We start from the raw sequence: 72,089 nt of genomic DNA, 5'->3' as shown, positions 1-72,089 counted from the left end.
ATTTTGATGACGAAATCTGGAACCAGATAAAGGCTAGGAAGCAAGGTAGAACTGAACCAGTAGTAATTTTCATTGCCTGCATGGAAACATTGTTTTCGAGACTCAGTAGACCTGCATCGGAAATTTCTAAAATAAAATACATGAAATTGGGTTTGCAAGCCGAGTATCGAAAAAGACTCGCACTAAGTGACATTGATAGTGTCTCTACCATGAGTACCCTTTGTAAAAGATTAGAAGAGGCAGATATTTTGAGTTTAGCTTCATCTTCTAAGTCAGTGTCGAGTCTGATTGACCCTGAATTGGCATATATTGCAAATAGCACACCTTTCAGGGAAAGTTCTGATAGTAGGCCCAGAAAAAATAAACACAATTCTTACAACAGACAGAAAAATCCTAAAAATAATGTTACTTCTAGTATAGAGGTCGAACCGACAAATAAAGTAATATCTTGCTGGAGGTGTGGTTTAGCAAATCATACGTTTAGAAATTGCAAATCCGGTAATAGAAATAAATTTTGTTTCAAGTGTGGTACGGTGGATGTAACGATTAAGGATTGCCCAAAGTGCAACTCAAAAAACTAATCAAGGGGGATGGGCGCTGTGGCTCAACCAGACCTCAAAATAATTTCCGAGCCAAAAAATATTTTATTGCAAGTTCCAACAATATTTTTTCAAAAGGAGATTGGGAAGATTGGAAGAAACTTGTCAGAGATTTTTATAAGGCGGATGTGCTGCCATGTCCAAAAAAAGTTGAACCTGTCTTTCTTCAAAAACCACGGGACAATAGGCCCTACATTTCTGTAGATATTTTAGGTAAAGTAGCAACTGGTTTGTTGGATAGTGGGGCCAATGTTACCGTTGGGGGACAGAAAGCAATTGATTTTGTTGAATCTCTGAAACTCACAATCTCTCCAAGTGTCCATAAAAACATTTGTACAGTGGATGGAACAGAACGTTCGATAAAGGGTATTGTAGATTTGCCAATACGCATAAACGAAACAATACAGGTAATCCCTACGTTAATCGTTCCTTCCTTACCACAGTCTTTCATTTTTGGTAGCGATTTTTGCAAAAAATTCAAAGTTAAGATTGATTTCAGAAACAATACGTGGGATGTCTATAGTGATGTTACCGCGAGTCAGATATTGACCAGCTCTGACTTTGTTGATTCTGCTAATGCTTTCAATGTACTATCCTTACATAATTTGAACCAAAAGCAAACACAACAAATGAAAAAAATTATTAATTCTTTTCAAGAAGTGTCTAGTGAGACTCGTCTTGGACGAACTCACAAAATGACACTAACTATCGATACTGGCAACGCAAAACCATTCAAAGAACGCCAATACCAAATGTCACCTTTCATGTTGAAAATCATGAATAGTGAGCTTGACGACATGTTGAAGCTAGGTGTTGTTGAACCTTCACATAGTCCCTGGAATAGTCCGGTACTTCTCGTGAAGAAATCTTCTGGCGAATATCGATTCTGTTTCGATGGACGCAAGTTAAACGAGATCACAAAGCATGACAGTTATCCTTTACCGCGAATTGACAGGATTTTGAACATGCTTCGCGACGCAAAATTCATTTCGACCATTGACTTAAGAAAAGCTTTCTGGCAAATCCCATTAGAAGAGACGTCTAAGGAAAAGACTGCTTTCAGTGTACCCGGACGCGGATTATTTCACTTCACTTGTACTCCATACGGATTAGTTAATGCCGCGCAAGCCCAACAACGTTTAGTAGATGCTCTTTTCGGACTAAAATTTGAACCACAAATTTTCACATACTTGGACGATATGATTATTACCTCTTCCACATTTGATGAGCACTGTTCACTCCTGACTAAAGTCAAAGATATTTTAAAAGATGCGAACCTCACAGTAAATTTGAAGAAGTGCGAATTCTTCAAAACGTCTCTCAAATATTTGGGTTATATCGTAGACAGCCAAGGACTGCGTACTGACCCGGAAAAGGTGTCAGTTATGGTCAACTACCCGCGTCCAACAACTAGCACGGAAATCAAAAGATTTATTGGGCTATGTTCTTGGTATCGTCGATTTATCGATAATTTTTCTACTCTTATAGCACCCATAAGTAGTCTGTTGAAAGGACAAAAGAAAAAACAACCTATTGATTGGACACCTGAAGCTGAATCAGCTTTCGTTAAGATAAAAAATGCTTTGGTTTCAGCACCTATTTTATTTTCACCAGATTTCTCCAAACCCTTCACAATTCAGTGCGACGCTAGCGATGTCGGTGTAGGTGGAGTGTTAACCCAAGAAGTAGATGGCTTACGCTTCACGTTCGCTATCAAGAGCAGAACGCAACTATTCCGTGACGGAGCGTGAACTTTTGAGTTTAATTTTTCTATTGGAGAAGTTTCGTCCTTACGTGGAGGGAACCATCTTCAAAGTTATTACTGACCATAGTAGTCTTTTATGGATAAATCGTATGAAAGATCCATGTGGTAGATTGGCAAGGTGGTCAGTTAAACTGAGACAACATAATTTTGAAATTATCCACCGCAAAGGTGCTTTGAATCTTGTCCCAGATTTCTTGTCCCGAATGACCCATGAAAAACCCTCTGGCGACATTCCAGAACTGAATTTCATCACAATGTCTCCACTAGAAAGTGATCGTTGGTATCTTTCTTTGAAAGAGAAGATACTCCAGAATCCTAATTTATATACTCACTGGAAAGTGGAAGAAAACTCAATTTTTAAGTTTATTCCGTCCAGACTACCAATAGAATCTAATGAACGGGAATGGAAGTTAGTTATTCCTAAATCACTACGCTCGTCGGTTATGAAAGATGCACATGATCCCCCTACCAGCGGTCATTTTGGTTATTTTAAAACGTTAACTCGAGTACGAATTCAATATTACTGGCCTAAAATGGCTCATGATATATTGAAATACGTAAGATCTTGTAAGGTTTGCCAATCACAAAAATCTCCGAATAATTCTCAGATGGGACTGATGGGCGGAGAGAAATCGGTAAAGTTTCCATTTCAGACTATCGCCGTTGATTTAATGGGACCGTTTCCAAGATCTACGAAAGGTTTTACATTCTTGCTAGTGGTGGGTGATTTCTTCACGAAGTACACTTTGCTCTGTCCGTTACGTAATGCGAAAGCCTCTAACATCGTCAGATATTTAGAAGAACAAGTTTTCTTAGTGTACGGGGTTCCACAGATTATTATCTGTGATAATGGAAGACAATTCGCTGGAAAGGATTTTAAAAAATTAGCAGACTCCTACAAAGTACAAAAAATATGGTTTACGCCTCTCTACTCCCCACAGTGTAATTTCGTAGAGCGCAATAACAAAACCGTAGGGCAAGTAATTCGTAGTTATGTAACAGATCATAAGGATTGGGATCTCTAACTTCCTAAAATTCAATATGCCATCAACACTTCTGTTCATGAAGTTCATAATTACGCCCCCGCTTTCCTTAATTTTGCAAGACATATACCTATTTCTGGAAATTATTATGGTAACATCTCTGATACGTCTTTTTACGATTTATGTCCTAGGGACAGAAATAAATTCGTTGATCAAATGTCAGACCTTTCAGTTATTCACAAAGAAGTTTGCGAAAAACTCCATAAGGCTTATTTGAAAAACGTAAAATCATATAATTTAAGGAAAAGAGATTTTTCGTTCAATGTAGGTGATAAAGTTTGGAGAAGAAATAAAGTATTGTCAGAAGCATCTTCGAAATTCATGGCTAAATTGGCTCCAAGGTATGTCTTGGGTATAGTTAAGAAAAAAGTTTCCCGTTTGGTCTATAATTTGGATAATGTAGATGGTTCAAATGCTGGAGATTGGCATATTAAGGATATGAAACCTTATTTTGGTTCTAACTCCGAAGTATCAGTAGGGTAATATTTTGTTAGTTATCTCCTATTTCAACCTATGTTGGATTTGTTAGGTTTTCTACAGATATTACCATCATCATTCTTGATGAAGGAACTTATTGCACGAGGTTCCTGATTCTGAGAGTACTATCAGTTGTTGTTTCTGATTAGTTTTTATGTCTTCTTGATATAATCGTTTTCTTGAAGAAAATGGTATCTAGTTTTTGTATAGTCAATTCAAGTTGAGGCAGACATATTTGATTGTGACTTTTTCCCGACTTATGACAAATCCTGATTTAGACTTGCCGATATTAGTTATCCTCACAGGATGTGTGGTACGCAGAGTTACCGTAGCCGATACTTCAATGAATTGTACTCCGTGTTGTATAAAATATCCCTTTGGTGGTCTATTTTATTTTTTTGGGAGAGGGGTTGTGTAGCGTTTATAAAAACCTACTGTACTTTTCATTTAATTTCCATTTCACCGGAGGTAATCCTAATTGATTTTAAAGAAAGTTTCTGAGGAGTAGGCAATCCAATTTACACCTTTTGCCTCGCTAGGATTTTCGCTTCTCATTACACATATGGTATTTAGTTTCTGGTACAGATTGTTAAGTTTTTTTCCAATAGGACCGATTCATTCGGATCCCTTCGAGGTAGATTTTCTATTTCCGTTAAACCGAAAGTCAGGAATGAGATGTTGCCAAAATTATTTGGGTGAATTCCTCAGAATAGACTTGCGCTGTAGGTGATTCTTGATTAGAAGAACGGAAGGAGTGGTGTTTATTTTTGGAAAGGAGTGATGAGGGAGAATCTCGAGAGGGGATTTGTTGAGTGGTGAGCCGTGTGGTCCATTTTCAAGAACTAGAACGATATCGTTTCGGATATAGTTTCATGTATAAATTTTGAAAGTTCCATAAAAGGTTGCACTTCCTGAGGATTCTACTGGGTCACAACCACTTTTCCAGAACGAGCGACGCCATTTCCTTGAAGACGTTATCCGTGATTTTATTGGTTAACGGAACCCTTCATTTAAGAAGGTATGAAAATTCATTTCGAACCTTTCAATTGCGTATGAGATTCACCTTTTAGTGAATCGAACTTTTGAATGAATTTCCATTATGGAAATTGTTTTTTTTTTTAGGGTTTTAGTATTGGAGACTTTTTACAATAGTTTTTCTGCTGAAGAGCCTCTACAGAATTTGCTTGGAATCATTAAAGAGGGAAAAACAAGGACTTCTTTCTCTGGTTGCCTTACGGAATAGATTTTCAGTTAATATACCGAATGGTGGGTTTTTCATTCGTCCAGTCCGATAAATGTTATTGTCTACGTCCACAAGATAGTCTAAGTCCATATTAATTATTAGAAGAGTACGTGCTTCAAGTCTGTCCCGTTCGTGATCGAAGAAAACTGCAGCTACAGCTCGACGAGAAACTGACAGGCAAATATTACTTACATTTGACTCATTTTTTTTTTCTAAAATCACAATTTTTTGCTTCAGAAATACTGTTTTATTAACATGATACAATTATTGAATTTTGAGTTAATCCATTCATAATGTAAACCTGAACTGAGTATACTCTGGTGAGGTAATTTTAATACCATTCCTAATAGTTATTTTATGACTGGAATCTTATAAGTAATAATTTTCCTGATATTTTTACCTGGACTATCCTTAGGTAAATGAAAGCGTACTACGATCATTATTGGATTATTACAATTTGTTTTACACATGATTAAATGGCAAATTTGGAGTACATTCAGATTTTGATTTCTACCCGTATTCAATTTACCAGCCAATATTTTGTGAATGTCAAGTACCTTCAGAATATCTGATTTTTATAGTTTCATTTCATCGCCGTGGTTTGAAGAACTAAATTTGATTAGATTTGGTTTCACAGTCGACCAGATCATGTATCCATTCATTTTATTGACTGTGTGGCGCTCAACTTAAATCTTTATAAAACAAAATATTCAATTGCTGAAATTTCATGATACAGAAAATTTTCTTTGAACGAAATCCATAGTGCATACCGACGAAGAGCTGCCGTACGCATTGTGCCTATCTTTCGAGTAAATCTATTATAAGTTTTGCATTACATGAAAGATAGGGTCACAATATCTCCGAATCGGATATAATAATGTCAGGTCAGGCAATTCCGCTTTCTGCTTCGATTAGTTTGTTAGGGATTAAAATGGACATGAATATGTCTTGGCACAATCATATCGCTGGAATTGCAAAGGCTGCTTCTCAAAAGCTTGAAACACTGTTCTGAACCAGAAAACTGTACACACCTCAGCAACTATTGATGCTTTATAAAGCTAAGATTAGACCTTCTTTGAAGTATTGTTCTCAGGTATGGAGTTCCGCCCCTAAGCATAATTTGAAGTTGCTGGATTCCAGAAAAGAGCCATCTGCCTGATTGGAGAAGTGAACATCACATATAACCTTGATAGCCTGCAACGTAAAAAAAGGTTGGAGATTTGCCTCTCTTCTATAGATACGCTCTCTCACCCTGGAGGCAGTTTCACTTCCCAAATATCACCCCCAAAGAGTTTCTCTAGATCTCTAGGCCCTACTCTATCTAGAGCAGAAATAGAGTAGGGCCTAGAGGAAGACAGCACGGCCAGTTGTCGAAAGCGCTCGCAGATAATTAAACAGAAGTTATAGAGCTTCAAATCCTCTTTGTAACTCACATTAATAGTAATATATATATAAAAATCAAAAATGAAACAATTAGTGGACACAACACTCCAAAAGTGGGGCAAACCGCGGACACGTGTTTCTCGCTATTGGCCTCATCAGCGCGGTGCAGCCAAGTGTAAAGATGGGCAACACTTACACTTGTTTGCCGAAAGCAGGAAACAACACATATGCACGGAGTCAACAACAGGAGCCAACCGCACATTTGTGGTTCCAGTTAGAAGACCTAGAATTCCCAGGCTACATCTTACATGACCACTTTTGGAGTGTTGTGTCCACTAATTGTTTCATTTTTGATTTTTAAATCATACCCACTCGATAAAATATCTCTTTGATTGGTCAAACCACCAACACTGACATGAAAACTTGGCAAGTTGACTTGGGTATCACTCCAATAGGTGGTTCCACTTCTAATGTTTCACTTGCGTTTACGCAGCTATTTTTATCAAGAAGGTACTTCGTTTTTCTCATTTTGTCTTCAATCGAGGACCGCCTGCCCGGTACTGACGATGCCCAATAGGCTGAAACAGCTACCGGTGGCTCTTAAATTGAAATCAATATGGGAATGATCGGAATGATCAAAAAGTACTTATCTATTTACTTATCTATTTTTATATATATATATATATATATATATATATATATATATATATATATATATATATATATATATATATAGCTGTTTTCATATTTTTACCTCTTTAGATATTTGAAATAGTGGCTAAGGATGATGTGCTGATTTTTTCTTTCGTTTCAGAATCCAAGTTCTGGCAATTGTGGATAAACAAAAGCTGAAAGCAGAACTCGATAGATGATGGTGATTTTTTTCAATGTTATTCACAAGAATGGCATCTAGTTTCAAAAACGGTATTTGTGTAAAATTACCAATAAATTAATTCATTGTCTTGTCTGAGTTATAATGTTGTTTATAGGCTTCTATTTTATTTTATTTTTCAAATTGCAATTTGTCAAGAATATGTCACTCTTTTATATATGTTTTCTGGAAATTTAGTTCTCTATTACGTTTTGTTTTTATCATATGCCTTTTCAGGATAAAATTTATGATTTGCGATCGCTTGAAATAAACCAATCATAATATAAAATGTAGGTATTATTTAATTTCTTCCCTTACCACTTATAGCTGTTCATATGACAGATGACATACTTTGGATTCAAGTAACTAAAGACATCCACATGAAAAGGACAGTTTATAAACAGAAGCATAAGTTCATCTTTGATGAAGTAAATGAATTTATTTGATTCAAACAAATAGAAGCGTTTGAAAGAAAAATGCTTCTCTTCAAAGGAAAACAATTAATTTCTCCTACGAAGATATTTAAATAGTGTTCCAAGTTAACATATAATTCTTTCAAAACCCAAAATAGTTTTGCTTGAGCTAATGTGATGATTTCTATTGAAATGTATGCACAATCTTGGTGGAATATTTTTTTACTTGAAAGAAGCATTTATTCACTCCATTTGAATTAATGATTCAAATTCAAATTGAGAGAATATATGCCTCAGTTTATAAAAATATTTCTTTATAGGCATACCACCCATACAGGTATACCAACCTAAATTAATTTAACAATTTTGCCTTATCTATTATTTTATAATATATGTTTATATACAATTTTCAGCTATATAAAAATTAATTTCACAATATTGCCTATCCAAATTTATTTTTGCAATGTGTCCTTATGTAGTAATCAGTAAACACAACAACATTATTTCATTTTAACAGGCTATATAGTAAGCTCTTTGGTATATCCGTCATCGTTATTCATAATAATGTTTACTTATTTCTAAACTCTCATAGGCATCTAGTTGCCTATTGTTGTTAACTTGTCTAACTAATTTTAATGAACTGAAGTCTATGGAATGGTTTTGTTGCAAAATATGATGGGCGACTGCTGATTTTTCAGGTCTTCCATATTTTAAGTGTGCTATGTGTTCCATATATCTTACTTTAATAGATCTTTTTGTCTGTCCATAATATTTTGCATCGTAGTCCTTACATTCAATTTCGTAAATTTCAGACTTTTCCGAATTCTTGACTTTGTCTTTTGGACTTCCCAAAAGGCTCTGTAGTGTATGCCTTGTTTTAAAAACCACCTTCATACCTTGTTCCTTGAAAATCTTTCCAAAGTTCCTCGTATATTGGTGGTATGGAACTGAGATGTATTTATCTTGGTTTTTGTCCTTTCTGAAAGTCGAGATTTCGTTCATTCTTAACCTAAACTTCTTCTTCCTTATTATGTCATCTATAATACCCTTCGAGAAAACGTTAGTGGCTGCTATTTTCTGTATTGTACGTCTTTCTTTTGTGAACCTATCATGTATTAGAGGAAAAGTCAAAAGACGATGCACTAAAAAATTCAACCCAGCACGTTTGTGCTGTCCACAGTGATGTGAGCTGTCAGGAATATACCTGTACGTGCTTATTTCTTTTCTATTTTTTATTTCATTTAGAAAAGAACCTTCTTGAAAATTTGAAAAAAATTATTTTAAAAAAACAAACCATTCCTTGGAATGCAATCACAAGTTCCCAAATCTAAAGGCCTCGGAAATTATGCACTATGCAAGCAAAGGTTGGAAACTCTATTATTTGTAATTCTTGGAAATCATAAACATTGCGAGGGTAATCTGCTGAATGATAAAATCGATCTTGTTTACTCACCGGTTTTCAAATTAGCGTACCCACGTTATCACAGGTAAACAAAATTCAGGTACTCAATTGAGTTAAGTACCTATGTTATTACCTATAGTGGTGTTCAGTTATATGAGGGCTAACATTATTATATTAGTTTGAAAATATCCACATAGGGCAAAACTTCAGAATCGATAGTTAAAAATAAAAGTGGTAAAAACATAGAAAGTTTCATTTCCCATTCTTCATGATACTCTCCTTACCGAGCACACTGTCATCTTAGAAAAACCGTGGAAATATTCAGCACTTTCTTGAAAGTTCATCAGAGAGTTCCATATGATGTTGTTGAATAAAATTTTCCACAATTCATATTCCTCAACTTTGTTTTTGGTGAAGAGTTTTGGAGAATAATTATTTTCCAATTTTGGCTTGGCTTGTATGCCAACCATATTTAAGTTTTTTATTTACTACATGGAGCAATTCTCATTGTGCAGAATATTGAATATTTACTGAGATAAATCGCAAAGAAAGAAAAAAGGCCACTAATCATTTGAGTTAACAAATTTTCATGTGGTTTTCGTTTCGTAGGGGTTTCATTTCTGTCATAATTCCAGATCTATGTCGTCTTCGTCGTTGACGATGATATTATTTCTGTTATGATATTCTTGGCTGGCACAGAATTTGCGAAAGTTGGAACGAATTAGGCCAACTTTCTACTGCCAGACGAGTCTTTACAACCAGTTATACATCTGTATGAGATGGTCTTGAGCAAGTTTGGGAAAGCAGGGTCTCAACTCATTCTGATGATTTAGTCCTTAAACCCTTTTACACATTTGAAGGGCATGGTTTTTTAAGGTCACAAAGAGTCCGGATAATTTTGAAAAATGATCCGTCATCATAGACAATATATCAAATTTATGAAACTTCAAGACAAACACGCCTCTCTTGTTCTCTATTGAATAAATTATTATTATCATTATTGTGAATATAATAACTCCAAAATAGAATTCCATAGCATAACTAGGGGTCTCCAAATCAATAATAGGTAAATATGTTAGTTTTTGCTCACCCAAAAGGTACAAGAAACACTAAAGCTCCAAAAAACACTTCACTATGTATAATTAATAACGTACAATCTGCCGCGATCTTAGCTCTTATTTTTATTGACAACAATCCCAACTCCCTGTTTCCAGGCAACAACCTCTCTAGACCTAACTCTCAACCAATCCTGACATAATCTAGTCACCACTCTCAATGAAACAAACTCTAAACTGAATAAATCAAAATAAGTAAATCAATGAAATTAAAAAACACACCAAATGAAATAAAATCGTTTCTGCAATGTCCTGATAGACGAATGTCTCTTGTTGGTCACTGTACTTTCACATGTAACTTCTTCGTTTGTTCTTTCTTCTTTAGATATTTTTTTCCATCTTTTATTCTGTGTTTATATCTGTAGTCTTTGTCAGTCATTATTTTTTCACGGACCTCGTTCAACTGGAGTTGAAAATGTAGTTTTGGCTTTTGTATGTTCAGTCGATGGTACTTGTAAATAACCATAGGCAATATCTAATTTTTGGGTACCAAAATCATCGGACTAGCATAACAATTCCAATTCTGTAACAATTCCATTACTCTGCCAATTTTGGTTGATACCTTCAATTGTCTCTCCTTCAGCTGAACTGGCTTTATATGATTTGCTAATGATTGTTTCATCATTATCAACAATATTCACTTGTACAACCTAACTACCTTCCAATTATATCCTTACCACGATCTTACCTCTGATTTATACAGGGTGTAACTGAATAAGTGTAAAACATTTAAGGAGATGATTCTTCATCGAAAAAAAGATAGGATCTTTCATATAAAGAAGGAGCATCCCTTGTTAAGATACATCCCCTAAAAGGGGGCACATAACAATTTTTCTCACAAGCACTGAAAAAGTTACAGTATATATTGAAATTACCCTGACGTTTTGTACTACCAAAAAGACACTTAGCCGGTAATTTATTTGGTTTACTCCATGGTTGTAAGGGGTGGAAAACGCAACTCCTAAAATTTATTTCCAATGTAACTTTTTGTCTTATTATTTGTTTACCATTTAAAAATTTATTTGCGACAGCCTGTTTCATTCTAAACCAAAAATATCTCTTGGGTTTTTTGCCCAAAATAAACCAGTTCGCAGCAAAAAATTATTTTACGAAGAACTACAGAGATACATCGTCATAAATGCGAACTGGATTTATTGTTATTTAGTGATTAGTACCTGCATTAAATGATTAAAGGGTAATAAACAAAACTAATTTAATGATAACAAAACACACAACATGTAGAAATCATAGTAAATGTTCAATATGTCTACCTTCAGACAACACGCATGCATCTGGACGTCGGTGCATTGAGCCACGTATTCGCTCAAATATTCCTGGAGTCTCTCTGATGACCCTGCACGCATCGATGATGCGGTTTCTTAACTCCTCTACATCGCGAACAGGAGTACGATAAACCAAATAGAGAAATCGAGAGAATTGAGATACGGGGATCGAGCTGGCCAGTTCTGTGGTCCTCCTCGACCTATCTACTGATTTGCATATGTTTCAGTTAAATGCTGACGTGCTACTTTACTGAAATGGGCGGGAGCCCCATCATGCATAAAAAACATATCCCTTCTGACGCCCAAAGGAACTTCCTCCAGCAGTACTGGATGTACTTCTCTTAAAAATTGAACGTATGCCTCACCGTTTAATCGAGGAAGCCCAATTAAATAATCCCCAATAACTCCGAGCCACACGTTAAGAGAAAACTGTTCTTGATTGTTAGTTTCGACAATAGCGTGAGGGTTTTCATCAGCCCATATGTGGTAATTATGAAAATTAATAATCTTGTCCCGAGAAAAACTACATTCGTCTGTGAATTCCATCGTCTTCAGAAAGTCACAATTTCTTCTAATCATTTCCAGTATCCAATTGCAAAATTCAAGACGGTTCGGAAAGTCTCGCGGTAACAGTGCCTGTACTCGTTGCAGATGGTAAGGGTATAAGAGTTGTTCCTTCAAAATTCGAAATACCGTCATATGATCAACATTTAGCTGAAAAGCAATATTTCTAGTACTGGTAGTAGGTTGTTCTTCAATCAAATTAAGTACTGCTTCCTCAAGCTGTGGTGTTCGTACTTCTCGATAGCGACCACAAACCTGCGTTCTTTTGTCGAATGAACCATATTCTCGTAATCGTTGATGAAGTCGAGCAAATATTCTATGTGAAGGATGCTGCCGTTGAGTATACATTTCAGCATATCTTCTAGAAGCTTCTAACCCATTCCCGTGCGACAGACCATAAACGTAATGCATATCAGCCATTTCCTCATTTGTGTATGCCATTTTAATAACAAGTGAATTATTAAAGTAACAAATTAAGAACAGAACAACACACAATTGGTATTAATTCAATTTCGAAAATTCACAAACTGACAGCGTCATACCAATTTAATTGTCACTATCGCTAATAGCGACCTACTAGATAGATTAGTTTCGTATTTTCGCATTTATGACGATGTATCTCTGTAGTTGTTCCTAAAATAATGTTTTGCTGCGAACTGGTTTATTTTGGGCAAAAAACCCAAGAGACAATTTTTGTTTAGAATGAAACAGGATATCGGAAATAAATTTTTAAATGGTAAACAAATAATTTACAAAAAGTTACATTGGAAATAAATTTTAGGGGTTACGTTTTCCACCCCTTACAACCATGGGGTGAACCAAATGAATTACTGGCTAAGTGTCTTTTTGGTAGTACAAACCGTCAGGTTAATTTCAATATTGTAACTTTTTCGGTGCTTGTGAAAAAAATTGTTATACGAATTTTATGTACCCCGTTTAAGGGGCTGTATCTTAACGAAGGATGCTCCAATGAAGTTTTTTATATGAAAAATCCTATCTTCCTTTCGATGAGGAATCACCTCCTTAAATGTTTTACACTTATTTAGTTACACCCTGTATTGACAGCAATTTCTAACTCCCTGTTTCCAGGCAACAACCTTTCTAAACCTAACAGATATGGCAATTTATAAGTTCATGGGATATTTCACTGATTAACAGTCCCGGAGACAAATGGGACTAAGGGCCGGGAATACCTACCATAGAGAAGCGACAAAGACGACCATTTTGTGTCCCTTTTTCGTAGACGCATGCGACGACTTGGTTGTCTCCACGTCATTTTTGGGCTTAGTTGTCTCCATTAGTTTGTGAGCACTGAGAAAACATAATGAGATAGGTAGTTAGTTACAAAAGGTACCTACCTAACTTGGTATACATTAAAATTATGCCATTTTAGCAAGAGTTTTCAGGAGATAATCAGTTTTGAAGAATCTATCGTGACAGAAACAGCAGAACATTCAGCAATATTTAAGGCACTTGAAATTAAAATTAAAACAATGCTCGAACAGGACAAGCGATGTGTGATATCTTTAGATGAGATGGCTTTAAAATCCAATCTTTTTTTGATACAGGATGTGATGAAATTATTGGTTTCGAAGATATTGGAGAGGCAAATAAGAAGAATTCCATATGTAGAAATGTTCTCGTTATTATTTTATTCTCCCTGAAAACAACCGACTGCTTTTTTTTTCATTGAATCACCGCTACCAGCAAAAAATATACATGATATTTTGGATAAGTGCATTTTTAAATTATCCAATATAGGTCTGCATGTTAATGGCATTGTGAGTGACATGGGCTCTAACTTTTATGAATTGTGAAAGTTATTAGGGGTCACTTTAGAAGAATCTGAATTTGAGCTCGGTGGTAAAAAACTTGTTTATATTTTTGATCCAAGTCATTCGATAAAAGCCACTAGAAACAATTTTTTAAAACATTCATTTCATTTTGAAGGCAAAAGTACATCTTGGTCTTTTGTGCGCTCTTTTTATGAGCAAGACATGGGGCAATTTTATAGATTCGCACCAAATCTTACCAAATCACATATCAATCCAAACAATTAAAAAAAAATGAAAGTGAGCCTTGCAACACAAGTTCTAAGCCGTACAGTTACCAGTGGAATGAATGCATTCGTGGCAATGAACTTACTTCCTGCTTCTTCTTTTGGTACAATACACGTAATAGAGACATTCAATAACCTTTTTGATTTGTTGAATTCGTGTTTTTTACGACATTCCTATGAATACAAAAACGTTTTAGAAGGTTCGAAATTCCAAATAGATTTTTTTGAAGAGGCTCTAACGTTTTTGAAAAATCTTGAAATTTTCAATTCAGAGGACAAAAATGTCACAAATCGAGTCAGATTTATAAAATGTTGGATAATTTCCATGAATAGTGTGATTAAAATATGGGATGAGCTTTCCAAATCAAATTATAAATATTTAAAAACGAGACGACTCAATTCAGATTGTCTTGAAAATTTTTTTGGTGCTGTAAGACAACAATGCCGAAATAATGTTAATCCGACCCCCATACAATTTCAAAGGGCATTCCGGAAGTTGTTTTGCCAAAATTATTTTCATTTCAATCATATGAATTGTAAGAATGATTCAGATGATTTATTAATCAGTATACAATCCACAAACGTAAATGATATATTTATATCAGATGAGAATCACTTTCCTCCAGTCCATGCCCTTCCGGATTATGATTATGAAAATGAAGATGTATGTACTCAGAATTCATTTATTTACGTTTGTGGATACATTTAAAAAAAAGCTCTTCAAGTTCAAACATCTTATGTGTGTCACTCTTTCAGCACCAAGTGCAGGACTTTGGATGTAAATCGTCTGTTGAGCTATTTTAAAGCTTATACTACGGATAAAAATATGTTTGGAAATTTGCGCCCACCACCAGATGAGTTCATTAATTTTATATATCAGTTGGAATGTTTATTTAACAATCGATTTACAGAAATTTCTACTGGGGGAGCAGTTCCGAATATATTATTCAACCTAATGAAGGATATATATTTTCTTCATTCTAGTGTGAAAATTTTCCAATAATGTACATAATTAAGCTATTCACAAAAATGAAGATTTTTATAGTATCGAATATACTAATAGAAATATCAATAATACCAAAGGTAAAACTGTAAAAAGGAAACTTAAGATTCTGTCACATTTTCAAATTAAGAGGTTTTGGTAAAATACCTTGTTTCATTATTTTTTCATTAGGAACCTTACTTAATTAGAACCCTCAGATTGTATTGATGTTGTTAATGAAAGTTTAAGTTAAGATTACATAAAATAGTGGATATAAAATGATTATATAATATAAGCATTATTCTATTATCATAACTTTATTTTAATTTTCTATCTAATGAATTGGATTTACAAAATAAAGTAATTTAATTTATTTTAATTTATTTCTTAAAAGCCAATTCATCATAAATAATAATGAATTGGCAACATAGTTGAATATTCTCGATTATTACTGCGAAAGTTGTTCAATTAGCAATATAAAAATTGAATGGAGTAAGATTTCCTTCACACTATAATTTTATATTTCACAGTGAGCCCACGTACTATACTATAACAGAAGAGTATGTATTTTTATCAGTGTATATCGTTGAGAGGTCATTTTCCTCAGTGAACCAGGTTGTTTATCACTCAAAATCTTCGGTTCGGAGTTGGGACACCAAACATTAAAGAATCCGACGTTAATGTCGCTTCTCTGTGGTAGGTATTTCCGGTTAAGGATATGGTTGTAGCAAATTCCAGGCGCTAGGGAACGCTAATAAGTGCTGATTTCTACACATTATACGAGAGAAAAAAATTATGTGTCTATCATCTAGGTTCAAGACACCGTGTGATAAAATACAGCTGTCAAATGAAATTCAAAATTATCCTGTATGCAAGCTTGGTTCATTTCCTATACATTTTTTATTCATTCATTCTGATGTCGCGATTCGTTTCAAATTAATGAATTATTGAATAATGTAAATTGATGGATGTAGCCGCTAGTACGTGGTAGGAGATATCATGAAAAATGAGAAATAAAACTTTAATGTTATTTCAAATTGATCTTTCCTGTTTACTGATACAATGAGATTAGAATCATCTGCATAGGTCATTTGGTACTTGAATGTTTGTGAATTTCAGAAAAATCATTATATATATATATATATATATATATATATATATATATATATATATATATATGGTCCGTATAAATCATCTGAAATAAAACATAAAGATATTAATAAAAAAATACGAAAACACATTAATGAAAATAAATCAGTTGATATTATAAAAAGACAACATACTTATAGACACAATAAAAAACACATAAGAGAAATGACAACGAATATTAAAATAAAAAATTCTCAATTTAGGAAAAAAAATGGATGACAGATGGCATCTTGAAATCAGTTAATCTCAAGCATGAATTATATGCAATAAAAATTAAATTCCCAACTGATGAAAATGTACAAAATTATAAAAAATACAGGAACAATTTGAATGATATAATGGAAGGGGCAAAAAAATACTATCAGAACGAAATTTCAAAAAATAAAGATAGCTCGTTAAGTCTAAGAAAGTGTGTGAATGAAATAACAGCGAAAACACGGAAAAATGAAGCTATAAATGAAATAATTAATGAAAATAGTGACATTCTCACCGATAACAAACAGATGGCTAATGAATTTAATAATTTCTTCTCATGTATAGGACAAAAAATGACAGAAGCAATAAAACAACATAATAATATACATCCGCAGGCTCAAAATCAATCGATGAACTCATTTTTTCTAGGGGAGACAAATGATGATGAAATATATGGATACATTGATAAATTAAAAAAAAAGAAGCACCAGATCTTGACAACGTGACTGCCGAGATTATAAAACTAATTGCTGAATACATCATCAAACCCTTGGTCTATATCATAAATTGGTCTATATAAACTGGCATATTCCAACCGTTCTCAAGATTTCTGTAATCACACCACTGCACAAAAATGGAAGCAAAGAAAATGTTTCAAATTACCGTCCAATTTCCTTGATCTCTAATTTTGCAAAAATTTTCGAAATGTTACTGAAAACCCGTCTAAGAAACTATTTTAAAAAATATGAATAAATATCGAAAAAACAATTTGGCTTCAGAGAAAATAGATCCACGCAAGAAGCCATAGTATACGTCAAATATGTTGACAAAGCCAAACCAACATTGGCCATATTTATAGATCTCGCTGAAGCGTTCGACACCGTCGACCATCATACATTGCTAAAGAAATTGGAAAGTATTGGAATAAAAGGAAAAAACATACGATCTGATGAAAAACTATCTACAAGAAAGAATTCAAAGAGTTATGGTAAATGATAGCCTTAGTGAAGAAACAGTAGTAAAATATGGTGTCCCACAGGGCACAGTCCTGGGGCCTATACTTTTCAATGTTTATCTCAATGATTTGCGGAAACTAAATTCAGAAGGATATGTGGTAAGTTATGCTGACGACACAGCAATTATATATGTAGACGAGGATTGGCAATCTTAAAAAAAAAGCTGAAAGAGACTTAAAAATAATCCATGAGTGGTTTAAAAATCGACTTTTAACAATGAACATCGAGAAAACACATTTCATACCTTTCACCTCATACGTGAAGAACTCACCAGAATATGACACCCTTCAAAAAGATGGCAACCAAACAATATCGATGGTTCAACATATTGAATATTTGGGAGTATTCATCAAAATAATATTTAAAAAACCATACACTTACCCCACTAATGATTTATACCGTGAAACGAAGTTATTTGATTTTCGACAACTATATTTTCTGTCAGCAGTAATGCGACAGCATACTCACAGAAATAGATAGATAGATAGATAGATAGATTTTATTTGACTACGTTATGTAAAAAGAAAAAACATTTGTAGCAAGTCATATCATTCAATATAAAATGTAAAACTAGGAAGAATGTGTCAGTTTATAGTAAAATACCGACTTAAATAAATATAACTGAAATACAAATTGCCTAAAACGCACGTACAGTCGTGCAATATTTAAAATAGAGGAAGAACTTCTTCATATATATATAAATACAATAAATGGGTTCTGCATATCAACGTACAGTGTTCTATATGTCCATGTGGGAAGATGCAAATTCTTCCACAGAGTAGAAACAATTTTTAAGAAGGTAACATTTTAGTTTTTTTTTGAAATTCTGTAGTGGAAGCTGCCTTATTCTCTCCGGTATTTTATTGTAAAGCCCTAGGGGAGGGGAGTTGTTTTTTGATTTTGTAAGTCGAAAAGACTGTGTTTTCAGGAGATTAGATGATCGGGTGTTATAGGTATGGGACTCTGACATTAGTGTAAAATTGGTTTTGTGTTTATGAATATCAATCATAGAATAGTATATGAACAGACACGGTAATGGCATTATTCCATATTTAGCAAACAAGGGTTTGCAGTGATCATTAAAATTTGCTCTAGTTATTATTCTGACACTTTTTTTTTGCAGTGTAAAAATTTGGTTGGCGGTGGATGCGTTCCCCCAGAGGATCACACCATATGTTAGGTGGCCATAACACCACTGATAGCCATAAACCATAACTACAGTACACGTCACAAAATAAATTCTTCTGTTAAACCAAGACCAGAAAAAAAACACCCTACAAAGAAGTAATGTCTACTTGGGACCTAAATTATATAGCTTGATCCCTCATGAAATGAAAGAATATAATTTCCATCATTTATTTAAAGCAAAAATTAGAGAATGGATAAGCGCCCAGTGACGCCTTTCCATCCATCAATATATTGATATGAAAAACATAAATTACAATTTGTTATAAAAAAAAATTACATAGAAATTATTGCTCTATAATATAAGTATTCTTTCATTATAAGTATTCTTTCGTTACTGTTTTTTTGGTATTCATATTTAATATATAAAACATTATTCTCTCTTCATTCAAAACTTCTTCCATGATATTTCATATATACATTACCTTTAATTTTATATTTGCAACACCATTCTTACATTTTATATATAAAACACTATTCTTTCTATATTTTATATACTTTAGACTTCATATTTGATTTTTATATTAACAACACTATTTACTACTCTTCCGATACTCTTTCCATGATATTTTATATATACAACATTATCCTTAATTTTATATTTACAGCACTATTTTAAAATTTATATTCACAACACTATTTTGAATTTTATTTTTACAACAATATTTTATATTTTAAACACTTTATAATTCATATTTCAATTTCATATTTTCTTTTAATTTTCCTGATATGATTTCGAGATTCTGGATCTACGTAGACAATTTCACTGTAGTCAAGGCCCGCCTTTTGGTATTTTGTCTACTTTGACTAGATCCCCTATTAGGCTAATTGAATGTATAGATATTATTTTTGTAAAGTTTTACTCCCACTACCAAGGGTTGCCTTGTTGGGTAGTATGTATTTATTAACCATTGAATGTCTTCTTTTATTGTAACTTTTCTTTTATTATAATGTAAAAAATTTTTTTTCCACCGTAGTGTGCGCTGGTCAGGCCCTATCCCCCGAAGCCCCGATACATTCGGGAGGGCGCGCCAGCATTATCAACTAATGACCACTCCCCACACCGTGGGATAAGTGATCATTGGGTCCGGGAATCATGTGCCCTGAGCAAGCGCAGTGAGCCAAGAATGACAGCCTTCTGCATCTGTGCGGCTAAGATTTCTGCCTTAGTGCGGCAAGCCGGTATGATTTTAAGATTCGAGAGTAGAGAGGACATCATTCCACCAAGGACTCCAATAATCAGAACAACCATCTTGACAGAGTGATCTGGATAGAGTCTGCGGAGTTCAAAGAGAAAATCTTGATATTTTAACCGTTTTTCCTCCTCTTTTCTGATGATATTCGTCTCGCCAGGAGCTGAAAACTCCACGACAAATATCGTTTTGGTCTGGTGGTCGAGAAGGACCACATCAGGCTTATTAGCTTGTATGAGTCTGAGGGTGAGGAACGAATAGTTCCAATAAATTAGGCACTTCACGTTCCACACAACGGATTCAATATCCCCCGGAGCGTAGGGCAACACCGGTGTCTCGTCAATACCGTAAGAGTGCCGTAGATGGTAATATAGCACTCTTAGGGTCGCGTTATTTTGATGGATAGAGGCCGAGACCGCATATGCTGGACATGCTGATAGCAAGTGCATTAGGGTATCGGGCGCCTCGCGGCAGGCCCTGCACCTTGTGTCAGGAACCTCTATACCCATCACGCGACTGCGGTAGACTAAGGTGTTGAAGTCACCTTCCTGGCAAGCATGATGAACCCCTCAGTTTCCGACTTCAGTCCACTCGACCTGAGAAAAGCGAACGTCAGGCGCTTTGATAAGCCAAGGTCTCCAATGTTATTGAAGAAGACCCCATGCATTGGCTTATCCTTGTGTCTCCGCAGAAGTAAGGTAATCTCTGCGGCTTTTATCTGAGTATTTTGCTGAACGGATTCCAACTCGGTGACAGTGTTGTAGTAACCTCGTTCAGAGTCGAAAACTATACCGAGTTCATCAGCTGCTCGGGCAGCTGCCCTAATGAGAAAAGCTCCAATTCCTGCTCTCTCATGGTCACGGACCATGCATATATATATATATATTATATATATATATATATATATATATATATATATATAATATATATATATATATATATATATATATATATATATCATCAGATCCAAAAAGGATTTGATGATGATAGATGATGATAGCACGACCAGCTTTCGAAAGCGCTCGCAGATAATTAAATAGAAGTTATACATTACTTACATTAATATTAAAATACTGAAAATTAAGGAAAATTAGTTGCATCATCCAAAATATATATATATATATATATATATATATATATATATATATATAATATATATATATATATATATATATATATATATATATATATATATATATATATAATATTGAAAGGTCAAATTTAGTTGACTGGTTATTATATAACTATAAATTATTTTTGATTTGCGTATTTCAGTCCAAGCTTTCGGAAAGTATATTTTTCTCCTTTATCAAGAATATCTACAAAATAAAGATCATGTGAACATTATACAGCAATAGATATGTTACAAAAACTCACCAAAGTTAGTATAAAATATAAAAAAAGGCATATAAATCCAAACATAAAACGAAAAGTCAAATGCAAAATTTGACGTTGAAAATTTTGTTACAGCACCAGAGAAAATGTGATTATTATAATATTAACACATACAGTGAGATTTAAATGTAAGTGTAGGTGAAAAATTATTAGTAATATGATATTGAAATTATTTGTTCTATTTTATTTATCAAAAGTTAAAATATAATTGTAAATTTGACTTAAATTTTGTATTTCTGATTTTTTGTTTAAATTATTATTATGTTTACTTATGTGAACCATTTCTAGAGAAAGCCTTTTGAATTTATTATTTTCAACTGTTAAAATTTTAGTATTCTGATAATCCATAACATGATCTGAAGAGATAACATGTTCAGCTAGTCCACAGGAACGTTTGTTTAGTCTGCAGTCACTTTTATGTGAAGTGATTCTTCCAGATAGATTACGACTGGTCTCATCAATGTAAATTGAATTACAAGAAGAACATGGAATACTATATATAACATTAGATTTTTCTTTGTTGCTGAGAGGGGTTTTGATTTTAGAATAATCAAATTATATATAATTATTCTATAAGATATATTCCAAATTTAACCCCTAAATTACTTAATATATTTCGTGACATAAAAAGTATTAGAATTTCTACCAAAATTTATAAAACAATTTCAACCCTTTATTCGCCATCAGGGCCAACTGCGATTTCGTGTCTACGTTGGAAGACCTTGTGATTACAAGGACTAACTCCCAACATCCGGGTCCAAGATAAATTAAACATGATGGATGGTATCTTGAGTGAATATGGTATTATCAATGAGAAGGATTTTTTTGACAAGCACTCATATAAAAGTGGGCAAACCGCAGACACGTGTTCCTGGCTATTCAGCTTTTGTCAGTACGGTATAGCCAAGTGCAAAGGATAGACAACACTTGGTTGCAAGAAAGGTATCAACAAACAAACGGATTCATCATCAAGGGCCAACTGCGATTTTGTGTCTTCGTTGGAAGACCTTGTGATTACAAGGACTAACTCCCAACTTAGTCACGGGTGCAGCTATAGCAACCTGCATGACCAAGATAAATCAAACATGATGGATGGGATCTTGGGTGAATATGGTATCATCAATGAGAAGGATTTCTTTTTGAACAAACTTTTCATATGAAAGTGGACAAACCGCAGACACGTGTTTCTGGCTATTTAGCCTTCGTCAGTACGGTACACCCGAGTGCAAAGGATAGACAACACTTGGTTGCAAGAAAGGGATCAACAAACAAACGGATTCACCATCAGGGGCCAACTACGATATTGTGCCTTCGTTGGAAGACCTTGTGATTACAAGGACTAACTCCCAAATTAGTCACGGGTGCAGCTATAGCAACCTGCGTGACATCCGGGTCCAAGATAAATCAAACATGATGGATGGGATCTTGAGATTCACTCAAGATCCCATCTCGCTTAGAGGCCATGCGCGCAACCTAAAAATGGCGCGCAGACGGCTATTTTCAGCGTTAAATTAAAATTATTAATAATAGAGATCCCGTTTCGGGAGTCATAACATTTTTTCAGTAAATTTCCTCCACTTCAAGGATCTTTTTTTCAAAATTCAAAGGTATTTATAGTTTACGAACTGTAAACAAGAAAACCGAACACTGCTTTTTAGGGTCTTTGTTTATAACTTTTAGAATTTATCATGAACTAATTTACTTTTTTTTCACAATGAGCTAGACAATATTCCGGATCGAATGAGCCCAACCACTTAGTTTTACTGAAAAAGTATGTCGATTTAACACGAATCTAAACTTAGAGCCCAGACTAATTGATACAAACGTAAGTATTTCTGAATTCGTGAACTCATATACTGAAGTCACCGATAAAGAGAGGACAGCGCTATGTTGCGACATCTCCGGGTCTCACTTTGCACGCAGCAATTAAATCGAAGGCACCTTTGGAATACACGAATAAAAATATACGGGAGGAACAGCGACCTCAAGCGCCCAACCATTGAACTGAAATATATGCGGTGAACGGGTTTTCATACCAAATGAGGTCCAATTTTTTTTTGCTAAATGACAATATCTTGTGGCGAGACACTCACTTCTTCTTCTGGAAGACTATATATATATATATATATATATATATATATATATATATATATATATATATATAATACACATATATAGGAAACAAAATAATCTGCTGTAATGATGATAGTGCACCTGCCCATGAGGAAGAAATCATCATGCTGAAAAACACAATAAATGAGGAGGTGAGGAAGGTGAGTTGAGGAAGGTGAGATGAATAAAAAAATATATCAATAGGTTAACAAAAGAAAAGGATCATTATCTGCAATAAACTATTGATATGGAAACTGACATGAATATCCTGTTAGAAACTCAAAAAACACGGTGAAAGGAATGGAAGATAAGATAAAAGAATTGTAAAAAAATATTATTGTAAAAGAAGCACGAATCTGTGTAAGTACTCAAACTAGTATCATATATTTTGATAAATCTCCAACAACAGATTAACAAACCACTGGCGTCGATAAACAGGAAATTAATACATTTGCTCGAAGAACACAGGTCATGCTGCTTCCATCTGACTCAATTTTTCACACTTGAAAAGCAGACACTAGTAAAAAGTCCAATGAATCTGAACGTAACAGAATTATTAAAACAGAGAATAATTATCATTCCTAATTACCACTGTAAATATTTGGCTAAGAATCTTGATTCTCAAACCCATCAAAACTATGCAATCCAGTATTTGATGAGAACATATGCTTGCAACGACGAGTTGCTAAAAACTGCACAGGAAAATGCATATGATCTGACGGAGTCAGATATTCTACTGTTATGGCCCAAGGATACTGATGTGAAAAAAAAGAATGTTTTTCAAAAAAATTGACATATACAAACACCATTGTCATGCCTGCACTTCATTGTTTTAATAAGGGTAAACACAATGAAATTAATTTATCTTTATCAAAACTAATTCATAATTTGAAGTTGCCAACAGAATAAGTTTTTGAGTGCAATAATCACCTCAGAAAATCGAACTATTTTAGTGATGGTTTTAACCTGAAGAAAACTGGTACATACTTTTTGAGTAGCGCAATAGCAACTTCTATAGAAACTAAGCTCATTATGAAACCTACTATACATAAGGTGAAAAAACAAGCAACAATGAGAAGGTAAATTCAGAGGACTTCCACATAGAAAATGAATTTATAATAGAAGGAAATGATAAAAATGTGCCATTGGATACTCTTTTGTATCCACGCCTCTCTCAGCTAGAGGATAACCCCTATGAAATCAATGCACAACATTTCCTATACTCAGACTATCTCTAATTCAATTCTAGCTGATAATTCCTTGACTCTTCCATCAAACGATAAAAATCTTCTACATCCAAACATTCAGTGCCTGAGAACCAGTATAACTGAACTAGAAATATTCTTAATGGATTATGATATGAATTTCTCATGCCTCACTTAACATTGGTGCTGTGAAGATGAACTGAAAGTTATTGGTGTGAATAGTTATAAACTGATATCTAGTTTTTGTTGTGAAGAAGGTGGCTATTTACTGCGAGGAAAGTATTGAAGGCCACTGGAGAAAAGACATTTGTGACTTATCAATCACAAACAATTTTGAGTGTGATGGTGCTGAATATCATCTGGACAATTCATATACCTTATAATATGTATATATCGCCCCCCAAATGGTGTTTTTCCATTGTTTTTTGAGGAAATGTCCTCTCTACTTTCTTTAGTCCTAACAATATTTGTTCATTATGGCTGCGGATTTTAATTTGAATTTTATGATACCCTAACTATTAATGAATACACTCGTGTAACCAACAGATCTGGAACTTGTATTGATAATAATTATTATTATCAGAAAGAAATTAAATTATAGCTGGAATATTATAAACTCATGCCTCTCAGACCATCGAGTCCAACTCATAACTATTGAATAGCCTGTATGTTCCAAAATTTCAATTTTATTTGTAAAAGACTATTTTCAGAAAGTACTATCGTTAATTTCATATCCGAAATAGAACGACTTACCTCGCATCAAATTTTTAGTGAAGCTGATACTAATTCGAAATGGAATATCTTCTCGAGTAAATTTTGTGATCTTTTCAATTCTTTCTTTCTATCCAAAAAAATCAAAAAGAAGCCAATGAAAAACAAAAAGTAGATGTTGAACGAAGAAATCAGAAGAGTGAATGAAAAAGTAAGCACTTTGCAACTAATGGCTCCTAGAAATGAACAATTCAAAAATGTAAACAATGAATGCAGACTACTTCTGAATAAATCAAAAAGTGACTATTTCAAATATATGATTGTAGAAAGAACAATAAATCAAGAACTACCTGGAATGTGATAGATACTATCAACAATAAGGCAGAAAATAGAAATACTGTTTTACCTAATAGTCATGGAGACTGGTGAATCTAAGCAAATGATTTTATTGCCTATTTTGTGACGATGCCCAATAGGCTGAAACAGCTGTCTAACGGTCGGTGGCTCTTAAATTGAAGTCAATATGGAATTATCAGAATTCATGGAATTATTTTCCAGAATTATATATATATATATATATATATATATATATATATATATATATATATATATATATATAGGCCGTATTTTTTAGCTGATACCACTATTGCTATCTCGGAAACGGTAGATCCTACAAGAACGGTTAAATCGAACACAAAAGTTGCCTATTCAGGGATGCAGTACACTGGTATTTTCAGATAAAATCATCAACAGTTTCTGAGATATTTCCAAAAAACTGAAAATGACAGATTTTATTTTTTTGCTCTACCGCCTCCATTTTCAATAATATCGAAAAATGACAGAGAAACGCTTTATTCCATCTGCTTTATAATGTAGGTGAACTCATTTTTCAATGCAAAGTTTCGTTCATTGCATTCCATCATCAATATATTTTTTAAATACGGACCTGTATATTTTTTTATACATTTTCATAGTCATTATAATTACAAATTCGTTTGACATATGACAACATATGTATTTCTCGACGTTTCTTCCCGAAACCACATCATCAATATTCTATCATTCAACTTTTTTTATTCAATGAGAAATCAAATATCAAACTATTGTTGTAACACGTAGTTAACAGTATCGTTATACATCACATTGAAAAAAAGACAGTTGCGAAAGAAAATGTAACGAAATAATAAATGATTGAAAATGAACACCACAACGGAATGTCTCACGTTACATTTTTTAAGTTACCGTCTCACGCGATATCGTATCAAATGTTCAAATTGTCTTTCATTATTTCTTGAACAAATACTTGTTCTAGGAATAGTGTGCTTGTGGCAGTTCTCTAACATCTGTGGAGTGATAGCGATGCAGGCACTCCTTATTGAATCTTTCAATTCTTCAATATTTCCAAAATTTGTTCTGAATACTTGATCTTTTATGAAGCCCCACAACGAAAAATCTAGAAGAGAAAGGTCCGGTGAACGTGCTGGCTATCACTCCACATCTGTGGAGTGATAGCGATGCAGGCACTCCTTATTGAATCTTTCAATTCTTCGATATTTCCAAAATTTGTTCTGAATACTTGATCTTTTATGAAGCCCCACAACGAAAAATCTAGAAGAGAAAGGTCCGGTGAACGTGCTGGCCATTCAATAGGACCATTATTTCCTATCCACCTTTCTGGCATAGTTATATTGAGGAAATCTCTGCAAATTCTCCTGCGATGTGGTGAAGCTCCGTCGTGTTGGAAATACTCATATTTTCTTATGAGGTTAAGTGGCAAATCTTCTAATAACTCAATTAGAGTCCCTGATTAGAAATCCAAGTATAATTCTCCGGTCAGAGATGTTTCAAAAATGTGGGGGCCAATAATTTTATAATCAAGATCATATCTCTCTTTTAAAGGGGTAACTCTATGTAGATATTTATTTTCTTGTCGACAATGATAATGTATATTCCTGTTGAACCATCCGTTATGGGAAAATTCATGTTTCTCCTTTAAAATCGCTCAACGATTTGAATAACTTTTATTTTGTGTGTGACAATCAACTTGACATTCATTTATTTCATGGCTTACTTCAAAAAAAGAAATTATCGCTTGTCATGTTTCTCGTGAAAATCATTTTTGACTTTTTAATACAGTATTTTTATCAGTTAATTTTTGTTGATATCCTCGTTTTCTGAACAAAAATTTTTGGGTAGCTACATATTTTCAAAAGACATTTGGAAATTATGAATGGCTTGGTACTGATACAAAGATTATTGGTCTCTCTTTTTCAAGACGACCCTGACAGAAATTTAGTTGGATTTCAGTGAATACAAATATTTATAATCTCAATGAACGACATTATCGACAGGAGAACTCTGGATTTCAGTAACATTCGGAAATTCGAGCTCTTATTAAAAAATGATAGTGATGATGTGGTTTCGGGAAGAAACGTCGGTATATATAGATGTTGTGATATAGCAACGAATTTGTAATTATAATGTCTACGAAAATGTATGAAAAAATATACAGGTCCGTATTTAAAAAAATATATTGATGATGGAATTCAATGAACGAAACGTTGCACTGAAAAATTAGTTCGCCAAAATTATTAAACACATGAAATAAAGCAAAAATGTTTTTTGTCATTTTTTGATATTATCGAAAATGGAGGCTATAGAGCAAAAAAAAATAAAATCCGTCATTTTCAGATTTTTGCAAATATCTCACAAACTGTTGATGATTCTATGGATCTGAAAATACCATTGTGCTGCATCCCTAGGAAAGTAACTTTTGTTCCACTTAACTGTCCTTGTACGAAGTACCGTTTCCGAGATAGCAATAATGGTGTCAGTTAAAAAAATTGCCTATATATATATATATATATATATATATATATATATATATATATATATTATATATATATATATATATATATATATATATATATATATATATATATTGGCGAATCCCTCTAGATAATCGTCAGATTATGAGGCAGCACGTCTAGAACATTAAAATGAACCATATATATCTTAATCTGACGCGCTTGAGTTTTCCAAAATGGTGATTTTTTTGCACATTATAATAACGGCCGCGAGTTTGCGTCAGATCGAAATCGTCAGATTATTGAATGAGAGCTTGTTTTTGGTGCACTAAACACCCCCTTAGAAAATCTGACACGCTCGATTAATTTTTTTTCATTTCACTTCAAACCCTTACGTACAACCACCCGCATCATGCAAACGATCAGATTAACATACGAACATTACTAAAAATACGTAGGACATTGATGCTATCAATATCTGACGCGCTCGAGTATGTCCATGCAAGAGTATTTTTTTAACTATTTAAAAATATATAGCCGATTCCCCTACCGATGAAAAGGTATATATTATATAACATTTTTTTCTTCTTATCATCTAAGCAACCTAATATGTCTCTATGACGCTCGAGTAAATCCTCAATTTACATCGTGGGCTCCCCTACTATATAATGTGTGTGATGTGTATAAATCGGGCTTCATTAGGAAATCCGTTAGATTTGACTTGATCTGAGATGAATTTTCTCTTATTCCTCAGAAAAAAATATCGAAGTCGTACTAAATTTTTTCAAGATAAAAATTGTTAACTTCCCAAGGTGGCCATTTTTATGCACTTGCATGTATATTCGGAATTGACTGTTCAATTTTTTTATACTATTCGAGAACATACTCGTAATACACATATTTGTCGATTGAGTCCGTTGATTATTTCTTAATTATAATACACAATTATTCTGACATAACAAAAATTATATTATTGATAAAAATAAAATAAAAACAACAATAAAAATTAATTGGCGCTCCGGGGCGACTTCATTGATTCCAGTGGAGCATTTGCTTTTTCAGCTGCAGGAAAACCCGAAAAAACCTGCAGCACCACATCATCTGAAGATCTTGATCTAACAATGTCCTCTCTCTTATAAAACAAAATGTAGGGTGTCTCCAGAAGCTCCAATAAATTCAATGCATCGCCAGAACACTTCGTGACACGAGCATCTCAAATACTTCCTGGACAGGTGTGCGGTGCCATTAACACAGACTCCGGTATTGATATTGTCCGCTTGTTTCCAACAATAAAAGTATATATCGTTCTGTTTCTCCGTCATATATAAAAAGAAGTGAAACCAACTGCGACAGCAAATTCAATGGGAAGTTCACCGTGGAGAATAAGTGGGTTGGGATTTTACTTTCACTGAGATGTGTTGACCAAATGAATAATCATTATAAATTTAATCTATGACAAGCAACTCATTTCATTGAATCACTTTAGTATTCTCGCAAATTTCATTGAGTTTTTTTAGTAGATGATTCGACTTCAATTCAACGACATTGTTTTCACTGCACGGTTTTTATTAGTTGATAAAGTATGTTGAAAGTGTATTTTATTCTTAGTTTCTTCACAATTGTTGCCGAAAGTCATCCAACGATGTATAAGTTCAACGAAAACAAAATTTTGGAACCAGGTAGGTAATTTCTTGACATTGTTATTCCTATTTAACACAGAAAATTAATCTGATTAATGAAAGAGGTGTATGATTATGAACATTTTTCAAAATCAAAACACTAGCGAGAGTAATATTACACAATATAATCATGATCTTGAACATTTTCTAAATTTTTGAGATTTAAAAAAGGGTTCAAAGCAAAAAATAATGAAAAAATTGAAGGCTTAGCTGTCAAAAAAAGTTTTCCGAAGATCATTTCCTTCAAATCAATAAAATGATGAAAAAATTCAACGCCAGACCACGAAAACAGAGTGATAAATCGCTTCTTCCCAACAGCGATAGATGAAATTATTGAAGCCATGAAATTATTATCTAGGTGTTATTTTCTTGAAGCATACGTGACTCTTAAGGCCTAGTTATACATCATTCTCACAATTTCAGTCATTGTCAATGTTCTGAATGTTTGCATAAATGCTCCTACAGGTTTAATTTGGTATTATGAGTATGACAGTGACTAGGCCCTAAATCTACTGAGACAACTCAAATGAATGTGTAAAATACAATGAACAGATTCAAGAGACCGAAATGAAAATCGAATTCAGTGAAATTAAACTGAATACCTACTTAGGTGATGTACAGACGATGAATATAGCCGCATCAATTAGGTCGAGTGCCGGATCTGCGGTCTCATTTCAAGGCACGTTAGATATCAGCAATGAAATCATTTTGTTAATAAATACAAGTTCAATCATTTACGTAATCCGTTCATATAATTGAAAATTGATATTTTGTTCTCATATCGATGCATTCAGCTAAGAATATTTCAGAAAATAACCTTTAGGAATACTACTCCATCTTGAAATATTCCCAATTGAAGGTCTATTTTCTCAAACTCAAACTTTCTTGAATATTACTGGAATTTTATCCCAAGTAACCATCTTCAAGAAGGAGAAGATTAATCTTCTTTTTGAAGATGCTGTCTGCTCTCGTGGTACTGCTAAATAAGGAAGTTTTTTTATGTTGAAAAATGGAGATGTATCGACAAAATGTTGAGCTCTTTGAAGTATCATTTCGATAAAGTCCTTCTTCCGACAGCAATGAAATTGACATATGTGTATCACTAACAAAATTGATTCAATTTCATATTCATGTCGATGTATTCAGCTGAGAATCCAGAAAATAATTTTCACAAATATCACTCGATCTAAAATTTTCTCAGATAAATACCCATTTTTTTTAACTCAACTTTTGTTATTTTTGAGCAATATCAATCGAGCTGGCTGAACACAAAATTTTGGTTTTGAAAATGAATTTTCTGAGTTAATATTTTTATCCTTTTATGGAAATACCACCAATGTAAATACGCCATATCCAAAATGCAATTGATGAAATTACGTGTACTTCCATAATTTTCAAATATTTTGCCTCCGTCCTCCGAATGCGTAAGAATCTCTTGTCTACTACGACCTGATTGTATAGCGCACCAACGCCAAAGTTTAGTTCTGAAGCATAGAATGAATAAAATAAAAACACTTGTTCACACACCAGAATTGCATTAATTTTATCAGCCCGTATTGCATCCGTCACGTTGTTCATGAGGAGTTGTTCTAAACTAATTCCTATTTGAAAAAGTGAATGATAAAAATATGGACTGTTGGAATGGGACTTTTGAAAAAAATTTCAAACAAATCATTTGATTGATCTGACCGTACTGTATTTTAGAAAAAAATTCCTGATTCAATTTTTTTAATATTTGGCGATTCGTTCACATAATGAGAAAAAAAAGAAATCTGGTAACATAATCAGCCATTTTCTGACTTTTATTTTCCTTTTCTGGTATTCATTTGGAAATTCCACTTCAGTATTTCTAGACCATTTATATTTTGAGATGAATTACTTCATATGGAATAGAATACAGAGTTTAGAGAATTTGCTGAAGTGTGTAAAGGAGAATCTGAAAAGTTCACCCCGAAAAGTTACTGCGTGATTGATATATACTACTAGAAAGTCAAATTAGTCAGTAACTAGTCGTATTCATAAATTTTGCTACAAATTGAAAAAAAATCAATTGAAAAATTAAATATTGATACTTAGCTTTCTTAAGTGGTTAACGTTTCATAAAACAATCCTGTTTGTACAACTGTCGTAGAAAGTGACATTTTAATGGTTATTAAGAATATTAAAAGATGATGTTTATAAAGTAGCGTGTTAAAAATATTTTTAACACTAGTGTTGAAAGTATTTTAACCACGATTTTTTTCGGCCAAATAGCAATGAACAAAACATAATTATTCAATTTCCAAAGGAGTTTTAACATGAACAATAGATATAGATACAATTAAATTCTGTTACAAATGCATTATATCACTGATAGTGATGCTTTATTCTCAAGAAACATTACATGTTTATGATAGAGAATTTAACATGTTAACTCCAAATGGAATTTCACGAATTATTGGGATTATAATGCTTCCGCTTCTTCAAAGATATTTGTTGCAGCTACCTCTTACAACCATAGGATATCTCAAAGTATCAATTCAGTGAATATACATGGGTTCTACTTCAAAATTCGATAATTTTTTTGCACTGAAATTTCAGACGTCAAACTGACATTTGACTTATACATTAATTACATTATTATTATTATTATTTATGAAAAGTACAATTAGAACTACCTTGTGATGTTGAAGAGCCTTATAATATATTTGAACTATCTGAGTTGACAATTTCATGGGCATTCACATTTAATTCTTGAAGTGAAGAGGATGATAATGCAACGCTTTATCTATAGAGCGTTGGGATTATTCTTTCAGCAATAGCCTTTTTATAAAAAATAGATTGATCGATGTAACCATCAGCTTCCGTTGTAGACTTCCGTGCGTCTCACTATCCGTTATATTAGCTCCTGATTCTGCTAGCAAAAGGGCAGAAGACCTTCTTAAACATTGACCTGTATATTCTTTTGGTTTCCGGAGGTTCAGATACTCAACAATAGTAGAGGGCATTTTCCCAAACGTGTTAATACCAACTGGGTTGGCACTGCATTTATGATTTGAGTATTTCAGAAAAAAACGTTGATGATTGATAACAGAAGGGTGTAATGCAACGTTTTATTAAAATAATCAAGGTTTTTTCCAACAATACAAAAAGAGCGACCTATTTTCGTTTTTATATTTAGAATTTGGACAATCAATTATGTATGCATTAATTTAATGTCTTCTATTAATAAATGGCACAGCTCTTCACGCCGGCAGGGTCCATATATTCCGAAAATAGTAGCAACTTTTATCATCAAATATTTTTCATCTGGTGCCTCATTTATAAACCTCTGGACTTGTTCAAACGTAAGAGTTTTTGATTTTTTGGGCCTATAACTTTCATTTTTCCGCTTTAAGAAAGCTATTACCTTGAAATATTTGCTTGTATCAACACCATTTTAAAACGAGCGCAATCGATCCATATTTTTGATTTCTCTTCTAGATAGGCTAAGAAGACGGTTTCCCTGAAATATCCTTCGACGTTTTTAAGTCTACACCAGCTAAAAAAATTAGAATATGCGATGTCGTACTGCTGAGCAGATTCTTTGGTAACATCTCAATTGAACTTCTTTTTGCAGCCCTCTTCAATATCGTCAGAACACACAATTCCTCATATTGTTCTTCATTATGCAAGACATTAAACACCAGCAAGAACTTTAAATGTGACTTTGAATAAAACACATGAGGTGTAAACAATACTGTTTGTTGGTAATCTGGTGATTCGAGTAGGAGATTTGAGCTCGTTCTGAGCCTCCCCCAACCACTATGACGCCACGTGGGGTGGATGACCTAGACCGACTCATGTGACCTTGAAAAATATGTCTGGTGCATATGACCTTGAAAAATATGTCTGGTGCATAGGTGGTATGTGTACATCACAGAGAACAGCATGGTCTGGGCCTCCCCCCACCACTATGACGTATTAATTGCTTTCTTTTTGTTGTTGTTTAGTAACATCAAGGCGATGTGACCTTGAAGGGTCTGGTGAATGGATCGTTCAGAATTTTTTTCATATGAGATTTTGTGTGTGTGTGTGTGTGTGTGTGTGTGTACGTGTGTGTGTGTGTGTGTGGGTGTGACATAGTGACGTAATTACATTTGATTGGTGTGTGTGTGTGTGAAAATGCACGGTACAGGGTTTCATCATGTGCTTGTCTATGTACAAACATACGTCTGCATACTTCGAAGATCCTTCAAGTAATGAATGTTCCATCGATGTGAGCCCACCAAGTTAGTAATGGTGTGACGTCACAGCATCAACCGTTCAACGGTAAGAGAGCGAGATGTTCACTCCACAACGTGCGGCTGAGTAATGCGTATTCATCGGTGTGCCCTCACCTCTTTCGAAGCAGTGAAGACTGTGACGTAACGCATCGCTCTAGCCTCGCTATCGATGGTGACATGCAGGTGGCCGAGGACTGTGCAAACTTCTGCCCTCTCCGAGAGCGCAACGACCACTGCCTGTTCGTATTGACATCTGTTATCGCATCCAGTTAGAAGGTGGGCTTGGCTGTGACGTCAGGCATCTCTAGTGGGTAGCAAAGTAGGGTGAACTGAAGAGAGTTAAATAACGTGCATTTGTATAGATAATATTGTAGAATCTCATGAAGTATTAATCTGAAAATTATCAACATGAGTTGTGCCAAGGTATGGTTAGGGCAAATTGGATAAATATAACAATTGACAGAAATTCTCCCTATTATAGTAAAATTTGACCTCACATTTTCGCTTTGGAACCTCATTGAACTATTGAGGCCCGCGTCGGACTGCAAAGTTGAAGGTTATAAAATAATTAGAGATGAGTAATGAGAAGAGTTCATTGCATGTATTCAAATGATTCAACATGAAACAAACCAATAAAGCACAAGTGATAAGAAATGAGAGTTCAGAGAAATAATTCTTGTTGCTTGTAACTATCCAATAGGATTTGAGATCTGAATCTTGTGCAATGTTATATTCATGATGACAAATAAACAAAACAGTTATTATTTAGGTCTATTTTATGTACGGAAAACACTGAAGAGAGTGAAATTGAATTACAGAATACATATGCGGAAGAGAAATAAATATAGGTGGGTTTGGAAAAATCTTGAGGTTTGGTTAGAATTTAGAAATTGTCGAAAGAGACAACTGCTTTGATGAGCCGATTTTCTATAGTTTGTGCCTGTATTTCTTGGTCCCGTATGTCAAAAACTTGTCGATTTTGATATTGCACGTAGCTTTTGCATTCCGTTTCGACCTTCACAGCATATGAAATCAGCGTAACTATAACTGAAAAGTAGGATGTGCCATCACTTTGATCGAAGATAAATTAATTCACCTGTCATTGCCAGATTGACCCGTCGAGTTTGGTTTGAATTTGAAATAAATGCAAGGTTATTATCTGCCCCAAAACAGATGCGCAGACTCAACAAATAACATTTCACAGGAGAACAGACATTTCTCACGCATATGCAAGTCTAACATGAACTAGGTATCACATACTTAATGATGATTCAAAATGCTGCAGTATATTTTTCTTGAAATATAATTACATTACAATTTGAAGCAACACAGTAGATGATATTGACGTAACTTCAATTGAAATGTGGGTATCGCCACACTTTGGTCTCTTTTTTTCCACACACTGGCAAAATCTGATGGTGAAGTTTGGTTTAACCTTGAAACTAAATATTAGGATTTTCTCGAGGGTCGAGTTTTCATATATGCCGATGACACAACACTGTGACGTCCCCAGATCTGAATGAAATTGAAAATGAAACGAAACTAGTAATCAATGAATTCGAATGTTGGTGTAGAAATAATCATTTAATAAATAATGGAAATAAAACAACATTTATCCAGTATCAGCGCCCTTCCCAAATAAATCTAGGTATCGAAACAACAGAAAATAGAAAATTCCTTGGAACACAACTTGACAATGAATTGTTTTTCAATAATCACATCGAATACTTGTGCACCTCTCTGAAAAACGTATTTTGCCTTCCTAACAATGAAATTACATTTTTTGAGACATGATCTCTTGGATATATACTATGGTCTAGTGTATTTTGAGCTTAATATAAATATTACCTTTTGGGGACGCTCATCAGAAATAAATAAAATCTTTATAAGGCAAAAACGCTTCATTAGACTAATTTTTGATCTTAAATACAGAGAATCTTGTAAGAAAACATTCCAAGACAAAACATTTTTCACATTACCATGCATTTATCTTCACAAAATATTAAGCTACGTTCATGTACATTCCCTTTTGGTAACAAGAAATTAGAAAATTCACTGTCATTAAACGAGTCGGAGAAACGACTTCCATCAGGGAAAAATAAACCATAATGAGTACAGAGGTTCGCCACTTTATGCTGGGGCAAAATGTATCAACAGCACAGAAGTTAAACATATTTTCTCATATTCAAGAAAAAAGTCAAAGACTTTTTGGTAACAAGTTGTTTTTACTTCCTGATAGAGTATGAAAATAATATTTTTGTGTAACATGTGCTGTTATTGATATAAATGCTATAAGATAAAATATCTTTTGTAAAATGTGACGTGTCATATATACATTCATGTATCAAAAAAGATGACAAATCTGACGTTCTAGTTTTAGTTGAGTATAATTTAGATCTGAGTCTAATGAAGTCGAGCATAAGGTTTCCGTGGTTCTCATCCTTCATCAATTCACTCACTTTCTTATTCGCTCGGGGAATATTGTAAATGATATCTGATTGATAATCGCTAGTATCGAAATACTGTTGACAATCATTTTTCATCATATCATATGGATCATAATTTATAATTTCATAAATCAAACTGTCCGTGTCAGTATGAACTGCGCAAAAATTTTCTCTATACCTAGGAACCATGTACTCATAATGGAAATTATATGTGGTCAATTTTGCCCAATCCAGTACTACCATTCCAACATTATAGGTTTGTTGAAGAATATTTTGGATTTCCTTTTCCTTTGTTATCGGCCAAACGGCGACACTTCCATTGAGATCCAATGCAATATTTTCTATAACAAAATGTGCATCATACCCTGATAAGTTATGAGACACGATGGAATTGTTTGATCATCTTGATAGTTTATAATGCACTCATTGTGTGATGGTCATCGATTAATTATTTTTAGGTATTAGACGATTCTAACCATTCAATATATCAGACTATTTTGTCTGATATATTGAATGGTTTGTCATGAGTTGCTGCCTGAAAAAATGTTTCCTGGCTGGCAACACAGTTGCAACATCTTCAGCAAACTGACCTATCTCGTCTGCAAACCATTTCATACAATTTTTATCACGAAATGATCGATAAAATGATAGTAGTGTATCATCATAAGAGCGTTTCACATAATATCCAATAGATGCCGAATGTGTCGTTGATATTTATTGCCATCTTGTTCAAATACCAATACACTCAGCATATATGACGGAAGGCGATGTTATTTTATTTTTGAAATTTTTGAACCTCAAAATATATTTCCCTCCATAGGTGATTTTGGTAGGCATTCCTTTGTTTTTGAGCAGTCTTCAAGGTGTTTATCTAACAAAGCTTGCGTGGAAAAACAGTGAAAACACCTATGGCAAAAATATTTTTTTCTATTATGGTTGTCGAATTGATTACTCACCAAACTAGATAGATCTTTCATCCAAACAAAGTGTTTTCTGATTGGTGACGTAACATCATAGACATTTATTGCATCCTCACATCTTTCATCACAATACATGTCTTGAATCATGAGTAGATTAACATGTTTGCTTTTATCTTTTGCTATGCTCAACCTTAGCGGTATTACAGTATACTTGGATTTAAAAAGTTTCAACGTGTAAACATTGACTGAGAGATTATCTGAAATTGTCATCGGAAAGTGAATACCTTACAACTTCAGAACTTTTGAATAGTCAGGATAAGATAGGATGTGATCTGAATGTTGTCCATGGGGAACTGGATACAACGCCGAAACAATGGCCCGAGCGAAGCTCGTTTGATTTGAGAAGGCAGTTCAATGTATGATGAACCTCTCTGCGGCACAAATTTGTTTACGGTAACCCCCAAATTTACTACTGCTTTCAACGTCTAACCTCCGTCACGTTCCTGAAACTCTTCCAACTTTATCATGATTGGCTCCATAACAAGTTCCTCAAACCACACATTCATATCAGTGTTACTATGGATGTATGCGTGAGATATTGAGAAATACTTATGTTCGTTGAAGATTCGATCGCCTTTGACAACCACAAATTCTCAACCGAATGTCATATTAACTTTAAAAATGCATCTTTTTTCAATGCATTTTGAATTAGTCTCACAAAAAGGGTCTTACAGTCGATAAAAAATGAGGCAGGATTCTTATGCTTGAGATTACTAATCACTTCAGTCCGGATACGCGAATTGAAAGCCTATTCTGAATCATCCCAATGTACTCGATTAGAGGCTGTCTCTTTCGGCTAATCAGGCCTGCTCCTTTCTTCATCTCAAATTTCATCTGATTACGTAGTGTTGTAATATTGACCAAGAATGCTAGTAGATTTGTTTCCCACCCATAGTAGTAGTATTTTTCAGATTTTTTATTCGTTTAGAAGCCTTATAACACTCTTCAAGTCCATCATTCACTGTTGTATTCTTGTATACTTGTATTCATCTATTATGAGGCTACATATAGATGCGACATATTTCATCACATCAGTAAACATTTTTCAAAATTGTAGAAGCAGGTTCAACAATAACTGATTGACCGAAATGGAGCGCCAGAAAATATTCCTCGAACAGTAAATTAGAAACAGCCCTACCTAGCGTTAGAAGTAATGTGACCAAGTATGAATATGAATAAATCTTCTATTGAGACACATGTCTTATGGAACCATAGTATATCAGAAAAATGAATTTCTATGATGATATATTAGTCTGAAACACTATATTTACAGGAACAACAGTAAAAATGTTAACAAAAATGTTATCGCGCTATCACAGTACCCAATTCGATAGCGACAAGTTGCATTACTGTATCTTTATCATTCAGCAAGTAAATGTTCTGTTTCTGTTTGAAATCTGTTTTTTCGTTAATCAGCTGTCGCCCCCATACGCTCCAACCAGATAAATTATCTCGAGAAAAATACTACAACATAAGCATAAGCATGCATGGTGTGAAGCAGCGTGAGTATGTACGAAAAATGTGTGCATTATGTAATATTTGGGACTCACAAACCAGTATAGCAGGACATCGACAGAAAATGACCACGTAGTCAAGTTGAAGATTAAACTCAACTTCAAGGTCAGATCATGAAATGATGGAGGGGAGGAATCAGTTTTCAGGTTGAAGTGTGGAAATACCTCCTTTTCAGTTGAATACATGCTTACGTCATATGGTATATTGGCTTGAATCTTGGATAATATGGGGTTTTAAGAAGAAGATGGTAATACATTTCAAATTGAAACATGTGTATTGCGACATGTAAAAGTTCATGTCGAGAATATATTCAGGTGTGAAAAATATGTCTCTTTTTGCTGTAAAATGGTGTGTTGTGTCTGTATACATTGTTTTGGAGAACTTTCAAACCCCGTTTAGCATGATTTTCGCAAAGAATGAACTTGTATTCATTTTCACAGTCAAACCACAGTCCACCGTCAGATACTGCAATATACTATTGAATTTCAAATGATTAGATTGTATTGCAATACGTGAAAGTTCTTGTTAGGCGAGCATATGCCTGTGTGAGAAATATCAATCTATTCTACTGCAAAATGGCATGACCCTACGCATCTCTTTTGGAAACTCCTCAAATCTCCGTCTAGCATAACCTGGGCAGTGAGTAAACTCACGTTCAGTTTCAAGCTCAAACCAAGCTGCTCTGTCAGATCTTGACATGGTGGGGGAGAAACAGACCAAAGTGAGAACAAACCAGCTTTTCAGTGGAAATCATATCAGTATCATCTACTATATGGCTTCAGATTTGTAATAAAATCATGTTTCGAAAAGAAAAACGTAGTGTGACCTTTCAAATTATTACATCATTTTTTAAGCATGCGGAAGTTCATGCAGGGCATGCATATGTGTAAGAAATATCAGTCTGTTCTCCTGTAAAATGTCAAGTGTTGACAACAACATGTCTACAAATCTCCGTCTAGCATGACATTGGCGGAGAAGTCAAAGTTAAATTTTAGTCATCATTTTTGATACATGAATGTACATATGACACGTCACATTTTACGAAAGATTTTTTATCTTATAGCACTTATATCAATAACAGCACATGTTACACAAAAATATTATTTTCATACTCATCAGGAAGTAAAAACAACTTGTTACCAAAAAGTCTTTGACTTTTTCTTGAATATGAGAAAATATGTTTCACTTCTGTGCTGTTAATACATTTTGTGTCCCCAGCATGAAGTGGCTAACCTCTGTACTCATTATGGTTTTTTTTCCCTGATGGAAGTCGTTTCTCCATCTCGTTTAATGACAGTGATTTCCTAATTTCTTGTTAGCAAATGGAATCTACATACATGAACGTAGCTTAATATATTTGAGTGTCCCCAATTGGTAATATTCATATTAAGCTTAAAATACACTAGACCTATAGTATATATCCAAGAGATCATGTCTCAAAAAATTAAATTTCATTGTTAGGAAGGCAAAATACGTTTTTCAGAGAAGTGCACAAGTATTCAATGTGATTATTGAAAGACAATTCATTGTCAACTTGTGTTCCAAGGATATTTGTATTCCGTTGTTTCGAAACCTAGATTTATTGGAAAGGGCGCTGATACTACTTGAAAACTGGATAAATGTTGTTTTATTTCCATTATTTATTAAATGATTGTTTCTACACCAACATTCGAATTCATTGATTACTAGTTTCGTTTCATTTTCAATTTCATTCAGATATGGGGACGTCACAATGTTGTGTCATCGGCATACATGAAAAATCGACCCTCGAGAAAATCCTAATATTTAGTTTCAAGGTTAAACCAAACTTCAACATCAGATTTTGTCAATGTGTGGAAAAAAAGAGACAAAGTGTGGCTGGCGATACCCACGTTTCAGTTGAAGTTACGTCAACATCATCTACCAGTTGCTTCAAATTGTAATGTAATTATATTTCAAGAAAAAATATAGTGTAGCATTTTGAATCATCATTAAGTATGTGGTACGTAGTTCATGTTAGACTTGCATATGCATGAGAAATGTCAGTCTGTTCTCCTGTAAAATGTTATGTGTTGAGTCTACGCATCTGTTTTGGGGCAGATAATAACCTTGCATTTATTTCAAATTCAAACCAAACTTGACGGGTCAATCTGGCAATGACAGGTGAATGAATTTATTTTCGATCAAAGTGATGGCACATCCTACTTTTCAGTTATAGTTACGCTGATTTCATATGCTGTGAAGGTCGAAACGGAATGCAAAAGCTACGTGCAATATCAAAATCGACAAGTTTTTGACATACGGGACCAAGAAATACAGGCACAAACTATAGAAAATCGGCTCATCAAAGCAGTTGTCTCTTTCGACAATTTCTAAATTCTAACCAAACCTCAAGATTTTCCGAATCCTACCATATTTATTTCTCTTCCGAATATGTATTCTGTAATTCAACTTCACTCTCTTTAGTGTTTTCCGTACATAAAATAGACCTAAATAATAACTGTTCTTTTATTCGTCATCATGAATATAACATTGCACAAGATTCAGATCTTAAATCCTATTGGATAGTTACAAGCAACAAGAATTATTTCTCTGAACTCTCATTTCTTATCACTTGTGCTTTATTGGTTTGTTTCATGTTGAATCATTTGAATACATGCAATGAACTCTTCTCATTACTCATCTCTAATTATTTCATAACCTTCAACTTTGCAGTCTGATGCGGCCTCAATAGTTCAATGAGGTTCCAAAGCGAAAATGTGAGGTCAAATTTTGCTATAATAGGGAGAATTTCTGTCAATTGTTATATTTATCCAATTTGCCCTAACCATACCTTGGCACAGCTCATGTTGATAATTTTCAGATTAATACTTCACGAGATTCTACAATATTATCTATACAAATGCACGTTATTTAACTCTCTTCAGTTCACCCTACTTTGCTACCCACTAGTAATGCCTGACTTCACAGCCAAGCCCACCTCCCAACTGGATGCGATAACAGATGTCGATACGAACAGGCAGTGGTCGTTGCGCTCTCGAAGAGGGCAGACGTTAGCACAGTCCTCGGCCACCTGCGTGTCACCATCGATAGCGAGGCTAGAGCGATGCGTTACGTCACAGTCTTCACTACTTCGAAAGAGGTGAGTGCACACCGATGAATACGCATTACTCAGCCGCACGTCGTGGAGTGAACATCTCGCTCTCTTACCGTTGAACGGTTGATGCTGTGACGTCACACCATTACTAACTTGGTGGGCTCACATCGATGGAACATTCATTACTTGAAGGATATTCGAAGTATGCAGACGTATGTTTGTACATAAACAAGCACATGATGAAACCCTGTACCGTGCATTCTCACACTCACACACACACACACACCAATCAAATGTAAGTACGTCACTATGTCACACCCACACACACACATACAAAATCTCATATGAAAAAAATTCTGAACGATCCATTCACCAGACCCTTCAAGGTCACATCGCCTTGATGTTACTAAACAACAACAAAAAGAAAGCAATTAATACGTCATTGTGGTGGGAGGAGCCCAGAAACATGATGTAAGCTGTGATGTACACATACCACCTTTGCACCAGACATATTTTTCAAGGTCATATGCACCATACATATTTTTCAACGTGGCATGCACCAGACATGTTTTTCAAGGTCACATGAGTCGGTCTAGGTCATGCACCCCACGTGACGTCATAGTGGTAGGGGGAGGCTTAGAACCAGCTCAAATCTCCTACTGATTCAGCGTCACCTGACACTACCAATTCACAGCAAATGCAATAACATGAAATAATTAACTGACAAGAGATGTCGAAATGTGTTTTTTATACAAATATCAAATGTATCCATTTTATTATGAAAAAACAGGACTGGTGTACAAAAAAACTTTGTATTATATCCGTGTTAAAAGTAGGTTTCATTTTGTTCATGAAACTTTTTCACTCACAAAATAAAACCTTACTCTCTGTCTCTGTCTAAAATCTGTTTTTCCGTTAACCAGCTGTTGCATCCCTACGAACGACAACCCTCAAAATCGAAACTTGTGCGAGCTAAGGATTAATGAGGTCTTACCTTTTAACGTATGATTCCTAACACGGGTTGGACGATAACAGGTGAAAATCGATCGTTCAGACTAGGGCTTGAACCACCGACCAACACGGCAGTCAATTCGAGTGAGTGAACAAGCACCCACGTCGAACCGCCTGGCTACCGACCGCTTTTAATACTCGTATCATAAATAGTCATTTCCGTCTTCGAAACCTGTATTCACTAAAAAATCTCGCCTCAAACTGTGTTCTAATTTCTTTTTTTTGACTTGTGCCAAAAGATGGATCTAATTTCTTTTTTTTTTGACTTTTGTCAAACCACTTATTTAATTTCTTTCAATTGAATTTTTTTTAATTTGTCGGCAAAATTTATGAATACGACAAGTTACTGACTAATTGGACTTTCCAGTAGTTTATATTACGCAGTAACTTTTCGGAGTGAACTTTCAACTTTGCTCTTTACTACACTTCAGCAGATTCTCTATTGATTTAACTTTTATTTTTTCAGATTGTGAAAGGTTATAAACCCAAAAAACAGTATAAAACTATCTCCACGACGAGTAGTGCAACACTATTACGTTTCTTATAAGAAAGTATTGAAAATTATACCTTTTTACGTTAATTTTGTTTAATCATGATATTTTCATTTGTTCAAAAGTTAAAAGGGAGGGGACTATAAATCACTGTATATCTCGTAGGAGATATCTGTTTTTTCCGTAAGCCAGCTGTCGCGTCTATGAATGACAAATCTCAAAAGTCAAAACTTGTTCGAGCTGAGGTCAAACGAGGTCGTACCTTTCAACGTGTGATTCTCAAGACGGGTTGGATAGAAGTGAAAATCAATCGTCCGGCTCGTGGCTTGAACCACCGTTTACACAGATGTCGATACAGTGCTTCATGAAAAAAAGATCAACCACACCTTGTTGGTGTCTCTTTTACTTTTTGCTCTATCATTTGCTTATATTATTCTCTGTTACTGATACAAAGTAATTTTTGATTTCAGATTTAGTACCAGTTTCTTCAACAGTAATACCTCTTCCAGTATATCAAGTAGGATTTGGGTTGAAACTGCCCTCAACTCTTGAAAATGAAAAACCAAACAAACCCGAAGGACCTGTTCACTTAATCACTGGTAATTTTATTCATTGAATTGGTAGATGACAGAGAATACTCCAAAGCTATGAAGTAGCAAAAAAATATTGTGTCAATAATGTAATTATCATAATTTCCAATATTCAATAGGAATTTGAATTTCTCTAACAATGAAATGAATGAAACTGTCGCTAATCAGTTTTCAAAAAATATTTCATCATCAGTATTTGTAAACGACACTCAATAATTATAATTAGAAATCGACAATTAGTATTCCTCGTCGGCAGGACACTTTTTCGATTTCACCCTTTTAAATTACTGATGGGGTAGCTAATATTGAATAAAGGTTACATTTCAAATGAAGTACCTACTAGTGAAATAAAATTCTCAATAAGAAAATAATACTCAAGTTCGTTTGAGTTAAATTAACAAAAAACAGTTGTAGAATTCTTCCCAAAATGTTTGTACTTCCTACGCAATTTTTTAATTGGTGTTTTTATATCCCGAAACATCTACCAGATCAAAACCCATGAGATTTTCACTATTTACTAAACCACGATACGTGGAGTAATGAATTTTGGTTTTGTAAATCCTCATAGTTCAAATCTCAGTACATAAGTGAGTTTTGATACGGCCTTTCATGAAGTTTCAGTTATTTTCATTAGGTAGGAGTTTTTCGAAAATTAAACGGAGATACTTGAATTGAAGGCATATGAAGTTTACAAAAGCTAACATATGAGCCTAAGAAGATAGATCAGTAGAAATAACTTGATCGGTTGTTTGATTCCCCCGAGCAAGGTCTTGGAAGTAATGGTCAGTGTTGAAAGTGCAATTCAGCACTTACCTGAAAAATCGAATTCTTGTCAAGGATTCAAATTCAAAGTTTATTGTCTTTATGTATGAACCAAGATACACTAGCGGATTATATCGGTGATCTGCTCAACAGTAACCTAAAGACAAGATGTTTTAAAAATGAAATGTAGGAAATATATGGAGTGAGCTGTGAGGATTGTGACAAAAAACATATCGGTCGTTTCAATGAACAACCAGCTCATTCCGATTTGGAAGATCAGGGGGAACTAGTATCAATCAACATGCCTTCAAGAATGGCCATAGAATTGTTGATATCGGTACATATCATTAGTTTTTGGATGCTTTCGATAGTCTGGAAATGGCCAAGTGTGGCATAAGAAACTGTCAACAGTGACAAAGGTACTATTGTTCACCTTTTAATGAATCACTCTGTAAAAATTTGCAGAAACTTTCACGAAAATTTTGTGCAATTTCTCCTCGAACTCAGTGATGTGTATAGGAAAGTGAAAGTATGCCCTGTTAGATATAAATAGAGACCTGTTTTAGAATTAAAAATTAGTTTTCTTCATCTTCGGAAGACGACAACTCAAATCAATAATATGTGAATCAAATGAAACTCGCCAATACATTGCACAGATACCAGAGACTGAGATGGAAAACGAATGTCCACTCAATTGAAACTTATCAGTATAATAAGACATTTTTAATTCGAATTATTCTGAATAGTAGCTATTTCATTAAATTTGAAAAGAATAAGGGACGTATAGTAAATGCATCTTGGTTACTGGCTCTGCGGTCTCATATCACAACAGCATACATTTCAACAAAAATACGAGTTTCGACATTTACGCACTCTCCTCATATATTCAAATATTGTGCCTTCAATAATTGTACTTTCTTGTTGAAATCTATCCATATTCAGATAATGAAATTGATTTTAATTGAGAATTGATTTTTTTTCATGTTGATTCATTCAGCTGAGAGTATTACAGGAATCATTTCTCATGTTTTTACTAACAACAAAGTTTTCGTTAAAAAATGGAAATTTATTGATAAAAGTTCAAGGTCTTGTGGTATCACTTCAAATAAATCAATAACTTTGTACTAAATTTTCAGATTTTGAATCATTGTACTTTCAGAAATATTTTTAACTGGTCCTCAATAGTCATATAGAGAAGTGTTACTTCTCTGATACATTTTACTTTTTAATTTTGTACCGTGTATTATGTACTTCAATGAATTTCCGTCATATGTATAGAAAGTGTGATCTAATAATTTCGTGAAGAACTAACTGTGATAACAGTTCAATGTTGCACATAATTATTCAGAATTTTTACATCTATCATCATATAACAAATCCCACACAAAGCCTAAAAAAGAGTGCTCCTAATCATGTAGAAATATCAAAGCCGGATCTCCCACTACTCTGAGTCAATACAATATACAGGGTCCTGCAACAGTGGCGCGGTGTTCCATATCTCTATATAGGAAGCAGATAGGAATCTAATTTTCTATAATATTACCTTATTGCTCGAGCTCGACAAAATAAAATATTGGCGGTCACACAGGGTGTTCGATTTTTTCTGGGCGGATCCCAACTGTGTCTTTTTAAATGGCAACCTATATTTTTTATCGCTTTTTCGGTTTCTTCATAGAAAATAAAAAAACTTTATGTATATCTGCACTTCGAAAATATGATGGTTTTCGAGATATCTACCATGACAGGTTTTTTTTTTTTCCAATATTCGTCACTCAGAATATTTGAAATTATAAAGAGGTGCCAAGTCCAGTTGAAATTTTTTTTGGTCGAATATTCTACATTGGTAACTCTCTCAAACGATATATCTGAAATCGACCTGTGATATACAGGGTATGAAAAACCGCTTGCCAAATATTGTAAATGAAAATTTGCAAAATCTTCCTTATATTAAATGGAACACCCTGTATATTATTGATCCATAAGAAGCGTCAACGAAACCTCTACAAATTTCATCAAGTATTCCCTATGGCTAAGTTCAATAGTTTTTCTTAAATGAGCATTTCTTTCGAAAATGGTCATTTTTTCAAAGCGAAATCCATTTGACGACTGATAAGAATATACAAAAAATACCCTTTCCTTAAAATATCGCCCATTCCTAAATTACCTGTTGCTAGATAAACAAGTTGCGAATTACACCACAAATGGACGTTCTTGAATAGTTACAATAATTTCAAAAATCTCGGAATTTGTGCCATATTCTTTCGGTCTAAAACAACCTTTCAGCGAATGAAATATTATTGAAATCAAGTAGTCTGGCAAATGACAGAAAACAAAAATTGGCTGCAAATGAATATTGAAATTTTTAGTCAATCGTGAAGTGAACTGTCGGTATAATTTCATCAGAATGTTGTTATCAAAAAGTGATTTGATTGATATGATTTTCATATTAGGTGAATCAGACAGGAATTGTTTATTGGCAAGTAGAATTTATTCTCACGGTATCCAGATAGAAGGCATCCAGATGAAAGATCTTCCGAAAGGTCTTGGGACGATTCGTTGAAACTGGATCTATTAATTATTCCAAAATGAGCGCATCAAGCCAGCTACTAATGAAGATAATGAATTGCAAGTTCTTCTTGCTGTTGAAGAAGATCCTAGTAGGAGTCAACGACAAATTGGGAATAGTGGATATAAGTGAGAGATCAGTGCAACGAGTATTGAAGAAACATCGCTTGCATCCATACCACGTTCAGTTACATCAAGAACTACTGTATGCTGATTTCGAGAAAAGAGTGAGAATTTTGCAATTGGGCCATGAACAAAATTCGTCGAAACGAATATTTTTTCAATAATATTTTTGTCGGATGAATCGACATCCATAAAATGGATTGTAAATCGACATAATTACCATTATTATGCGACAGAAAATCCTCACTTATTGAGACAGGTGGATTTCAACATAGGTGGTCGATAAATGTCTGGGGAGGCATCATGGAGAATATGTAATTGCCATACTTTTTTGAGGACATATGAATGGTGCAATGTATCTCAATTTCTTACGAAATGATTTACCAGGTTTGTTAGATGATATTCCTCTTGACCTCCGCAATAGAATGTGGTTACAACATGATGGTGCACCTGCTCACTATCGGCAGAAGTGAGAGATCATCTAAATGAAGTATTTTCCAATAAATGGATAGGATAGGATAAATGGATGATAGGATAAATGGATATGGTCTACGTTGAGCCACCAACTTCTCCGAAAATATGCGACTTAGAAAACGAATGCTTTTCGCAGCATTACACCAGCTGTCTTGCGCAGGGTAGAACAGTCTTTCAAACATAGACTTCAGCTCTGCATTCAAGAAAATGGAAGACATGTTGAACATATTTTATAAAAGTTTCATTATCAACCTTAATTAAACTCTCCCTTTTGTAGTTTTGTAATTTGCCAGTTGACAAATTTGAATATCTAGAACTCAAGCTCTGAATGAAATAATAACATGAAAACAATAGTTATTATAAATGTTTCTTTCTTTTAACTTGTTTGGTTTGATATTGCACGATTTATGAGTGAAATTCTGCATCCAATGAAAATAATTTCCATTTAGCAAAAAGTGATAGGTACATACATTTATTTCGTTAAAAAATATTGTTTGGACACCTTCTAATGTACAAAATTGAAACAAGATATCTTTCGTATATTTTATCAGTCGTCAAATGGATTTCGCTTTGAAAAAATGACCATTTTTCGAAAGAAATGCTCATTTAAGAAAAAACTATTGAACTTAGCCATAGGGAATACTTAATGAAATTAGTAGAGGTTTCGTTGGCGCTTCTTATGGATCAATAATATACAGGGTGTTCCATTTAATCTAAGGAAGATTTTGCAAATTTTCATTTACAATATTTGGCAAGCGGTTTTTCATACCCTGATATCACAGGTCGATTTCAGATATATCGTTTGAGAGAGTTACCAATGTAGAATATTCGACCAAAAAAAAATTTCAACTACTTGGCACCACTTATAATTTCAAATATTCTGAGTGACGATATTGGAAAAAAAAAACTGTCATGCTAGATATCTCGAAAACCGTCAATATTTTCGAAGTGCAGATATACATAAAGTTTATTTTATTTTCTATGAAGAAACCGAAAAAGCGATAAAAAAATAGGTTGCCATTTAAAAAGACACAGTTGGGATCCGCCCAGAAAAAAATCGAACACCCTGTTGACCGCCATATTTATTTGTCGAGCTCGAGCAATAAGTAATATTATAGAAAATTAGATTCCTATCTGCTTCCTAATATATAGAGATATGGAACACCGCGCCACTGTTGCAGGACCCTGTATAGTAATATTTATTATCTCAGTTGATATCACCGATAGAAAAAAGCATAAACGCCATCAAAGTAGATTGTGAAAATCTCTTCCACATCGTTATTCAGTGATTTTTTTAAGATAAGCCCAGTTTATGCGACAAATCTTTGGGTTTTCCAAATCAATATTGAAAAAATTCCGTTCCAATATATTCTCTTTTGTGAAATGACAGATTGAATAATTTTGTTTTCGATTCTGTATTGACATGAGAAATCAAACAACTATTAATACTACCAGACATATTATATTTCTAGTTTTCCACAGTTTTGTACTCGAACCTGTACATGTACAGAGTGGATCAAATTGGATACTTTCAAAGGGAAACTCCTGTTTTCAAAATAGATATATGAAAACTGATGGCCGTGTCTGAGGGTCAAATTTTATGACAAACTTGATGGTGAAAACCGCATATCGATATCTATCATCGTTACTGTGTTACAGAATGTTTTTCAAAAATCTGCATGTTCGAAAAGTTACTGTAACTATTTTCCTGTCAAACATTTCTGGTTTCTATGAAAACATTTCCATAGAACTTTTTTACGTAGAATTCTATGGTGTGAAAAACTGATTTTTCAAATGAGATATCAATAGAGCTTGAAATTACTTTTTCAACAATGTAGTTCACTTGATGTCTTGCTGGAGTCATCTTTGAAATATAGAGCTTCAAGGCTTTTTCATGTAGATTTTGAAACACACACTTTGATCAAGTAGGCTTTGGACTATGCGGCGATAAAACAGAATGCAAATCTTTACTGGTAGCTGTCAAATTTTGATTTAAGCAGTAAAAACGCTCTTCAATTAGTAGTTGTGGTTCAATTTTCAAACACATTCGCAATGAAGTATAAAAATTATGAAAAATAGGATATGATAGTCTATTTTATACGAACCGGGGAAAATGCAAAAGCAGCAAGTATTTTGTATCCAGAGAGTAACAACCTTTTAGAGACATTTTCGCAAGATTACGACACAACCTAATTGATGATGGTCAATTCGAAAAGGAAAGGCCAAAATTATATGAATCAAATAGAAATATGGAGTTGAAAAAAATAGTCGTTTTAGGAGCTGGTGAAAAAAATCCCAAAATGTCAATGCGAAATTTGAAAATATCAACAGACCTACCAAGAACTAACGTCAAGAGAATTTTGGAGAAACACAAATTCAATCCATACAGAACCAGAAGAGTTCATCAACTCAAACCAGGAGATTTTGAACAACGCATGGCTTTTTGCCAGCGGTTCCTGGAAAGTTGTAACCAAGTGCGTGATTTTTCGTTAGATTGTATTTGGACAGACGAAGCCATTTTCAACCACTACAGTAGTATGCTAAGGCCATTTGAGGACCTCCCCCTAGCTGTTCCCCCCCCCCAGTGCCACCACACTGACTTGAACATGAAACCCTTTTTTTACTCTGCGCCTATGACTTGGCCTTGAAATGCATGTGATGTCACATGACCTTGAGTTACATCATTACCATGAAACCCTCTTTTAACTCGCTGCCTATGATTTGGCTTCGAAAGCCGCAACGATTCTATAACCTTGGGTCGCACATCACATGACCTCAAAAATTACACCCGATTCTGGACCTCCTCCTACCACTAGTAGGAGTGTGTGTAGTTTCAACTCGCACATATTGGTTAACTTGAATAACATCACACTATGAACCCCCTCTTAACAATCCGTCTATGAAGTAACTTCGAGAGCCATAACGATTCGATCACCATCGGCGCACGTCACATGTCCTTGGAAATCAGTCAGTTCTGGTCCTCCCCCTACCACTAGTGACTTCGCATGGCATATGGCCTCGAATGTGTTTGTGTAGTTTCAGTTCGAGCGTAATGGTAACTGAATCTCATTGACGCGTTCTGCGTTCAGTCCGCAAGGAGACCCGGTGGTGAGAGGACGTACTGCAAGTCTCAGTAGGTACTCGCCCTTCTGCTAGGGCGATCCACTGAAGGTCATTACACTCTGATGGCTCGGTGAGCCGACGGTCGCATCAAAGGGTTCAGTCTAAACGAGGGACCCTGCGGTGCGAAGATGTATTTGCAGATAAAACAGTGGTATTCTTGACACTCTGACAGCGATGTGTGCGACGTAATCGATACAGTGTCGGCATATTTCACATTCTTCCTTCGATGTATTAGGTTGTCGATTGCGGTTATTAAGCATTTGTGTATACGAATGCTCTGTGCTATAGTTAGATAGTACATGAATACCTCTGTAGTCTGTAGCCAAGTCAAGCAGCTAAGCAGCAATCCTTTCTCAAGGTCATCTTCAGACACAAATTTCAAGGTCATAACAATAAAACTCATTTCGGAAAGTATTTCAAGGTTTATTTTTTAAATGATTATTATAATGCACCAGAGGTCTCCTGAATTTCCTTTCAATATAATTATGATGTCATAGTGGTAGAGTGGAGACCCAAAATGGGCTGCCGTTGAATACAATGCAATTGTAATAGTTGTAATTTGGAGTAAGAGGGTGCTGCGAGTTAACGGAAGAAACTTTCAAATTTGGATGGAAAACCATAAAAATAATTAGGGTGTAGCAAAGAGCTTCATTACGAGACAGGATTGTGGAAGAAAATTTCATTTTCAGCATATTTTTACGTCTCATATGAGCGCGGAGACATTCGGTGTGGAAAAAGTGATCGTATACTGAAGCCAATGATATATTCCACCTATGACTTGGCCTTGAGTTGCCTGTGACGACACATGATCATGAGTTAAGGCATAGCCATGAAAACCCCCTTTTAATGCTCCACCTATGATTTGATCTCGAAAGTCGCAACGATTCGATCACCGGTCACGGTCGCATCAAAGTGTTCAGACTAAACTAGGACCCTGCAGTACGAGGACGTACTTGCATTTAAAGGTGTGTAACGAACTCGATACAGTGTCAGGATATTTCATAGCTTATTCCGAGTATGCAATCCTTTTCAAGGTCATCTCCAGACACGAATTTCAAAGTCATAACAATAACACTTGTTTCTGGAAGCTTTTCAAATTCTATTTTAAATGATAATATATCAATGCACCAGGCGGCTCCTGAAGGCCCTTTCATTATAATTCAACATATCTTTAGGTTTCATACGAAAACGAAGATTTTCGTTGTGAAAACATGACACCAATGCTATATTCTGTCTATAACTTGGCCTCAAAGACCTTGAGTTACGTCATCGGTGGAAAAAACCCTTTCAACTCTCAGCATATGACTTGACCTTGGAAGCCGCATTGATAACACCATTTCGGGTCGCACGTCACATGACCTTGAAAATTATAGTCCATCATTATAGTAAGTTCACCTCGGAATTCGAGATACCCAGCTGTAGTCTGTAAATACTTGTATATTGACACCCTCAAAGTTGTCTCAAAACCTACATATGGTAGGGTATAAGCAACTATTAAATTTCAAGGTCAAAGGTCACAAAAATCAGTTTTTTGCGCTTTTTTGGAAATATCCATTTCCTATGGGTTTTTTGCTATTTGTATTCAATATCAATATTGTAAAATACAAAATTCTCTGCAAATTTTGTTTAAAAAATGTTTCATACGGTGAACCGTTTTCGAGATAGAGGGCGGAGAGCACGCGGTCACAGCATCACTTCAGGTCAACCGGTGCCTCTGGTCGAAAACGCGCCATATATAGTTGACGAACTATCGATAAATCAATGATTACAAATATTTGTCAATTTTTATTAACTATTATATTATATTTCATCATTTTTTTCCTAACTTATCTACTTTTTATTCAGTATTAATTTATTTAACAACACTTACCTGCCCATGTAATTTCAGAATTGTTAATGAAAATATAGGAATTATATTTGAATTTTAACCTAATTAATATTTATAACTTCTTACATGATGAAAAAAAAAACAAATAAATTATGAATTAATCTTTTTATTAAAAAATATCATTGAAAGTAAAGAAATGGAATAAAGGGTACAAAAACTACAATTTATATTTTAATCATCTTCTTCCTCTTCATCGTCGTCTTCTGGCTGCTGGTAAATTTCAAACTGGTCTTCATTATCGTCTTCAACGACATTTGTCTCAAGTTCTTCCATGATTTCGGGGTCAAAGGTTCCATCTTCGTTAATGTCGCTCTGATATGGTAGAGCATTGAGACAAGCTTGCCCATTACATTGGCCACAAGCTAAAGAGCATTGCAAGCGCCCGCATCCGTTCCTTCTTTCCGCATCCGCATCGCGAACCACAACCACTCTTGCAGTTGCAGAAAATTGTATTTAGCAAATATTCTGGAGCAGGTGGTAAAATTGTCATGATAGGCTCCAGAAAATCGTTTCGCATTGCCCAACCCATACCTGGGTTCCAAATCATGTCCTAACCAAGTTTGAACTTGATAATATACACGGTTGAAATGTTGATGAGCAGCTGCACTTGTTGGTGGAATATTTGAAAGCTGCACAGGTTTATTAAGTTTTGTAGACTTGACGTAATGCATATAACGAAGATGATCTAGACTTTTCACAGATTCGGAGCATTATAGACTCGAGTTCCACTAATAATCTCTGGGCCAATTTTCTTCCTAATGCTGCAGCTAGTTCATCAATCTGTCAGTTTCTCAAAAACTTTTAAAAATGATTTCTTCCCTTTTTAAGCAGAAGTTGTGTCACAGCCACTTAATGCGTGCAGAAATAATATTTAGGATGAGATAATTATCCTTTAGTCAGTATATTTTTACATTACCTTTCCCAACTTTTTAAAGAAAATTTCTTGTTTGTAAGACAGTGTACGCCCAATAAAATGACAAGTAAATCAATATCTTGTCCTATTATAACTGCAGTTTTTTTAGACTTTGATTCTTCAATTGCAGTTTCAACAATAAGAACATCCGCATCATCTCTGGCTTGTTTAGTAGTAATTTGCAGCTTGTAATTTTTCAATTAACATATTGATGAACTTATCTTTGTTATTTCGATTTGATAAGAATTTTTCTGGTACAACCATATAGATAGATATAGATTTAATGCATGAAGAAAATGATAAAATATAATATAATAGTTAATAAAAATTGACAAATATTTATAATCATTGATTCATCGATAGTTCATCAACTATATATGGCGCGTTTTCGACTGGAGGCACCGGTTGACCTGAAGTTATGCTGTGACCGCGCGCTCTCCGCCCTCTATCTCGAAAACGGTTCACCGTATAAAAAATTTTTTAAACAAAATTTGTAGAGAATTTTGTATTCTACAATATTGATAATAAATACAAATAACAAAAAACCCATAGGAAATGAGATATTTCCAAATAAAAGCGCAAAAAACCGATTTTTGTGACCTTTGACCTTGAAATTAAATAGTTGCTTACACTATATGTAGGTTTTGAGACAACTTTTAGGGTGTCAATATACAAGTATTTACAGACTTACAGCTGGGTATCTCGAATTCCGAGATTCTTACCCCTAATTTAAGCTTAAATGACTGGATTATTAGAGCCGATTCTGGATCTTTCCCTTCCCCTAGACCTTTCAAACAATTTTATGTATAGATCACTGTAACTATAACACAGGGCAGCACAATGGCGTAGTATGAGAATTAACGACAATGTAGAGAAAATGATAGAAAATCTGAAATTTTGGGCTGTTGTGTTGTGAACAACTATATGATGAAAAAATATTTACATTTATTGTAGCAGTTCCAACCATGAAATACGGAAGGATCAGATAAATTCCCTAATGCAGGTATAAATTGGAACATAAGTTTATAATGGGGAAGTTGACACAAAACACACACACACACACATACATACACACAAACAGTGATATCAAGATGAGATTGCTTGAAAGTTAGATACAAGTGATTGAACCATATACTTGTAGTCAAGTATATAGGGTCATCATTAAAAAACAGACATCAGCCCTCAATTCTGCAAAGGTAATAGATTTGGAGATTTAATCTTTTTGAGATGTCCTCCTATCAGTTAAGCGCGTATCGCGTTACAACCTTCGGCATCTTATTTGCAAAATGTCATATATAGTATGATGGAAATAGTGAAAGTAGTTCGGGCTTTATTCGCTAAAAGTTAGTTAAATGTGATGAGAAATTGTGATCTATACTTAGTTGTGAAAACAATGCATATATCAAGATCTATGATTTTTTTTATTAGAGGATTTTCGAAAATATATTGAAAAGGAAGTGGATTGTACTGTCAAATAAGAATATTGAAAAATCAGGTGTGTTTGAAAATCTCAATTATGAAAATGCCACATTTCTTCAAAGAGGTACCTTTTCCATATACAAAAAAAATAGGAGAGTTCAGAAAATAGTCCCAATGTGAAAATCAATAGTTTTTGTGAGGAAAATGCGAATGGAATGGCAGACGACTGAGTTTAATACTTCAATATGAAAAATTAGGTGACTGATTTGATCATATTTGAAAAATTGGTTTGATGATCATGTCATATATTGAATCAAGAGCAACTTTTGTAATTTCGGGAGAAATATGATGAATGAGAATCGACAGACTTACTAGAGCTATACTTTATGTGTTCCTTCCATTTGAATCAGTATATTATGGTATGATTGTAGAAGAAAATGTGTATTGTTTGAGCACAATACCCGTTTCCATTAAGAGAGAAACCTTTAAAAAATCTGTCAAATTATCTTATGAAACGAATGATATTCTGGCGGGGGGGATATAAATAAGTATATCAGCAGGCTTACTGAGGATTTCATATACGCGAAGATGTGACAATTATTCATGGTGTATGATATAAACATTATGGAGATACGAGAAAAAATTGAGAGAAGAAATTACTTCAGGAGGATACGAACACAGTTGAAAAGATATTCCGAGCCACCTCCAACGAAATTGGAGCCATTTTATCTTTAAATATTTTCAAGGGCAAAACACAAGCACTACAGAAAAATCCTTAAGGCGCTCTAAGAGTGGTGCCTGTGCGAAAGCTGCGATTCACATTGGATTTGAATCGCTGGAGATTATATCAATTTGAAGAAACGTTTTCAAGAAGTCCATTCCACATATAAAGGCAGTTTTCCAGATAGAATGTTCTTATGAATGAATGAATGTGAATTTCGAGGTGTACTGAGTTGAACCTCAAAACGATGAGCAGCCACAGTCCGTCGCGTATTTCTGATATGTACCGCTATTGGTGGAATCAAATGTGCCAAGTCACTTGAACACTTCCTGTGAAAGTATATATATATGTTCCAGGCTATCAAGGTTGTACGTGATATTCGCCTCTCCAATCAGGCTCTTTTCTGGATGGAATCCAGCAACAGTGTGTTTGGGGGCAGAGCTCCATACATGAGAACATTACTCAAAGAAGGTCTGATCTCAAGTTCATAAAGCATCAAAAGTTGCTAAGGTATGTACAGTTTTCTGGTTCGGAACAGTGTTTCAAGCTTTTTGAGAAGCAGCCTTTGCAAACTCAGTGAGATGATTGTGCGAAGACATATTAGTTTTTAACCTCCAACAATCTTATCGAAGCAGAAAGCGGAATTGTACGTAATAATACGGATACTTGAATATTGAGGAAAAAGTGTTGATAACGTAATTTTGTACAAGGTTAACGTGATATAGACAATACTATTTGATGTCAGGGTATATTCCTTGACATGAAGAGGAAGTGAAATTTGAAAGCAAATGAACAAATATTATGTATATTCACTACGTTAATGATAAATTCATGTTGAATAATCAATAATATAGATGTGGAGAATAGGTGTTAGATGTACTGAAGAGGGAGCGGGGGTAAAATCATAACAGGAACGCATAAGTGATGAGTAAATGAATGTCATACAGTGGTATTTGATGTAAGTGATGATGAAATACAACTATTTTAAAAATAGCTGCCAGTTTTATGTCAACCATTGAACAAAGGCAAATGAAGAACGTAGAATATGATAGCAAAAATACACTGATATGACGTAATATTACGACTTCCACGGTATTAGCCACAGGCTTTGATATATATTTCGAAGTATGTACTCTGAATACATGTAATGTCCAATTGAATCATATCTGATGTACAGTGCTTACGGTTGCCTTGTGTTTGATTTAACAAACATTACAAACAACAAAAAACTGGTTTATAGGAAAAAACTCCTTCATATGCTGGATCAAAGTTTTTCAATTGTGTCAAAACACAAACAAACTTTAACAAATTTAAGAAAGAACTAAAATCATTTTTGGTTCAAAACAGATTTTATTCAGTCTCAGATTATTCAGAAAAGCAGTGGTAGGTATTAGGTATTCCGAATTTATTTACTTATTGTGTCTAAGTATAAATGTACCTGTGATATGAATATAAGTATACATATATGTCAATATGTATATGTTTGAAGTGTTTGGTTAGATTAGGTCCAAAGTGAGTGGGTCTCTTCTACCCTCCACCGCAAACCGCAAGGGTTTACTGTGGCTCACACCTATTCACACTCGGCCAAATAAACCCAGCTTCTTACCGAAACCAATTAGTTTGTATGGTGAGTGGTCTTTCAGATCAGATGGTAAGAGAACGGCTCTGCCGAACTCTAACGGCATGATTCGGTCCCCTGCGGGGCAGGCATAAAGTATATGCTTTGTTAATGAGGTAGTCGGATAGTCAACTTGAAAGATTCCCACCTTGATACCCACGACAACCTTCCCGTATGAGGGTTTTTGAACGTCAGCTACACCTGACGATGCCTTAGATTAGATTCAGCCGTGTAGGGCTTTTTCGCCACTGGTTTTGGTAAATAATCACTTGAGCGCAAACGTTTGCTAACCTGTTCGAAGTGTACTTCAATATTGTATAATATATACTGTATTTGTTTCCATAGTATATATGTATATTTTCATAACTTCCAATTGACGATTCTTATATCACTTTGGTGATATATGGTTATTGAATAATTTGAGTTTGAATTGATATTCGAATATGAAATGTTACGGGAAATTCATAATTTTATCACATAGTTTATATTATTTAATATATATTTCCTACCATCAATTAACGTGTTAGGAATCACACCTTAAAAGGTAAGACCTCGTTAATCCTTAGCTCGCACAAGTTTCGACTTCTGAGAGTTGTCGTTCCTAGGGGTGCGACAGCTGGTTAACGAAAAAAAAAGATTTTTTTTGTTATAGTATTTTCATTCGGATTTATAGATTTATTCTCTAACAACTTCTATCACTGAAACCGCGTACCAGAAAATCCCGTTGATACCTTCAATCTGAGTACTTGAGCAGTCGATTGCGGTTATTAAGCACTTGTGTATACGAATGCTCTGTGCTTTAGTTAGATAGTACATGAATACCTCTGTAGTCTGTAGCAGCTAAGGCTTTATTTTCTAATAGGTTATTCTGTGTATGCAATCCTTTCTCAAGCTCACCTTCAGACACAAATTTCAAGGTTATAACAATAACACTCATTTCGGAAAGTTTTTCAAGGTTTATTTTTAAATGATTATTATAATGCACGAGACGGTCTCCTGAATATCCTTTCAATATAATTATTACGTCATAGTGGTAGAGTGGAGACCAAAAATGGGCTGCCATTGAATATAATGCAATTGTAATAGCGTATTTGGAGTAAGAGGGTGATGCGAGTTAACGGAAGAAACTTTCAAATTTGGCTGGAAACCATAAAAATGTAATTAGGGTCTAGCAAAGAGCTCCATTACGAGACAGGATTGTGAAAGAAAATTTCATTTTCAGCATATCTTCACGTCTCATACGAGCGCGAAGACATTCGGTGTGGAAAAAGTGATCGTATACTGAAGCCAATGATATATTCCGCCTATGACTTGGCCTTGAGTTGTCTGTGACGACACATGATAATGTGTTAGGGCATAACCATGAAAACCCCCTTTTAATCCTCCGCCTATGATTTCACCTCGAAGCCGCAAAGATTCGATCACCGGTCACGGTCACATTATAGTGTTCAGACTAAACTAGGACCCTGCAGTGCGAGGACATACTTGCACATAAAGGTGTGTGACGTACTCGATACAGTGTCAGGATATTTCACACTATTCTTTCATTGTAATAGAGTGTGAATAGTAGTTATTCAGCACTTGTATATACGAATGTTCTGTGCTCAAGTTCGATAGAACTTGAGCACAGAACATTGGCCAGAATTTCTGGGATGCTGAAGAAGGTATTAGAACGAGTTCCATACAATAGTAGTGATGAGAATAATCGATCTATCCGACGCAAAAAATAACTCTTTGTTTATATTCTATAACGTCACTATTCGACCTTAATACAAAATTAGACAAAATCTTTCAATGTGTAGGCATGAATATACAAATGTCATACATTTAGGTACAGTCGAATATCGAAAAAATTGTTCCAAGACAATTGTGATATGATTTTTTCATTCATACAAAACGAATTCAATCTTCATCACACCTATTTCGATCATGAAGTCCCAGATTTCACTATTGATGAACTTAAAGAGATTTATGGAGATAGTTGGAAGGGTAGATATAGCTGTTTAGTAACTGTGAGAGATTTTGACCTGAATAAGGGTTTTTATCGGAAAGGATTTGATATCTATAAAAGAATCTTTTATCGAATTGACTCTTAAATTCAGATGTGGAAATGTTCAACAAAATATTACAAATTATAAATATTTCATTTTTGTTGAATCTAATTTCATTAGGTGATTACTCTATACATATAGAGCAAAAAAGCAGAATATTCTTAGATACATTTATTGTATGTTACGACAAATCCATTTTTCGTAATGACACACTTAGTTTCGATTATATTTAGCGGTTCCATGAAAACACGGTCCCACTGTGTCGTTTTCAAGGTCGTATTGTTGAAATTGTTGATCATATTGATTTTGGCTTTATATTGCTGAATTTTTATTTGTAGAATTCTTATATCCTTCAAATGCACCTTCAACGGACTCTCAATACTATTCATGGTGAGGCTAGAAGCGAGTTATAGGAGGAATATAACATTGGTGTCAGTCTACGATGATTTTTTTCACAACGGAAATCTTCGTGGGACTATTTTCAGAACCCGGCTAATTTTTTTTGTAAATGGAAAAGATACCTCTTTGTAGAAATATGGCATTTTCATAATTGAGATTTTCAAACACACCTGATCGACTACGTCTACCAAATAATGATACATCTCCCTATTTATTTCTTTCAAATCGCTTTTATATCAATCAGATTTCAACAGACAATTTCTTAACTGCATTCAAAATGGTTTCGAATGATCTGTTTTGAATTCTGACATTCAAATTTCATGCGATATTTTTTTTCAATATTCTTATTTGACAGTGCAATCCACTTCCTTTTCAATATATTTTCGAAAATCCTCTAATAAAAAAAATCATAGATCTTGATGTATGCATTGTTTTCACAACTAAGTATAGATCACAATTTCTCATCACATTTAACTAACTTGTAACTTGTAACGCGATACGCGCTTAACTGATAGGAGGACATCTCAAAAAGAATAAATCTCCAAATCTATTACCTTTGCAGAATTGAGGGCTGATGTCTGTTTTTAATGATGACCCTATATACTTGACTACAATTATATGGTTCAATCACTTGTATCTAACTTTCAAGCACTCTCATCTTGATATTACTGTTTGTGTGTATGAATGTGTGTGTGTTTTGTGTCAATTTCCCCATCATAAACTTATGTTCCAATTTATACCTGCATTAGGGAATTTATCTGATCCTTCCGTATACTCATGGTTGGAACTGCTACAATAAATCTAAATATCTCTTCATCATATAGTTGTTCACAACACAACAGTCCAAAATTTCAAATTTTTCTTTACATTGGCGTTATTTCTCATACTACGTCATTATAGTTACATATGGCCAAGGCCATATGTCTTGCGATGTTACTAGTGGTAGGGGGAGGTCCAGAATCCGGTGTAATTTTCGAGGCCATGTGATGTGCGACCCAAGGTTATAGAATCGTTGCGGCTTTCGAAGCCAAATCATAGGCGGCGAGTTAAAAGAGGGTGTCATGGTAATGATGTAACTCAAGGTCATGTGACATCACATGCATTTCAAGGCCAAGTCATAGGCACAGAGTGAAAAAAGGGTTTCATGTTCAAGTCAGTGTGGTGGCACTGGGGGGAAACAGCTAGGGGGGAGGTCCTCAAACGGCCCTAGCATACTACTCACTACAATTCTTACAATTGGGCACAACAAAACTCTTACTCTATTGTGGAGCAGAGAAGTCAAGGAAAATTTGGATTAAGTGTGTGGGCACTAGTGAGCAAGTGTTTTTAGGTGTAGAATTATCGGCCCGTTCATTTATAGTGGCACTCTCACATCTCAGAGGTATTTAGAAATTTTACGGCAAATGAACCCCTTGTTAATGAATTGCCACTAATGGAGCTCACAAAAATATATTTCCAACAAAACAGGCCTTCGCCTCACAACGCTGCAATTGTCACCAATTTTTTGGCTGCAAATTTGGCTGCAAAGGACCCAACCGTCGGCCGGCTGGGTCACCGGACCTAACGACTATGGACTCTTACCTCTGGGGAAGGTTGAAAGATCTTGTTTTGAAGTTGTTGATTGATTTTAGATACGAATTGGAAGAGGTAGTGATGCAAAGTTTTGCTTTTTTTACTTCTATTGAACTAATAAATTATTCGACAAAAACTTTCAGAAAAGGTGTCACCTGTGTACGATAAGATTGTAGGCATTTCGAACACCTTCTCTGAAGGAATATATTTCATTGTTTGTTCTTTATCATTATTATTACTGTTAAAGTTTCATTGATTAGTAGTTAATATAGTATAAATTGTTATCATTTTTATTGAAACTATGCGTTCTAATTACTGCTGTGAAAAGGTTTCTCTACATCTGTTTTATCGCCGCGACGTCAAAAGCTTATTTGATCAAAGTTTGCGTTTCAAAGTCTACATGAAAAAACCTAATAGCTTCGTATTTGCTACATTTTTGTAAATCTCTGAAATATGTAGGAATATACAGGGTGTCTCGTTAAAGAAACTAGTTTTCCATCAATAACTTTTGATATCTCATTTGAGAAAAAAGTTTTTTACACCATTGAATTCTACATGCAAACATGATGTACCTAACTCAGAAACGATGATAGATATCGATTTGCGGTTTCTACCATTAGGTTTCTGATAAAATTTAACTTTCAGACACAGCCATCAGTTTTAATCTCTATCAAGTTTGAAAACAGGATGCTCGATTGACATTGAAATTTTTATCACGTTCAATTTTCATTCCTTATCATTGTTTTTTTTTCAGTACACACGAAGCACAAGGCAAACTCCAGTGTAAGATCCAAAACATCAGATTATCCAACTGCAGATAAAGTATAGTGAAGAGTAGTAGCTAGTACAATACTGGATATTTGTTAATCATAACCAAATTATTACTTTCGTTACCTGACAAGTTACCTTTCATATAGACATAGGGAGATTATTTGTATTAATTATAACGAATAATGTTAAGTGACTAATAAATACAGAACAAGTCACTTCAGAATAGTACTCCAAAGTTTGCTGTTCATTTCTTACTGAACCTGAAAGAATCGAAAAATTTACAGTTTGAAAAGACATCGAACATGAAGAAATAAACAGTAAACGTCTTGTACATTGATTTTTCATTGATATAACCGCTTATTTAATGATTCTCTACTTTTTTGAAAAATTACATGTAATCAAACTTGTAATAGAAAAGCATTGAACTTTTTGTTTTTGCCCAGGTTTTGACAAAACTCAACTTCAAACCTTTTTTCTCTTGACCGACTTTTTTTAAAACGGTTCAGTTGCAAATGAATAAATGGAAGGTAATTTAACCCAGAATAATTCATATCGAACTGATTTCCAAATGACACTCAAAATAATCCTCTATGCAAGCTTGGTTCATTCCCTATACAATGTTTCTTCATTCATGTTAGTATCAAGATTAATTTCAAATTTATGAATTATTGAATGAAGCATTGCATTTTTTCTGCATGTTCTCTATTGTTCACAACGATTATGGAAAAATTAACAATAAAACATAAGTAGCAAACGGTCGAAGAAACAGTAAACCAGTTTTTTTATAGGGTGTAGCCCTCTTCAGCTTGGACGATAGCTTCCATTCTCCAAGGCTTTCCACGAATTAGCATCCGAATATACTTCTGGGGTATGTTATACCACTCCTTTATGAGAGTAACACGAAGTTCATTTTTGTTCGTGGGTGGTCTTCTACAACTTCTCACCCATCTTCCTAGATAGTCACAAACATGCTCAATATGACTTGTATCCTAGGAACTAGACGTTGAAGGAGTATATTGTGATCGACAGTATCAAATGCCTTGCCGAAATCCAGAAAGACAGTTATGCATTTTTGTTGATTTTGGAAATAATTGTTGATTTGTCTAACAATTTCAAAAACTACGTTTTCTGTTTATCTACTTTACAAAACACCATATTGTGATTCAGAAACAATATTGTTATTATTGCAAAATTGTATAACTGTATTTTGAGAATATTTCAGTGGAGTTATTGATCACAGTCACTAATTTTTTATAACCAGACTTGAAAATCAGTATTGTGATTGAGTCTTTTAAAGATATGGGTATTTTTTCAAAACTAAATATTGAATTGAAAATGTGCCATATGGATTCTATAAAGTATATATGAAGCTTTTTGATAAGAAACTCAGATATTTTATCATGACCAGGAAGTTATATTTTTTAATCCGGTAATGATATCGATCAACTCGTTTCTTGTTACTGGGTTTAGGAATATTGAGTTGGTGATATTATATTGCCTTCTGAAACGTGAACTGTACGCTTTTCTATTTTACTTGCCATATATTCACCAATTATGAGAAAAAAAATTATTGATTTTTTTTTATTTAACAAAAATTTATCTCATCTTCTCTTCTCTTCTCTACTGTTTGTTATTTCGTTTATATTATGCCCAACTTTCTATAAATCATTTTAAAACTCTAATATTTCATTGGTATAGGATTTCTTTCTAGTTTATCGGATGAATTTTGTCAAGAAGTTTCTGTAAAGTTTATAATCATTTTGTTGTTCTGCTGAGAAGTCGGCCAAAATATTTCGTTTAATTTGTCTGTATGGTGTATAGAAATCAGAAGACCATGTGTTATTCATGATTTCAATTTTGTCTGTTTATTTTATATTTTCACTTCTGTACATTTGTCAATATGCTTTTCTAGTTCAACAATACACGTATTGAATGCAGATTCTGGGTCTCTGGATTGCATAATGGGCTCTCAAGTTTATTTATTGAGTGCTTTCATGACCTCATTATAATTAGTGACGGTATATGAGTTTTCCGTACATATATCGGTTATTTTAGAATTTTCATCAACTTTTAGCGATAACAGAGTAACATGTAGTGATCGGGTATATCACATTTGAATATATAAGAATTGATTTTATTGTTGTATTTTTTTTTGAAATTTCCTCATACCCGTTGTCAATTCAGCTTGTAGAGTTAGTCGTTTCTCTGGTCTATTTATTAATGAAAGAAAAAATCCCATTTCAGCCATCATGCATATATTATGTAATTATTAAGTTGTGTGTCTGATGTATTCAATATATTTATTTTTATGTCTCCAATGAATAATTTTATATTTGCCTCTACGAAAATTATATTTCTAATTAGTAGACTTCTTTAAGATGTATTATAGCAGAATTGGAGTTCATATCTTTCCAAATATTAACTATCAAACCATCGTTCTGGTCAAATCGAGATTCATTATATTATAATATATTGAAATTTGGAAGGGAATGGAATGGAATTAGCCATGATTCAGATAATATCATAATATCAACATTAGTTGTATTAGCTAACTGAATATAAAAGAGACATTCATCAACATTTTTTCGCATACTCCCAATATTGAGATGGAATATATTAAAAAAATGATCACCCCTGAAACGTTCTACATTGTCTTTCAAAATCTCTCAAACAATCGTTTCTCTCTCCTCATAATGTTCCATGTAGTTCAAAAAATCTAGCATATTTGTCCTATTGTTTTGAGAAAGTGAATGTGTGTATAACTAAATAATTCAGAATTAAGAATAAAGAAAAATATTATTTATAATTAAAATGTTAGGAAGAGAGTAAGAGTGAAAGAAGGTGAAATCGAAACTTAACTCTTCAAAGATATTCTAGCTAGATTTAAATATGATTGATCTGGTGATCTGGCCTACATATATTAATTAACATTTCTGATACATTTTAACAGTTTGTATTTCCAAATTCATCAATTATACAATGAAAGAGAGTCGTACATGATTCATGATGAGTGTTAATTATCTATGATATATTCACTTAGATCTTTCATGCAGGTGAGCCTAGTTTTGTTATTTCTTTTATTTTGGCATATATTTAACTATTGAATGACCATGCATTTTTCACCCCAAAAACAAATTTCGCTTCCATTAACAACAGTCTTCTGCACTTCGTTTGAAAATTTCAGACTTCATCTAGTGATAGTTTTTGAGAACGCCAGAGGTTTCACATACCTGTCAAATCATCAATGAAGTGAAGAAATCGTTATCATGATAATTCTGGTCATTGCATTTAACGAAAACGTACAAAAAATGCATTAGTCATTGACTTATAAATTTAAAACGAACCAAGATATCAAAATGAACGAAGAAACAGTGTGGAAGCGTGCATATAGAATGGTTTTGAGTGTCATCCAAAAGCTGTATTTTACAACTGGGTGTCTTGAACCTAGATTAAAGAAACAACTTTGTTTTCCTTCATATAACGAGAATGTTCATTAGAAAATCTGTTTCATGTGAATTAATCTGGGTTGAAATATCTTGCATTAACAAAAAAAGATATAAAAAAGTTGAAATATTTGTCACGCTATACCTCATAAATTTTTATACCCCGCACAGTTTTATAACAATCTCTCTCATTTCTATACCCAGAATCGAACACACATTTTGCAATTTCTCCTAATAATGTTTTTTTTATCATAACAAACACCTACACTTCAATTTATGTAAAATGTAACAAAATCCAACTGAAAAGGCTATCCACAACATAAAAAAATTATACTTCAATACTACAAAAGGAATATTCAGTTAATAATAAAATAGTTTACTTTTCTGAAAATGAATATCTGATTCAATGTGAGTATTATTCAAAAAAATTATATTTTGTGTCATTTTTTTCTTCAATTTCTGAATACTCCTAAAAATTCGTAGACTAAACATTCACTGACGAAGTTTCATTAGTAATCAGTTTATAATTTCTCTAGGGACTTCCTAAAATAAATGAAACTTCGAGGTAATTCAAACAATAGCAACGGTTGTAATTCGAACAAAGAGAGGAACATTTTCGTGTATATTCCGACCTGAGCTACAAAGATAATACCAATTTAATGGCATAGTGATTCAATATAAAATATTGCATGTCAGAAGGTAGTAACTGAAAGTACAATTGTTAGAATAGGCCTAGCGATGTCCACTTTTTTATGGGCTCTTAGCACGACAAGTATTGTAGTCTTGAAGTTTTTTCCAACGCTCATAATGTGATTTTTCTGTTTATTTGTCCTTTGTGAGCTTCCTGTCAATGATTTACTTTCTCACTCGCATTTGAATATCTCAGTTCATAATTATTTTTAATGTTCCCTGAATGTTGGGGGTCTCTCATGATTATTCCTCGGGTATCTGATTCTACCGAGGAACATTAACATTGGCATGGCAGGATATAAATGGAAATGCGTTTATTTGAAAACAAACCAAAACTGTGTACTTATGATTTATTCATAATGAAATAAGTGTATTCGATGCCAAGTTGTAGTAATTTTGTTTTCGATTTAATTCACCGCAAGAGTATAATGAAATGATAAATTATCCAGATCAGTGTTACAACCAGTTTTTTTTTTGGAATAATGATCTGTATTCAGGAAAAATTCATCGTATACCTAGTGGGTAAAAAACTATTGTAAATCACTTTCTCAATGTGTTTATCCTTGAATTCAGAAATTTCCAGAAATAATTTGATAAAATCAATGGAAAATCAAACTCAGAATTGGTGTAACAATGAAAAAATTTGTGTGTTTTTGTAATAGACTCCTCGACTGAAATGATTCTACAAGTAACTGTATAAAATATTTCCATTTATATTGGGAAGGATCACGGAGTGGTGGCATCCAGATTTTGGTAACCCTAACGACATCAAACTCTTCGAAAACAATGGTTTATGCCAATTGAGAAACTGTTGTAACAATCATTCAAATAGTAGTTGTTTAGTTCATTAAATGATTACATAAATGTAAAAAATCAGCTCTTCATAACGACTATATGTAGTAGCTTTGAAATCATTGATCATTTATATCTACAGTGTAATAAATATAATCCGGAAAATGCATATCTTCTTTTAAGATTGGTAAATAGCAAACGAATGGAAAATTAAACCCAGGATGAAAGAGAAGAAAATACCCATGATACACAAATACTCTTTTGAGAAAAAGTTTTTGGCTTTCTACTACTCATCTTGATACAAAAAAATGTGGGATTCATCCAAAGAAAGAAAGGAAGCAATCAATTTTAAAAGAAGGAACTCTATACACAGATGTGTAGATCATGCAAAGAAGTAACTTTCAGACACAAACTGAAAGAAAAAACTCTCCTGAAACAGCTACTTTCATATAAACATTGAATTACACGTAAGAAAAATACTTTCGAAACAAATACTTTTATATGAACACTGAATTACACAAAGAACACGTTTCTCCACGCAGTTTGTATTCCAAACATTCGTTATCGAATGGGATCAGATACCATTCACTGAATTCGTACAGAATATACTAAATGAAAGGTAAACATTTTCACTTACATGGAACACTGTCATCCTAGCTAGTAGACAGAGATGTTTCACTGTAAGACACTTATGGCTTTTCAGTACCAACGTGTTAGGAATCACACATTAAAAGGTAAGACCTCGTTAGTCCTTAGCTCGCACAAGTTTCTCAACTTCTGAGAGTTGTCGTTCGTATGGGGGCGACAGCTGATTAACATAAAAACATTTTTTTTAATATGGATAACTTTATAGTACAGAGTTACTTCTTATGAAACTGACTGCTTCCTTCTTTTCTTTGGAAGAATCCCACTTTTTTTGTTTCAAGATGGAGTAGTATAAAGCCAAAAACTTTCTCTTTCAAAAATCAATCACTCCTAAGAATATAACCCTTTCAATTCAACACAAATACCCTTTAGAAGAAACACAAATCCTGGACACAACTCAGAATTACTATCCAAGAGTATATAGGAAGACAATAGAAATTCATAAAACACAAACAAATTTCAATAGAAAAACCGGAGACAAATTTCATTACCGTTAGTATCTGCAGTGAGAAAAACTCAAGCACTTCATGCGTTGCCTCATATTCATTGATAATACCTACCGCAGTGGTAGAAGTATCGGCCAATTCCATCATATATCTCAATTTATATGCAATCACTTCTCAGAACATTAAAATATGAGTTTACAATCGATATAGAAAAGTTTGTTTTATTTTGTGAAAAGTAACTGAGTTTCTGAAAAAAACCTCATTTCAATTTTTTTTAATATATAGAGTCCATAATACAAATGTCGAAAAGACATGGTCCCAGAAAGAAAGTATCCTGTCATTATAAAATATATTTCCTCCTAGTTGTCCATTCAATAGGAGAAAAACGTCAACTTTCTGTCGGTTCATTAGCCAAATTTACAATAATAATCGGGGACGAGTTTATAAAAAGTGTTGTTAATTCTACAGCCACTTTCGTCAAGGGAAATACGGTTGTACGTCCCAAGAATTCACACATAACTGGCTCTTCTGGAAGAAACCAGTAATAGTTAGATCGTTGATTTTTTTAAATATTCACAAATGTATATTGTGAATACAATAATGGACAAGTATGGCATAAAAGTTATATGCACGACCAGAGTAGAATAGCTAAGAGAACATGGGGCAAATGGCAACACCGCCTTATGAGAAATACCATGTAAATTTGGAGAAAAAAGCCAAGCTCCGTTTTGCAAATTTTTGTCCCAACATGGTAATCTCCATATGACAGTGTTGCCAGATTTCCCCAGATCCACAAGATTTCATACACCATTCAGATGTCGCACGATCCACTGTATTGAAAATAAAAGTGAAATAACTCTGCGCGCTCGACCCAATACTATCTGGCATTAAAGATGAAATTCAGTCATTGCGACCCTCGTGTGGATTGAATAATTTCCCAAACTACCTTTTCCATATTAAAAAGTAGGGTCTGTGTGTGTGTGTGAACGGCCGAAAGCCGTGATGTGGTAATCGATTTAAGACAGGTGTTGAAGTAGTGTGGAGTGAGAAGATTAAATAACGTGCATTTGATGAACAATATTGTAAAATCTCGTGAAGTATTAACTTGAAAATTATCAACTTGAGTTGTGTCAAGGTAAGGTTAGGACAAATTGTAATTTAGTATGAACTGAAGGGAGTAAATAACGTGCATGTGTAGATATTGTCGAATCTCGTGAAGTATTAATCTGAAAATTGTCAACTTGAGCTGCTGTGTAAAGGTAAGGTTAAGGCGGATTGAAATTTAAGACAGGTATTAAAGTAGGGTGAACTGGAAATTCAACATGAATCAAACCAATAAAGCACAAGTGATGAGTAATGAGAGTTCAGAGAGTGAATTCTTGTTTTTTGTAACTATCCAATGGAATTTAAGATCTGAATCTTGTGCAATGTTGTAATCATTGTGACGAATAAAATAACAGTTATTATTTAGGTATATTTTATGTAGAAAAAACACTGAAAAGATTGAAATTGAATTACAGAATACATATTCGGAAGAGAAATATTTTAGGATTGAGAAAATCTTGGGGTTTGGTTAGAATTTGAAAATTGTCAGAAGAGACAACTGCTTTGATGAGCCGATTTTCTATAGTTTGTCCCTGTATTTTTTGGTAACGTTCAACAAAAAACTTGTCGATTTTGATATTGCACGTAGCTTTCGCATTCGTTACGACCTTCACAACATATGATATCGGTGTAACTATATCAGAAAAGTAGAATATGCCATCACTTTGATCGAAAATAAATTCATTCACTTCTCATTATCAAATTTAACCATCAAGTTCGATTTGACTTTGAAATAAATGCAAGGTTATTATCTGTCGACGTCATGCTAGACGGGTGTGTGTGAGGTACCCAAAACAGATGCGTGGACTCAACACATAACATTTTACAGGAGAATAGACTGACATTTTTCACGCATATGCATGTCTAACATGAACTACCACATATTTAATAATGATTATAAATGCTACACTATATTTTTTTGAAATATATCTACATCATAATCACATCGAATAAAAAGAGTGTATCACCTCACTTTGATCTCTTTTTCCCCACACATTGGCCAGATTTGATGATGAAGTTTGGTTTAACCTTGAAACTGAATGCTAGGTTTTTCTCGAGGGTCGAGTTTTCATGTATGGCGATGACACAACAATCATTGTGACGTCCTCAGGTCTAAATGAAATTGAAAATAAACAAAACTAGTAATCAATTCATTCGAATGTTGGTGTAGAAACAATCATTTGATAAATAATGAAGATAGAACAACATTTATCTAGTTTTCAAGTATCAGCGCCCTCTCCAAATAAATCTTTCCTTGGAACACAACTTGACAATGAATTGTCTTTCAATAATCATATCGAATACTTGAGTACTTCTCTGAAAGAATTGTATTTTGCCTTCCTAACAATGAAATCAAAATTTTTGAGACATAATCTCTTGGATATATACTATGTTCTAGTGTGTTCTAAGTTTAATATGAATATTACCATTTGGGGATACTCATCAGAAATAAATAGAATCTTTATAATCCAAAAACGCGTCGTTAGACTAACTTTGATCTCAAATACAGAGAATCTTGTAAGAAAAAATTCCAAGACAAAACATTTTTCATATTACCATATATTTATCTTCACAAAATATTAAGCTACGTTCATGTACATTCCCATTTGCTAACAAGAAATGAGAAAATTCACTCTCATCAAACGAGATGGAGGAACGACTTCCATCAGGAAAACATAAACCGTAATGACAACAAAGGTTCACCACTTTATGCCGGGGCAAAATATTTGAACTTATTACCACCCAGCATCAGAAGTGAAACACATTTTTTCAAATTCAAGAAAGAAGAAGAAAGAAAGAGTATGAAAATAATATTTTTCTGTAACATGTGCTGTTATTGATATAAGTGATATTAGATAAAATATCTGTTGTAAAATGTGACGTGTCATATATACATTCATGTATCAAAAATTATTAATAAAATTAGACTTTGACTTCTCCGCCAATGTCATGTTAGACGGAAATTTGAAGACATGTAGTGTCAACACTTGACATCTTACAGGAGAACAGACTGATATGTCTCACACATATGCATGCCCCTACATGAACTTCCGCAAGCCTAAAAACAATGTAATAATTAAAAATGTCACACTACGTTTTTCTTTTAGAAACATAATCTATTACAAATCTGAAGCCATATAGTAGATGATATTGATATGATTTCAACTGAAAAACAGTTTGGTTTGGGCTTGAAATTCAACGTGAGTTTATTTACTGTCAAGGTTATGCTATACGGAGATTTGCGGAGTTTCCGAAAGAGATGCCTAGAGTTACCACATGCCATTTTGCAGTAGAATAGATTGATATTTCTCACATATGCATAGGCTCGCCTAATAAAAACTTTCACGTATTGCTATACAATCTAATCAT

General features: G+C 34.1%; 1 protein-coding gene and 1 long non-coding RNA gene across 2 annotated transcripts; both read left to right on the top strand.

Moving 5' to 3' along the window:
• Positions 1-2,203: 2,203 nt before the first annotated feature.
• Positions 2,204-5,620, top strand: LOC141484348 (uncharacterized). Its single transcript, XR_012466597.1, has 2 exons — positions 2,204-4,902; positions 5,007-5,620. It is a non-coding gene; the product is annotated as an uncharacterized lncRNA (long non-coding RNA).
• Positions 5,621-29,592: 23,972 nt separating this feature from the next.
• On the top strand, positions 29,593-64,736 carry LOC141484347 (uncharacterized). The gene is made up of 3 exons (XM_074179404.1): positions 29,593-29,846; positions 44,081-44,209; positions 62,583-64,736. Exons 1-3 carry the CDS (start codon positions 29,750-29,752, stop codon positions 62,654-62,656), a joined length of 300 nt encoding a protein of 99 aa, XP_074035505.1. The 5' UTR covers positions 29,593-29,749; the 3' UTR covers positions 62,657-64,736.
• Positions 64,737-72,089: the final 7,353 nt, after the last annotated feature.

Source organism: Leptinotarsa decemlineata, unplaced genomic scaffold (assembly GCF_025532065.1).
Source record: "Leptinotarsa decemlineata unplaced genomic scaffold, Ldec_3_MD MMD2_tig00005503, whole genome shotgun sequence".
In the NCBI taxonomy this organism is placed as follows: Eukaryota; Metazoa; Arthropoda; class Insecta; order Coleoptera; family Chrysomelidae; genus Leptinotarsa; species Leptinotarsa decemlineata.
This window is presented reverse-complemented; position numbering and strand designations above follow the sequence as displayed.

Excerpts from the sequence above, each read along its gene's own strand:
- LOC141484347 (XM_074179404.1), top strand. The coding sequence starts at position 29,750 with ATGTTGAAAGTGTATTTTATTCTTAGTTTCTTCACAATTGTTGCCGAA. Across the intron at positions 29,847-44,080 it reads AAACAAAATTTTGGAACCAG|ATTTAGTACCAGTTTCTTCA; the intron begins GTAGGTAATTTC and ends TTTTGATTTCAG. Across the intron at positions 44,210-62,582 it reads ACCTGTTCACTTAATCACTG|TACACACGAAGCACAAGGCA; the intron begins GTAATTTTATTC and ends TTTTTTTTTCAG.